The sequence below is a fragment of the Pyrus communis genome, chromosome 2, assembly GCF_041283825.1.
Source record: "Pyrus communis isolate YQ-2024b chromosome 2, ASM4128382v1, whole genome shotgun sequence".
Taxonomy (NCBI): Eukaryota; Viridiplantae; Streptophyta; class Magnoliopsida; order Rosales; family Rosaceae; genus Pyrus; species Pyrus communis.
This window is the reverse complement of record NC_142566.1, coordinates 16929067-17001155: the sequence shown is the minus strand read 5'-3', so window position 1 is coordinate 17001155 and position 72089 is coordinate 16929067. Positions and strand designations below refer to the sequence as shown.

The following is a 72089-nucleotide window of genomic DNA, read 5'->3' as shown; positions in this document are numbered from 1 at the left end:
ATTTCGGATTGAATTGAATTTTTGCAAGAATGATCTATGAATCGAGACTTACAAAATAGACTGTTATGGTACACACCACATCGAATTTTAACGATCCGAACCGTCTATTTTTCAAGTTTCACCTCATAGATCATGCTTACAAAATATTAGCTAAATCGTAAATGTTTAAGACAATTGATTGAGTTCAAAAAAATTAACAAATACTTTGTTATATAAGAAACAATGAAATTTTATCGTGATAATTAAATAGGCAAATGGGTTTGGATTGAATTGAATTTTTGAAAGGATGATCTATGAATCGAGACTTATAAAATGGACGATTCAGATCGTTGAAGCTCGATTTGGTGTAGGCCCCACACCTAATTCCCATTTTTTGAAAAAAAAATTAGGAATCCCTTCGTATAAAGGGCCTGTATATACATATATATATATAGAGAGAGAGAGAGAGAGAGAGAGAGAGATAGTGTGTGTGTGTGTGTGTGTGTGTGTGTGTGTGTGTGTGTGTGTGTGTGTGTGTGTGTGTGTGTGTGTGTGTGTGTGTGTGTGTGTGTGTGTGTGTGTGTGTGTGTGTGTGTGTGTGTGTGTGTGTGTGTTGGAACTGGTTAAAGAGAAGAGGAGAAAGAAAGGTAGGCATGGGCGAAAAGGAAAGATGAAAGAGAGACAGAGTGGGGCTTTGTGCATGGAAACGAATGAGGATCCTATCCGGATTCTCTTTGTGAAAATCTTGGGGATCCTCAAATCATGTACATTTATCGTATATCGTGTGGCCAGTTTTTCGTCAAATACTGTTCATGTTTAATTTTAAATAAAAATATTTAAAATAATTTCTGTCCGCACGATATACGATGAACAGACACGATTTGAGGATCCGAAGAAGATCCAGAGAAGATCCTCATTCCATGGAAACATATGATGGGCTCATGGAATTGGATCCCATCCGAATCCAAAATGTGAGGATTCGAGAGATCATCACATCTTAGTCATTTATTGTGTATCCTATGGTTCTAAATTTTTTTACTTTTTTTTATTTAAAATTAATCACAAATAGTACCTGACAAAAACTAACCGCACGATATACGATGAATAGTTAGGATGTGGGGATCCTAGGGATCCCCACAAAGTAGATCTAGAAAGGATCCTCTTCCGACTCATGGGACTTATGTGAAGAGTGATGAGGTCCATTGCCAGAAAATAGTTTTTGTTTTAATAAAGTTGTTTGAATGTTTTTTTTATTAAATTTAAAGTTTTAAAATTTGTTTTTATCTAAACGATATATTTGTTAGATTTGATGTTAAATCAATGATCCGAATGACTCAGATTCAAGTTGTTGTGGTACAAAGACAACACTCAATTCTATTATTGTGTAAGAGGACCACTTAAAAACTATTTATTACTTTCCCATATTTCTTGAGATTTGTTTTGGTACTCTGCTTTTTTTTTATCTCCCCCTGCTTTCACATGGATTGTTCAAACTTTATATTTATCTTCTGCCAAATATGTCGCAGCTATGCAACCCCATGCCACTATTCCATTTTTAATTTCCAAGACCAATAGTTTCTCTTTGACATACTCTACCAAACAAGTAATGTGGGCATCTTTCTTTTGTTTTGTATCATATTCACTGGTAAAATAACCAAGATATGGAACATTTTTCTTTTAAGGGTATCACGATCACATGAGGCATGTTACCGCCAAGCCTGGGATATATAATATACATATGCGATGCAAATGATGAAAGCTCCCTGAATTTTCTTAAGAGTAGCAATGGTTATTCAATTTTAATTCAATTGAAGTAATGGTCGTTCAACTAAAAATTCATTACCATAGGTCTCTTAACTCATCAAAACGTAAAGTTATGGTTCCTCAACTAAAAATTCATTACCATTGGTCCTTCAACTTTAATCTAATAGGATAAATGGTCTCTCAACTTTAACCTAATTGGAGTAATGATCCATTAACTTTAACGCAATTGTAGCAATGGTCATTCCAACATAACTCATTTTGACAAAATTCGAAATTGACAAAAATGACCATAGCTATACGTTTTGATGAGTTGAGGGATCCCAATTGTAGCAATAATCCTTCCGACATAACTTATTTTGACAAAATTTTGATGAAGTTGACGAAAATGATCATAGCTACACATTTTGATGAGTTGAGGGACCAATGGTAATGAATTTTTAGTTAAGGGACCATTGATCCAATTTGATTAGAGTTGAGAGACTGTTGCTACAATTTACTCTTTCCCTAAATTACAACCAATACTTTTCTACAAACAACAAAACTAATGTGGCAGTTGCAGCTTTGCCGTTAAGAAATCAGCTGAAATTGCTATGATATCCCGTCCCGGAAATATCGAAACGTACGTATGAAATTACAATTTTACCCCTAGTGTACTTTCGTCACGTTTTGGTTATTTGGTGTTTTGTGGCATGTGTTTGGAACCTCACACACTCCCACACACACACAGACACTGCCCTTCTCTCTCTCCTTCTGTCTTCTCTCTCCCCCGAGTCCTCTATCCTTCTTCTTCTTCCTAAAACGTACGGACCAACACACACCCACTCAAATGTTCACAGATCGAGGAAACCAAGGACACATTTGAGCTCGTGAGGTCGAGGCAAGCTCAGCCATACCCTTTCCAGGAGCTTGGGAATGGCTCGTTGGTTGAATTTGGACGTCAAGATCGTTGGTTGTGGAGTTGGCCGAGTTTTGAAGTTTTGGACAGGTATAATCTCGTAATTTTAGGCCTTAAAACTTGTTGGGACATGTTCTACTAGCTCTAGGGTTGATTTTGGTGCAAGAAACGTGGAAAAAGGTGGAAAAACGAGTGAGAAATAGTGATTTGCAGGTTTTCCGGCGACGGTGCCGGCGACGGCGACGGCGCCGGCGTCGGGGACTGATCGGAGAAGAAGCAGGAATATTCCGTTAAGTTTAACGGAATATTCCTAACGGCAGGGGTTAAGTTTAACGGAATATTCCGTCAGTTTAACGGAATATTCCTGACGGCGTCTGTTGACACCGTCAGTGTGCCTGGCACGTGGCCGCGCTTGGGGGCGCGTGGGTCCGTGCCTGTTCTGGCGCGTGGGGGCGCGTGTGAGGTCTAAAAATTATTTTAAAAATATGGTTGTGATCCTAAGGTTGTGTAGAGCACGTGGGTATATTCATTTGTCCATTTTGAGCAACGTATGAGAAGTTTTTACGAGAAGTTGGTTATGTTCTTTAAAGTTAACGTTTTTATAGTTATTTCGCATATAGGTGACACGTACCCCGAGGACGAGCGTGGTCACGCGAGGCAGGGGGGCTACGACCCTTCCACGTATCAGTGAGTGGGCTTTTGTTTTCCGTATATACCTATATACATTTATATTCCCAGAAATTGATTAAAAAAGGTTATTTACATTATGCCATGCACTTTATTATTATTGTTTACGCATCATTGCATGCATTATTAGCGGCATACATATACATATGCATATTGGGTGCTGTGGATGCACAGGTAAGTGCCAGGTAAGTGACATTCACGTTTATGTTTCAATAGTGGTTTGAGATGTCTAGAGAGCTCATAACCTGCACCCCCGGTGTTAGTGCTCCCGCCCAGAGTAGGGCACAGTCCTTCACGTGATGTTCACCTCCCGCACCACACGCTCAGCTTGGATCCAAGTTAGGTGCATAGGCCTGTCGTACAGACCGCATTAGGTGGTTCCGACTCGTAGGTGACCCGCGATTATTCGCACAGCCTTCACGTGATCGTAGCACTAGAGCGTATATATATGTTACACCCAGGCCTGTCGTACAGACCACCTTGAGTGGTTCCGACTCGTGGGCAGGTTTAGTTATAGAGTTGAGATTTGAGCTCTAGATGCAGCCGTACAGGTCACGTTAGGTGACTCCGGCTGCCAGATGTTATGATGTTGATATGATTTATACCTGGGCACTTACATTCATTATGAGGCTTTGGCATGGCATATTCTCAAGCATGAATGGCATATTTTGGAGCATGATTGGCATATCTATACATACGTATATATGTTCATTTTCTGGGAAGTATACGGGTTTTACGGCGAGGGGTTAGAATGTATTTTGCTAAATGGTTTTCAAAGAGCTTTGTTTTTGCCCACTCACGCTTTTGTTTTGCGCCCCTCCAGGTTCTAGTTGCTTAGTCGTTGCGGTGGTTTTCCCTTGAGGGCTTTCAGGCGTTCTGACAGACACTCCACATTGTAGGGTCGCCTTCGGGCGTACTACTGTTGTCGTTTTGTTTGGGCTGCTATAGACCTGCTCTGAATTTGTATCTCACTTCTAGCACTTGTTTTAGTACCTTGTATGCTAGTTTTTAATTACTCGTACTTTTATATTACTACTTTATTAGCTTCCGCACGTGCACATGGCTTCGTCACCTTTGTGTGACGGCCAGCACGCTCCGATCTCGGTCGGGGTGTGTCAATTGCAATGTCTAACTAATTTATTATAAGAAAGGGCGCGCGCGCACACACACACACATATATATATGATCAACAACCTTATAAACAAAGATTTATATGCTATACTAGCCTTCATGCATGCGCCCATATGCGTGCAAAATACATTTTTTAAATCAAGGCGTGCTACACACAACTTACACATTTTAAATGTATTTATATGCGTAAATTGACAAAAGGAAAGTCAAATATTTGAAGTAAATTGACAACTAATTTAATCACATTATTATCCGCGTGTAAAAGACCTTTTTTATAATAGGCATTACATGTCTCTTAAGATGTTTTGAATGTGTTTAAAAATAGAGAAATTGAATCACATTATTGCTAGCCTATTCTAAGATACTATTTTTTTTAAAAGCACAAAAAAAAAAATTAATTATTAAAAACAGCATTGTTAAAATGACAAAAATGCCCTTACCTTATTTGATGCATTATTTTGGAATGCCTTTGAAGTTTTTTGTCCAAATATTTTTGTTGAAGCTTGGTGACACCAAAAAAACTATTCACCTTTTGTATTCTCTTTATATATAGAATATCTACATGCTTTCTCTAAACCATCAAATTGTTTAATCAACCTGGAAACTAGGCTTAATCTACGAGCACGAGAAGGCTGGATTCTTAATTTTTGGAAAGTGGAAAAAATAATTTTTAAGAAAAACTCAACATTCTAAAAGGCGGCGGGGGGTCTAGCTCTTATGCGGCTATTTTTTTTTTTTAAATAAATTTAATGATATATAACATATAAATAAGTGTCTACTTGCACTAGTAGATAGGGTGTTGGATTTTCACTCATGCGTCCCGAGTTCAAAACTCTTCCTTCCCTAAGTTATTGTAATAGTAAAAAAGGTGTCGATTTATACTAAAAGATATATATAATTGTATTGAAATATATAAATTACAAAATAAAATGATATAAAAAATATAAAGTACTAGAACATATTTAAAACATAGGAAACAAGTATATAATGAGTGTTTATCCAAGTATCCAACAAGTTTCTTAATATTTATTTTAAAAACTACAAGATGGAAGTTATCTATTTTCTATCTAAGTCATTTTCTTAAATAAAAATAAATAAAGCACAACAAGTCACAAAACTGCCCAACTGCCTAGACTGCCTAGGTAATTCTAGGTGCATTTTCTTATTTTTAAAGGCCTAGAGATAAATCGTGATAGTGGCCACCCGCGTAGTACCTACGTGGGGCCTAGGTAAGGCCTTTTAGAACATTGTAAAACTTATGGCTCATTTACGTAACCATAATCAAAATAGAGGAATTGGATTGAGGAGGAGTCAGAATCGGATTCCTGTTAAAGTTGTTTACTTAAATATTCTGGAATCGGAGTAAAATGAAACAAAATTCATATAAGTTGTTTACTAGTTCACCTGAATCAGAATGAAAATTAATATGATCACTAAAATACCCTTAATCTAAATAATAGAAAAATTCATAAATTTTTAATACAATTTCACACCCACACACACACATACACACACACACACATACATACATATATATATATATATATATATATATATGTATATTTTTATTAAAATATTAACCATTCCCATTGGAAAATATTGGTTGGCACACCATCGGAGTACATCATCATTTTGTTTTCTTTTTTTTTTTTTTAGTCCCTTTTCACTTCGTTCTCTCCGTCCGTTCTATCTAGCTCTCTCTCTCTCTCTCTCAGTCTCTCTAGCTATTTCTCATTCTCTCCGTCTAAGCAGAAAACCTTCCATAAATGCAGAAGCATACCCAATTTCCTGTAGTTCGAAAGATTTGAGGGGCGGAATTTGGACTTTCAGTGGCGATTTCCGACGAGCCGAGGGGCGGGCGCCCCTCCTTGTTCCTCTATAGCTTCTCTAGTGGGTGATAGGTCTTGGTAGTCTGAGAGGTGATGCGGTGGTCTGCGTTGGTTAAAGGTGGGATGGGTGTGTACTTTGGGTGGTTGAATCGTGGGAGGCAGATGGGAGGGGAAGGCAATTTTGGTAGAGAAGTTTGATTCCAGATGCTGGCTTTCTTTCGGAATTCAATTACCACCTTCAAGTCAGTATTTGGATTCCGGGAATATCAGGAATCCGATTACTGATTTTGGGTGGAGCCCACTAATTTTTTCATTCCCAAAATTTGGTAAACGCCGGAATCACTTGGATAAGAATTCAATTCCCTTTCTTCTACCTCCATTCTAGTTTGGTAAACACACCATTAGTGTAGTTGTTGTTGAAGAACAGATCCCACATCGGTTATATAACAAAGTAATATACAATTAATACATAGGAGTTTTCACCCTTAATTGGGCATGGCAATTTCTTGAATGACATGTTAACCCGACAAGAAACAACATGAAAATAACAAGTAAAAACGACACGAAAATAACAAGTTTCTTGTCAACTCATTAATGAGTCGAGTCGTTATCGGTCACCCGTTAAGAATCTGATAAGATATCATTTGTCATATCTAGATATTAAGGTAAGTTTTGCATGACCCGTTAACCCAACACAAAACGACACAACACAACCCATTAAAATAATAGGTACGACACGCAAACTATATGAACACAACAAACATAACCTGTTTGACAGGCCTACCCCTAACATCACTATGGTCTTTTGTGATAAAAACAAACACCTAATAATAGGTGGTTATGTTGGGATAATATCATTGATGTTGGTGGTGGGCCATGCTAACCTATAAAGTTATCATGGTATCAAAGCAAGTTATTCTTTCGACATATGTTGAGCTCGATTTACTAGGCTCGAATTTGTCTCATTAAGACCAACTCTAATGATTGTGGTTAAAGCCTATATTTTTAGCCTAGAAAATTTAGGTTCTAACCAAGAAACAACTTTTCTCCTCCAATGGTTATTTTTGCTCAAGATTATTAAAGAATGATTTTAGCCTTTTTTTTTCTTTTTTTCTTTTTGGTAATTCAAAAAAAAATGAAATATATGTAGATTATCTTTTTTTTTTTAATGAACATTTTACCTAAAAATATTTAAATTTTGATAAATAATGAAAAATCAATAACCTACCACATTCTTATACATATGCACCACATGGAAAACCATACAAACTACAAACACAAATACAAAGGTAGGTAAAAAGAAAAAAAAAAGAAAAAAAAAAAGGAAGAATTGTATGACCAAAGTGAATTTTTTGTAGATGTTTGAACAACATAGGTATTTATAGAGTTTTTGGATGAATTTTGATTTAAGTAAATTTTTTAATTGGTTTAACCGTTGGATTTAATTTTAATCTGTTAGGTCTTTTTTTAACATTAGATTTACTCATTCTGTCTCAACTATTGGATTTAGTGTATTATAATTTTTTTTTTTTAATTTGAATTAAAAAAAAATTATTCTTCAACAATCCAACCAAGTGGGTCATCCAATAAAAAAAATAGTCATCATTTTTTCTGCAAATGGCTAACAGTATCAACAGCTAGGTCCAGCCACTATCCTCGACTCCTTTTTTGGGCTAAATTTTTGCCAAAAACAAGTTTTAACCCAAAACCTTTTTTTAGCACAATGATTGGAGAAGCTTTGGGAGTGTTTAAAACTCAAATTTTGAGTTTTAACCCAACCACTTAGTTGGTCTAAGTTGGGCTAGCTCTAACTTAAGGATATTGAATAATTGAGTTTTTAAAAAGTTGTGTTGGCTCTAGTCCTTGTGTTTTGACTGGGCTCTCGAAAAGTGTTAGCTCCAGTACAATAACTTGACAAATTTTCATGAGAGTTCCTTGTTAATATCACTAAAGCTTTTTGTGATAAAATCTAACACCTTATAATAAGTGGCTAAGTTGAAGCAATATCCGTAATGTTAGTGGTGGATATGTTGTGCCTTATAAACTTTATGACTTTTGCCTATAAAATAATCCTACGGGAATAATAATAATAATTACTAACTAGTTAATCTCTCATTTCTTCACCTCACCATCCCATATTTTTATCCTAGTTCTCTCATTGATGGGACATGGGATTATTAAAGGTATGTTTATATGCGGATTTTGAAGTTTCTTAAGCTAAATTAGTTACAAATACATCGCAAAACTTATTGGAAGGACTTAGAAATGGATAGATGCTCTACATTTTAGAGGACTTTCAAAATGACCGGTGAACTTTCAAGTACTTTGTTTAGTGTCTTTATAGTGCATTTGCAATATTCCAGAGTAACTTTGTAGTGTGTGAGGATTTCATTGTAGTCTTAATGTCTTTTTACACTCTGTTTGGATGAGGGAAATAAACTTGGAATTTTGGTAAAAGTCTGAATTTATAAATTGACATACACCAATTCCTTTGTTTGGAGTCATAAACATAGAAATTTAGAATTTTCGCATGGAAAAAAACTTGGAATTTGGGACCTCCAATTCCTAAGTTCAAATTCTATGCAAATATGTGTCATTTCCTAATTTCTATAATTGAGAGTTTAAAAATCACAAATTCCGTATTCAATTCCATTGTTCTTTTAGGTTAACCAAACAAGAAAATTTATAAATTATAGAAAATAAAATCTCGTCATTTTAATTTCCGTTATTTTAAAATTACTTAGTAATCTTAAATTTCTTCATCCGAACCTAATAATGTCTTTAAGTTGTTTGAGATTTGAGACTCTGAAAGGCCATTCATTCAAACATAACATAATAGTTTTATATCATTTGAGCTTTCTCAAATAAATCTATAATTTACTCTAATGACAGCATCATTTGTACTTTTTCAAAGGCATGCAGGATGCTGTCGGTTTACTACTTTTTCCCTTTCATTTTAATTCCAATTCACCAGAAGCCTTAAGATCGACTCAAGAATCTGGTCATCTTGTATAATTCTCTCATATAGAATCCCATGACCCCACTATCTTTCCTTTGTTATGGTATGGATTAAGGAGATACCAATAATTACCAGCATCCTGCAGTCAAAGCAAATGAGGAGTCCGGATCCTCTTTGTGAAAATTTCGGAAATTTGTGAATCTTGTCTGTTTATCATACATATCGTGCGGTCAGAAATTATTTTTAATATTTTTAATTAAAGATAAACATAAATAATAATTGATAAAAATTAACTGTACGATATACGATGAACAAATATAATTTATGAATTCTTAAAATCTTCACCAAGAAGATCTAGAGAAAATCTTGTTGGATACAGATGTATATATGTACGTAATATGATTCTCTAGACCTCCACTGTTTTTCGATGGCAACCCTAATCATTCCTCTTCTATTATTGTTGGTGGCCCATAATTCACTCAAAATTAAAACATAACCCTGCCCAGTCACTATCTCCTGACAGTTTACCCCCATAAAAATCTAAAAGAATCGTGTTATTCACATAAGGATTTTTACCATTCACACACTTTCGTAAATTTGTTAACTTTAATCTTTTTCAATTCATTCAATTCGACGATTAAAAATGAAAAAAAATGTGTGTCAAAGTATGTTGATAGAACTATCTAATGTAAAATACGCCTCCCTAAACAATAAAACAATTCCATTATTTTAAGGAAGTTTTAACAAAAAGCTTACGGTATTGTTCACTTTAATAGAAAACTATATTTTTACACTAAAAAATCAATCCTAGTACTATTTACTTTACCCTTTATTCTGTTCTTATCATTAAAATTCAAAATTTTCAGACTCTTTTCATTAGTTTTTTTTTTATTTTAAACCCACATAAAAAGCAAATGGGACGTCACTTTGTAGTGTTCGTCGCTGGTTGGTTATACTTTCCATTAATCATTACAATATTTTTCTGATCAAATCAATAATCGGCTTGGTGATCCGGAGCCTGGACACTCTCATACATCACAGCTTTGGCTTGCTCAAGCCCAGCCAAACCCCTAGTTCCCGCGTCATCAAGCCTCCTAACCATTGGCTCCCCACGCGTTTTTCATATGGGCTATTGACACGTATCCCGAGTGGATCCCAGCTAGTCTCTTGTTTCTTCGTGACTAAGCTTAAAAATAAGCTTTTTGGGGACCCACCAAGGGCTACGTCACACCCAGTACCCCTTTAAAACCCTAAGACCCACGCTCTATAGTGCCACCTGACTCAAAAGCTAATCCTGTACACATACGACTTACTTAAGCAATACGGTTTTGGACCCAAATACCCTTGATCGCCCAACTTAATTTCCCCAATTGGTACGCTCCGGTTTTCTTTTAAATATGAAGCACCAACGCTTCGTTCCTTCCCTTTCCTCCTCCCCCCTTCCCTCTCTATCTAAATTAGAAGTTCAGAGAGCTTTTGTTGTAGCCACCATGTTATCTACTCTTCCAGCCAATCTTCCCTCTGATTCCCTCCTCCATTTATCCGCTTTCGACGGGGGCTTTACCCCCGGCGGCTTTACCCCGTGGGATTGCTCGGACCTTTTTCAGGCAACCCCATCCCCTGAACCCGTGATATCAACCCTAAGTTCATCTCCAGTTCAGTCTCCCAAAACAGTGATTTCGAGTTCTGGTTCGGATGACGACCCGAACCGGCCGGACCGGTCCCATGCCAACGCGAAGTCATGCCAAAATGACGACTCGAACCGGACGGTTTCTGTGGTGGACGAGCGGAAGAGGAGGCGGATGATATCGAACCGGGAGTCAGCCAGGCGGTCACGGATGCGAAAACAAAAGCACTTAGAAAACCTACGGAACCAGGTGAACCGGCTTAGGGTTGAGAACCGGGAATTGAACAACCGGTTGAGGATCGTTTTGTACCATTCTCAGTGCGTACGGACAGACAACGATAGGCTCCAATCCGACCACGCTATGCTCCGGCGGAAATTGTCGGACATACGTCGAATTTTGGTTTTCAGTCAACTACAGCACTTTTCTTCTGCATGGCCCTGCAATACCATTATTCCAGAACAAACCCCATAATTAATTACGTAATTGATTAGACTATCAGTATTCTGAGAAGCAAAAAACCTAATGAATTTCTCAGAACAAACCTCATTAATTACGTAATTTACAAAAGCTGCCAAAGTGAATGGTGGGGTTAGGTCTTATGGTGAACGGTGATTTTTGCGAAAAGGAAAAAAGTAGGGTTTGGAAAATGCTGGTTTTCGTGTGGAAAACCTTTGGGGTTATTTATAATATATTTGTAAAAATATATATTAGCCAATTAATGTTTTGTTTATGGAAGCATTTTGCTGTATGTTGTTGTTTTGCAATTACCAAATCTCTTGATCGTTGTTTTGTTTAAGCTCTCCACTATTAGTCCACTTACGTATGTAAAGCTACAAATTAGTGTTGGTCGCACACAAATAATTCCCTTCTCTGCAAAACGCTGAAACTTGTGCCAATGTGCTGCCAATGTTTCCCCATTTTATATCGTTCTAATTGGGTTCCATAAGTTAATTAATTCATTTAAATTATAATGTTGGAGCCTTTTTTGGATAATTGATATGCACGAGAGCACTAACTTGAAATGGACAAATGGGAAAAGATCATAATGCCCTCCGTATTCATTAGATAGAATTATCATGTGTGGCATATACAAAGTTATAAACGAATCTCATCAAAGAACTAAAGAAATTACAAACGAATATTCTAAAGGGTTAATCTTGTCTTTCGGACATATAGATTATTTCAATAATAAATAGAGATGCTAAATCAATAGTCAAGCAATGGACTATAACTTTTTAAGGATTTCATTTTTTGAATAATGATCAATTTCTTTACCCAATTAGGAAAATCTTAGTTAAACATTTAAAATCAAGGAAGAATCATTGATACTTGCAATATTTTTTCTATTGTTTGTGTTATCATACGCTCAATCAACAATATAAATCCTAAGACAAAAGTTACACGTCCTAACAAAGAATTACTTGATTTTAAGGGAGTCATAGTAGTAATCCTCTAATATTAATCACATAATTTCTTACAAATGAGATCCCCTTAGGTTGGTTTAGTCTCACATAATACATGATCAATAATACAAAGTGGTGAATTGTTTTGACTGTTAAGGTCTTCCTTTTTCATCCACCATGTCACATGTTCAAACTTTACCCACTCTGCTTAGAAATAGAAATATCTCTTCTATTAAAAACAAATCAAGGATCTAAAAAACGATAGGTGCAAGTCGGGCAACAGGTTGGGGCGTAGTGCCTAGGCAAACTAGGTAGATTTAAGTATATTTATTATATGTCTTATTAAAAAGGGTTTAGTTATACTTAAAATATACAGAATTTCATTGGGATAAATAAGTTGCAAAATAAAATAACATATAGATTATAAAGTAATAGAATATAATGAAAACATGATGAACAAACATATAATGTGTGTTCATCTAAGTACTCCTCTTACAATTTATTGAAAAAAATAAAATTCAAAATGAAAGTTATTTATTTTACGTCTAAGTGAGAATCACGATCTAGGCGAGTGCCAAGGCAAGGTTGGATGGGCTAGGTGGGCGCCTAAGCAGGTTTAGATGTCATTTCTTAATTTTCAAACAAAGATTAATCAGGGTGGTAACCAACCACCTAGCTGAAGCGCATCTAGACGGAGATTTTTAGAATAGTAAAAAAAAAAAAAAAAATGATCATTAATTACAACACAAAGGCTTTCATTATTAATTATATGCCTATAGTGACAGCACAACCAGTACTTCGCTAACAATATCTTTGTTCATTCGAGAAGTCGTGGTTAGGATTCAGAATTTGCAAGGAGTAGTGACATCATCATACAATGTAATTTGGTATTTACCATATTAGTCAATGATTACAAAGGAAGCTTCATTTTGCACATCTAAAATTTGTTAGTCCACCCACTAAATAGAAATTTTTATAACCAAACAGCTCACAAATAATTTTTAAAAAGAAACGTCCACCAAAATAAATCCAACAAATTATATGAAATGGCAAGAAAAAGGAAATAAAAGAAAATTCATGGACTGTACTGTAACAAATGTCTCTATATTCTTCTTTTTTCCTATATACAAATTTTAATTTTAAGCAAGTACATATCTTCATCACTCACTTTTCCTCTACTAGAATTGATTGATTTTGGATTAAGTGCAGAGAAAATGAGGGCTTTGGTAGAAAAATAAAGTGATTAGGGAGTTTAATATTGTATTTTGAGGAGAAGGGGGCCACAAGGGATTAAGTGCAGAGAAAATGAGAGCTTTGGTAGAAAAAATAAAGTGATTAGGGACTTTAATACTGTATTTTGAGGAGAAGGGGGCCCCAAGGGTTTTTTTATTCTCTGAATTCTTTTATGAGAAGTTGTGATCAATGATGTAATCCAATCAGTATACAACGAAAAAAAAAGGAGCCATCATCACCCCATATTAAGTACGTTTTATTAAGTAAAACTTTATATTTAATAGCAACATGGAAAAAAGACAAACCTTCTTACCTTTTATTTTTGTATCATTTATATCTGGTTATCCTCTTACCTTTTACTTCTGTATCATTAAATCTGGCGTGCCACAAATTGTGCGATGCTACCGAGATGACAATTCATTATTTTGTAGTCTATGACTAGGGCCGGGCAAATCTAGTGATCTTTCGACAAAACCGATCAAACCGGACAGGTTGTTCCAATTTGATCTGCTTTTCCTACATAATTTTAAAATATTTGGCAGAAAAAAAGGAATAAGACCAGCTGGCCCGGCTCAAACTTAGTGCAATAATTTGTGCACTGTGTTTGACCCGAAATGTATTGGACCTATTGGTATTAATTTTTAAAAAGTAATGATAAGAAAATTAAATTTGTAAATTAAATATGCAAATTAAATGACATAGAAGTTATTACTTAAATATTAATTAATATGCTCATTTTTTATTGATGACACATCATTTAATTTGTAAATTTAATCTACAAATTACGTGAATACATACAATATTACGCGAGAGAATGGTTAAGTCATTGTCTTCAAATTTAATCTCTAGAATTCTCTTCAAGTCGCGGTATTCACACTAGTACAAAAAACACTTTGCGCGACGCAGGTCCTTCGTCGCACAAAGTCAAAAAAATGTCGTGCAAAACTTAGCGCAACAAACCTTCGTCACGCACTAACCGTCGCGTCAAGGTAATGACAGAAGGGTTTGCGCGACAAAGAAGAAACATGCGTCGCTCAAAGCCTCTTTGCGCGGTGTAGTTTGGGTCGCGCAAAGTCACTTTTGCACAACGTAGGCTGCGTCGCGCAAAGAGGTTTTGCGCTACTCAAGGATATGCGTCGCGCAAAGTGACTTTGCGCAACGCATGTTTCTTATTCGTTGCGCAAACCCATGTTTTTTCTTTTTTTTTGGCAAAAATATGTTTAAACAATAATTAATAAACCAAGAAAATGTATTTAATTATAAAACATATGAAAATGTACATACAAGATGTCTGAACAAAAAAGAAAAGACTACAACAAATAGTTTCCAAAGAAGAATGGTGTAAAGTTGGTGAACAAAGGCTCCTTGGTTTCAGGATTCATCTTCTCACGTTGGTGATCCTTGATCCCATGGGACTGAAAAAAAAGTTGCATATACACTACACTTACCTGCAAAGGAAAAAAAAAAAAAAAAAAAACTTTTCAGCACTTGAAAATGATCACAAAAACCAAAAGCTCTCCTGTAACATCCCACATCGGCCAGGGAAGTGATCCTTAAATCTATATTCCCATCCCTACCTAGCACGAGACCTTTTGAGAGCTCACTGATTTCGGGTTCCGTAGGAACTCCGAAGTTAAGCGAGAAGGGGGCTAGAGCAATCCCATGATGGGTGACCCACTGGGAAGTTGCTCGTGAGTTCCCAAAAACAAAACCTTGAGGGTGTGGTCGGGGCCCAAAGCGGACAATATTGTGCTACGGTAGTGGAGCAGGCCTGGGTTGTGATGGGGGCCTGGGCTGAGATGTGACAATTTGGTATCAGAGCCTAACCCTGGTCGCGTGTGTGCCGATGAGGACGTCGGGCCCCTAAGGAGGTTGGATTGTGACATCCCACATCGCCCAGGGAAGTGATCCTTAAATCTATATTCCCATCCCTACCTAGCACGAGGCCTTTTGGGAGCTCACTGGCTTCGGGTTCCATAGGAACTCCGAAGTTAAGCGAGAAGGGGGCTAGAGCAATCCCATGATAGGTGACCCACTGGGAAGTTGCTCGTGAGTTCCCAAAAACAAAACCGTGAGGGCGTGGTCGGGGTCCAAAACGGACAATATCGTGCTACGGTAGTGGAGTGGGCCTGAGTTATGATGGGAGCCTGGGCCGGGATGTGACATCTCCAAATTTCAAATCCTTGCAAGAAGAAAGCAACTAAGTAGCAATGCAAAATGTTCAGGAGGAGTTAAGAATTTAAAAAAAAACAAAAAAACGTGCAGAGAATCAATCAGTAGGGATACATTGGCCTTACCAGATTCTATGAATGAGAAAGCTTGACTGTCCGCAATACCCCCGATTTATCAGTTTCCGTGCTGGGAAGAATCTCAACTCTGCCTTTGCTTATGAACATATAAGGATCACTACAATGTTGGATGCAAATATCAATCTAACATTCATTTCTCATCCCAAATAGAAATCAATATTTGCCAAGTTAAAAAGAAGAATATATTGGAAAGAGAAGGGTTGGTTGCTAGGAATAAAACCAAAAATCAATACATAAACATTAATATTTCTAGTTAGGTATATTAGTTGAAGAGAAACATAGATCAATAAAGGAGTACACAAAATCGTAAATGGAAAATCAGGGAGTCTATCAATTCTTGTTAGAAGCCAGTCAGTAACAGTAGAAGGCTAACCTCTGAGGCACAGAGTTCAAATCAGCGAATCTTCAACTTGGAAATTTTCTCAAGTGCATGGATGAGGGTTACAACCTTGTATCAACAAAGAAGCAAATTAAGTCAATTCTGCTCCTTAAACTCAAAACTAACAGAAGGAAGAGTTGCATTTTACACACAGCACCTACAACAATTTTATGTCTGGATTTTTTATGTAAATGGGTATTTGACTGTGGCCGAAAGGGACAACTGTGTCAGCAGTCAGCACTCGAGAATTTAGGATATAAGGTTGTAGAATTTGAAATAGACACAGTACCACACAAATTGTAGGTCGATTGCCATCAGATGAGCCCTCATTTTCCACCATTTCTAATATAACAATAAGTGCAACATTGTCCTGAAAAATTGCATACAAGAAGCTGATATAAGAAACATATGGGAAGCAGAAACAAGAGCCCTACTAGAACAAAATGCACATTAAAAACCGTACAAGAAGCTGATATAACAAACAGATTGGAAGTGTTTCTAACCCTCCAAACTACTTCTCTTACTCTTTTAACATGTTCTATTGCATCTAATATAACCAAGAAGATCACCATTGATTTAAAATCACAGTGTTCTTTTTTAAAGGGAATATAATTGGATGCTCCCTGCCCCTATTAGATTTTACTTGAAAATATATCAGCACAAGTAAACATACATACTAGTCTACAATTAAATGTCACCTATAAATTTAGGCCCAAAAACAAGCCTTATATGGTAGCTTGAAGGATCGTTCTTCAACCAGCCAGCCAGCCAAAACATACACCACTTTGAACCCATTTTCATGCTTTTCAACAAACTCCTGGAGTAACCTATACAAAACAACTTTTAATCACTTGTAAACAAGAAATGTAACCCACAAGCTTTGAGACAGTTCCTATACCTCTTTGCAGCATTCAAAGACACCAAGTAATTTCAACTCAGCCACTTGTAGGAAACCTATAACATAATTCAACACCAAAAGTAACTAAATTTAGACAATCTTATACAAATTTAAACACATCTTAACTCAAATTCCAATCAAGAATTTTTTTTTTTTAGTAAATATACATGAAATTGAATGTATAATCAATCCTAAATGCCCCACCAAAGGAATAAAACCTCCATCCCCTGCACTCAGTCACCAAACTGCTACTCTACTTCAATGATTCAATATGCGCCTTCCCCCAATTAAGGTAAACAAAATTTAGTTTCCTTTTTTGGGACAAAAAGGAGAATATTACACAAAGATGGCATCATAAAGATCCCCAAACACCAAGGTACAAGCACAGAAACTAAAACAAGCTTTGAATCAAATGGAGGATTGGAGTAGGAGGGATTGGGGGCGCCATGAATTATACACATGGAGAATTGGGGAATAGTGCACATGCTTTTGTAATTGGTCGGTTTCAGAACCCAAATTAAGGTACTCAATTTAATTTATCTTCTGAGTATAACATAAAAAAGGTGTGTGTATGTGAATGTGATATGGGTTCTTCCCAATTTCGTCCCAGCAACATAAAAAAATATTTTTATTACAGTCATTCATCAAACAAGGTTGGTTTAATCTCTCCTAATGTGCATGCAGCATTCTATGACCTCTTGCCGCATTCTATAACCCATATTAAGGTACAAATGCTTGATTAAAGTGCACAACAAACGAATTTTTTCTCAAAATTCATAGAGAGCTAGAGATTAAAATTAAATAGCCGAAAAAATATATATGAGAAATTAAGGTGGGTTCTATGATAAGAAATTAATTAACTTTAAAAAACAAAGACCTATGAAATTGGGGGAAAAGGGTAGCAGATTTTTACCTCTGTGATGGCTGTCGAGACGGCGAGGCGGGCAAGTGCTTGACGGCGAGGTTGCGGGGCTGCGAGGATGCAAGGCTGCAACCTGTGAGGGTTTACAAGGCTGCAAGAGAGAGTGGTGTGAATGATGATGACTGACTGAGAGTGAGGGAGAGGAAGGCACGGGGAGGAACACAGGCAGAGAAGACAAAGTGAAGAAACACCTAGGGTTAGTAGCAGAAACCAAAAAAAACGGTGGAATTGGGCTCAGGTAGGCAGGGGTGGAGGCGCTTGGAAATTTCTGAAGAGGAAAAGTAGAGAAGCTGCGATAGAGAAATGAAGAGGAGATTTTGGGCGCCATGCCAAAAATTGGGCAGCCCTCCAAATTTTAATCTCCCGCCTCCTTCAAATGTTTTTAATTATATATGATTACTTTTTTTTTCTTTATCACAATGTATGATTCTATTAAAATCTATCGTTTTGATAGGATATACATTCTACGAAACTAATTTTAATGATCCAACTGTCAAACTTGATTGTATGTACTTCGAGATCTCATACGCCAAAAATCGCAACAAACAAACATTCAGAGATCAAGTAACGGGACAAAACTTTTGACAGTTATAAACGAAAAAACACGATTTAACGGTAGTTTTAATTCCGATTTTGATTATTTTTTACAGCTACACTCCTTGATCCTATATGAATACAATGAACTAATTCGATCGTCAACTTAAAATATTTACACTAGTGGATACCATAAAATCTTATGTTATACTTAATGAAAGTATAGATAAACTCCAAGTGTTAGTGAATCTATTGTTTTGATGTGATACGCATTTTACGAAACTAGTTTCAACGATCCAACTATCAAACTTGTTTGTATATGCTTCGAGATCGCATACGCCAAAAGTCACAAAAAACAAACATTCAGAGATCCAGTAATGAGACAAAAATTTTCGACGGTTATAAATAAAAAAATCACGATTTAACGGTTATTTTAACTTCGATTTTGATGATTTTTACAGCTACGCTCCTTGACCCTATATGAATACAATGAACCAATTCGATCTTCAATTTAATATATTTACACTAGAAGATACCACAAAATCTTATGTTATACTTAATGAAAGTATAAATAAACTCTAAATGTTAGGGAATCTATCGTTTTGATGGGATACGCATTCTACAAAACTAATTTCAACGATCCAACTGTCAAACTTATTTGTATATGTTTCGAGATCGCATACGCTAAAAATTGAAAAAACCAAACATTCAGAGATTAAGTACGAGACAAACCTTTTCAACGACTATAAACGAAAAATCATGATTTAACGGTTATTTTAACTCAAATTTTAATGATTTTTTCACAGCTACACTCTTTTAACCTGTATGAATACAATGAGTTAATTCGATCATCAATTTAAAACATTTACACAAGTGGATATCACAAAAGAAAAAGGCAATGAAAGAACCCCAAAAGAAAAGGAAAAAAAAAAAAAAAAAACTTTGCGCGACATCACCTACGTCACACAAAACAACTTTGCGCGACGCAGCTGTACCTACATCGAGCAAGGTTTTTTTTTTTTTTTTTTTTTTTTTTTTTTGCTTTTTGCCCTTTTGCTTATGAATACAAAATAAATAAATTAAAATCTACTTAGTAAATATATGTATACCATTGAACTTGATGGAAAACACATTGTACGAAATTAGTTTCAACGATCCAACCGTCAAACTTGTTTGTATATACTTCGAGATCGCATACGCCAAAAATTGAAATAAACAAACATTTAGAGATTAAGTATGGGACAAACCTTTTCAATGGCTATAAATGAAAAATCACGATTTAACGGTTATTTTAACTCCGATTTTGATGATTTTTTACAGCTACACTCTTTAAACCTGTATGAATACAATGAACTAATTTGATCGTCAATTTAAAATATTTACACAAGTAGATACCACAAAAGAAAAAGGCAATGAAAGAACCCCAAAAGAAAAGCGAAAAAAAAAAAAAAACTTTGCACGACGTCAAACTTGTTTGTATATACTTCGAGATCACGATTTAATGGGATACGCACTGTACGCATTGTTTGTATGCCAAAAATAAAAAAAAAACAAACATTCAGAGATTAAGTACGGGAGAAACCTTTTCGACGGCTATAAACGAAAAATCACGATTTAACGATTATTTTAACTCTGATTTTGATGATTTTTTACAGTTACATTCTTTAAACCTGTATGAATACAATGAATTAATTCGATCGTCAATTTAAAACATTTACGTAAGTGGATACCACAAAAGAAAAAGGTAATGAAAGAACCCCAAAAAAAAGAAAAAAAAAAAAAAAAAAAAAAACCTTTGTGCAATGTCGGACTTCGGTTCACAAAGTACTGTTGCGCAAAGGCCATTTGCGCGATGTTTTGTGTTTGATGTCATGCAAACAGACTTTGCGCGACGAAATTTTATGTGTCGCGCAAACATGTTTTTCTACTAGTGTCTAGTCATTGTCTCCGTGATCATGGTCCTTGTATGAATACATACAATATTACATGAAAGAATGGATTGTCTCCATGGTCATGGTCGCTATGTGAATACATACAATATTACGTGAGAGAATGGATTAAATTTCATAATAAACTAACCATAATAATTTTGTTCGCATTCACCTTTAGCGAAAATCATACATCTCACTTACAAGTGAAAAACACCACCTTCATTGTCTTTAGGTCATCGACATTATTGCCTTTAAGCTATCCTCTTTGACTTCGGAGTCAATCTTGAACCTAGATCTTAATATCCAAACGTGGATACCGCAGTATTGAACTTTCACTAATGACATGACTAACACAAACCTAACATCATTTTGACGAACCATTAAGTGGTATGAAGTCTAGATATTTCTTTTGTTTGTTAGAAATTGAGGTAAGTTCGGCGTCGAATTGCCTCAATCATGCCCGACCTAAAGCTATGTTAAGTTTACACTCATTCCAGTCATAGAGCTCGTAATCACTTGCCTCATTTACTCTTTGCTAGCTCATATCCCCAAAATGTTTCCTATTGTAGAGCAATGAAGCTCGCAATGTCACTTTGTGAAGTTGACTTTATTTCCCTACATTCTTTGCTTAAGAATGTTTAAGAATATTTTGAAGCATCTTGCTTCCATGGCATTCATGCTCAAGGAGAACGTCAAGGGAATATGTTTTTTAGGGTGGCAGGCATGCTATCAATTCACTCATCTTATAACGATTGTATCTACATATTACTAATACTTATCCTAAATTCATGAAATATTAAACTATGTTGTTCTCCAATCGTATAACTTGCAGATTAGTAACACTAAGTGACAATGTCACATTAAAAAATTTCTCTACAGAATGAATGTTATACAATTTCTTTTCGTACCACCATAGTACAAATATTGGAACAACCACATACACTAGATTGTATACCAAAAGGCGTATATAGCAAGAGCATGCAGGGCTTTCATTATATGAAATTCGGTTTAGGTTAATAAGTAATTTTATATTTCATCATCATAATCAGTAGTTCCCTTATTTTAAAATATAGGTAAATAGATAGTTTTTTTTTTTTTTATTCTTTCCAACTGTCACTCTCGAAAGTGAAAAATGTTGATTAACTTGATTCCAGAATCAAAAATATTTTTCACCTCAAGTGAAATATCCCTTTCCATTAGTGGGGGTAGGTATGGATTGAACCCCATATAAAATCATCTTAGAAAGCATGATGAATGCTTATGTTTTATGCTTTAGATGATGAAGGGTGTCCCCCCTGTTGTCCCTTTCTTTCTTCACCGCAAAGTTTTAAAACCCCAAATACTCGTCTTCCCTAGCAAAGAAAATGGACTGGTAGAGCTCCTGCAGTCGTTGATTCCCATATAATTTGAGCCTGTCACTCTCAGTTCACACATAGTTTATACAACATGAATGAGTATGCTTCGATCTTGCTAGATGCTCTTATATATATACATATATGTATATATATAATATATAGATATATGTATATATATGCATACAATTTCACTTCACCTGAATGGGATATAATAATCGTGTCCATTCATCGTACATCGTGTGATCAATTTTTTTTCAAGTACTATTTGTGTTTAATATTAAATAAAAATATTTAAAATAATTTATGATTGAATGATGTACGATAAATGAACACGATTCATAGATTCTCGAGATTCATTTTTGCACTATCTAAATGGGCCCCAAGGACACCATGCAAGTTGGGGCCTGCTCCTATACCTAACAGTTCCTAGTGGAAGTTTTGATTTTGGTTGCTGACGTAATTATTAAATAAATAGGTCCAAAGTTGGGAGCATTCCACTTTGTCGTTGTGTTTAACAATGAATCATTGTTTTATGCACGCTGGAACAAAACATATAAGTAAAAATTTGAATCTTCTATATAAAAGTGAACCGTGGGGCAGAATCTCTCGATGTCTAAGAATATTATTATGTCCTCTTTTCAGGTATGAAAAATGTTGGAAGATGAACGTTTGTGTAACAAGTAACAACTCCACTAATATTCACTTAAGTACCTACCAACGATGTCAATAAAGCCACTAAATCATGCTTCATTAGTCAAAACATCTAATTAGAATTGAAGTAACCTAATCTATATGTATAAATGCATACCTACAGATGTAGACATGATGATTGTCTGGAGAGAAGGACCTTCTCCTCTCTTAGTTTCTGTAGACATCGAAATTTCAGTAAAATAAATGTTAATCAATGTATTAAAATTACAACATTTATTTACTTCACCAACCTCACACACTTACTTCACCCACAACATCCACTTACTTCACCTACAACCTCACACACTTACTTCACCCACAACTTCCACTTACTTCACCTACAACCTCCACTTACTTCACCTACAACCTTCACTTACTTCACCCACAACATCCACTTACTTCACCTACAACCTCCACTTACTTCACCTACAACCTTCACTTACTTCACCCACAACATCCAGTTACTTCACCTACAACCTCCACTTACTTCACCAACCTCACACACTTACTTCATCTACAACCTCCACTCACTTCACCAAAAAAATGAATGGTGGTGATTCATTATCAAAACCTATAAATAGGCTTCTCCATCAAGAGGAATATGACCAAGAAAACCAATTCACAAATTTGGCACGCCCAGTGGGACCATCTCTACCTCTCATCTCTGTCTCCATTCAAAATATTCAAGCACAGTCCATGGCTTCAAACAAAGAACAAGTCATGACTATCGGCACTACCTCCATTGAAAAACAGCTGGTTCAGATGAAGGAAACAATGGCAAGGCTGATAAAGACTGCAGAGAAGAAAAACTTGCAAACCGCCGGACTCATCAACCGTTTGGAGGCACAACATGGCGTCAAAGTGAAACCAAGCTCTCTTCCAACTAAGAAGACCGAAGAAGGCTTTAACCCAAATGCCTACGAACTCATGTCAAAGGCTAGGCATGACTTTGTTTCCTCTTCAAATCTTGGAAAGAAGGTTTCAAACACCGTCAACGACAAAGATCGTGACCTCACCGAGACTCAAAAGAAGTTGAAGGAGCATGATTACGGAGTTGACAACAACAAAGCTGGACTTGGCTTCACACCAAATGTACCCGTGAAGATTTCAAGCAAAGTGAAGAAAGTTAGCGCTCAACACATCAGCGTGAGCATTGAACAAGACCAAAAAGAGCCTAAACCCGCCCCTCGGACGTCGGTCTTCGATAGGATGAGCCATTCAAGCTCCAGAATTTCAGTGCTTAATCGCATTGGTAGTCAAGACCGAACCTCTGTCTTCAAGAGGCTTAACGCGCCAACATCCTAAAGCTCTGTTTTTGAAAGGTTGTTAAAGCTTAAGAAACAAAGCAACACAGCTATCTCTCCTCTGCAACGATCAGCTTCGGAAAGATTTGAAGATAATGAGAAGCCTTTTGGAAAGAGGAAGACGACACCAGAGGAAGACGACACCAAATGAAGAAAAGTTCGATGGGTTAGCAGAAAAAGGCGACGTTCGAAGCTTGATTCCTTCAAGGATGAAGCGCCAAGCAATCATAGAGGTCGACACAAAAGGACCACTGAAGGTAAGGAGGCGCATCATCGTCCACACTGGCAAATCTTCATGCCAACAAACCCAAGAGAACGGCACTGAAGATGAAATCCCTAAGAAAGATGTCACTTCTGGCTCTTTCGACTCAAAGTCTTCACCTCGACTGTTAGGGGCATGCTCCAAGTCAAGTGAAATTGAAGGATGGACTCATGTCACTCCGAAGAAACTGCGCGAGAAACATATGTCTTCTTCATAAGTGCACCAATCAGAAAGGAGGGAAAGCAGCTTTCGCCAACCTCCAAAGCAATGTGAAAATGTTGAAGATAAGAAAATTTCAACACAAAGATCGTTCATGCGGGATCTTTTCTTCCTCGAAGACTTATTCAATTTCTCGATCAAGGCTCCTTGCTATGAAGATTGTGAGGAATGCATTTCGAAGATCGCTTCGAAGAAATTGGACAAGCAGCAACCATCTTGTCCACAAGTTTATCAGTCGAAAAGGGGGCAAAACAGCTCTTGTCAACCTCTAGAACAATGTGAAAGTGTTGGAGATAATGAAATTTCGATACAAAGATCGTCCATCCCTATCATAATGTGCGACCTCTTCCCAGAAGACTTCTTCAATTATTCGGTCAAGGCTCCTTCCTATGAAGATTGCGATGAACGCCTCTCCCAGATCGCTTGACAAATCCACAACAACAACCAAAAGCTCCCCGTTCGCACGAGCCTAAAAGGTGACAACCAATGCTCCTTGCCTGCATGAGCTGAAACTGCAAACGGCACCAAAAGCTCCTTGCCTGCACGAGCTGAAACTGCAAACGACACCAAAAGCTCCTCATTCGCACGAGCCTAAAAGGTGACAACCAAAGCTCCTTGCCTGCATGAGCTGAAACTGCAAACAGCACCAAAAGCTCATTGTCTGCACGAGCTGAAACTGCAAATGGCACCAAAAGCTCCTCGTTCGCACGAGCCTAAAAGGCAACAACAAATGCTCCTTGCCTGCACGAGCTGAAACTGCAAATGACACCAAAAGCTCCTCGTTCGCACGAGCCTAAAAGGCGACAACAAAAGCTCCTTGCCTGCACGAGCTGAAACTGCAAACGGCACCAAAAGCTCCTTGCCTGCACGAGTTGAAACTGCAAACGGCACCAAAAGCTCCTCGTTCGCACGAGCCTAAAAGGTGACAACCAACGTTCCTGGCCCGCAAGAGCATAAACTGTGTACAGCAAAATCATTATCAAAATCACCCAAAAAAAAAAAAAAAAAAAAAGAAAGAAAGGAAATAACACATCTTGGTGATATATATGTTTTATCTATATTTAGCACAATACACTGAATAAAATAAAGCATGTCCATTGATCTCTGAGAAATTACAAGTGCGTACAAAAAAAAAAAAAAAAAAAAGATGGAGCTTTCACAAAGGTTGTTCACATGAAGCCCCACTACTTGGCAAAACTCCAGGAGCGGGAGGCATCGAAGATAGATCATTCGAGGCCTCAATACTTGGTGGAACACTAGATGACGCAGGAAAAAGGTGCCTCTGGAAGAAAGCCGCAAGCCTTTGACGGTCACTTTGAATTCGACCTTCAGATTCTTGCAGCTCATCAAACTTCCTCTTCATGCTCGTCGAATAATTATTTGCAAGCACGTGCAAACCTCTATTCTCACGCTTAAGCTATTGGATCTCTTGTTTAAGATTTTCCACCTCCGCCATCAATAATTCAACTTGACGGGATCGAGCAAGTAGGCGTTAGCCCATGTTGGACACGGAGCCCGCACACTGAACACTGAGAGCTAGAGACTCTTGAACAGCCAACTCATCGGACCGTCCTGAAAGCAGCCTACTATCTCTAGGAGTGAGGAGGTTCCTAGCTACTATTGTAGTTGTTGTTGCATCCTTCATCATGGAGTCTTCACCTGTAAGAGGACCACTAGAAGATAAGAAAGACGGGCACAATACATTACCCTGACGCGGCGCACCCGTATCACTGCTGAGACTCAAATCTAAGCAAATGTTAGATGGTTTAGCCATTTTCAAAGGTGTTAAAAGAAAAGGGTTGGATGAAGTAAAATCTCAAAGGGCCGTTAAAACAAAATACACCGGAGACGATTTTCACAAATGGGCAATCTTCAAAGTGTGCATGTTGGAGGTGATCGATACCTCTATAAAAGGAGAGGCGACACAACCACCGATTCAAAAAAAATTGAAGAGACACCACTCTTCAAATCTTAAAAGCCGGATTTTCCTGCGTAAAGTTCGGCAACGCTCTTCAGACACAATCTCGGCTTTTCAGATAACACGTACAACTTTGTCAAAGATCTCTGACAAAGTTGAAAACGCGTGGAGGTCATTATCCCAACTACCACACTTTCGCCAACCTCAAAAGCTGGGCCGCTTATTCAAGGATCGAAGAGTCATCACTCTTTGAATTTCAAAAAGCCAGATTTGCTGGATCAAAACTTGTCAGTACCTTTCACATGTAACCTCAACTTTGCAGACATTACAATCAACTTTGTCAAAGATTTCTGACAAAGTTGAGAACGCGTGAATCTTACTGTTTCAATTACCCAACAGTTGTCGACAATGGTAAAGGAACAGCACCACCACTTGCTATTGGGAAATCCCTATATATGTCGACCTTCATCTTTTATGGCAAGGCAGACCTGCAAAAAAAAAAAATGCCCAACTCTTCCTCACCTCTGAGGGCGCACTCCCAGCAAAGCCTCTCGAAATACTCAATTTTCTTCTTCCCCAAAGAAGATACCAGATGCCTGGAGTACAGATGAGGCAGAAGGAAACGGTAGATCGAAGCATGTGGAGACAAGCACAACAAATATATGTGCTAATTCATTCGTTGCTTCTTCAAAAGCAAAAGTATCTCATATCATCAAGGGCGAGAGCAAAGGTATCTCATATCATGTTTTTTCCCTGTCTTTTCCTTTGCCCTTGTTCTTACCTGCAGGACAAGGGGAAAATGAGTAATCAGTCGGAACCTGAAATCAAACTTCTGACCTAGAATTGATTGCCTGGAACCTTTGCCTGGTTGCTTACCTTGCATTGCTCTCAAGTACTCATCGTCACTGAACAGTAATGTTTTGAAGCACCATTTAAATGCAAAGGTTGCATTCAACTCCTGCATCAAGAATAAATACGGCAAAAGATTGAAGCATAAGGATCAATGAGGAGCTGGAACAAACTGCTGGAGCACGACGTCTTCCCCTGCAGCACCATCCAGACAGAAGAGTTTAAGTCAAATCCAAGCTCGACATCATTGTTCTAATCAAAGAGCTTGAGAAGCCTCAACAACCCTCCGCTGGCGCCGTCACCAAAGAGCAAAGCCTCGCCGCGCGACGCCGTTAAATCATCAACACTTCTTCAAAAAGCAAAAGTATCTTATATCATGCTTTCTCCATGTCCTTCTCTTTGTCATTGTTCTTACTCGCAGAGCAAAGAGAAAGAGAGCAATCAGCCGATACTTGGAGTCAGTCTTCCAATCTGGAACCGACTACCTGGAATCTATTCCCTGGTTGCTTACCTAGCGTTGCTCTCGAGTAGTTATCTTCAACGGTTGATACACTTCCAGAGAAGGGACCACATCTGCTTGGAGAACAGCTAAGACGAGTGACAATGAAACATCAATCTTGTGGATCGTCAGCAAACGCAACAACTACATATGTTGAGTCATCCTCTAACCCTCTTCAAATATGAATTGGAAAGATTGAACAAAGAAACAGGTCATCACCTCCACCTCGTGCTTGCCTGCCATGTGTCTGAATCCTGAAACCGCTCATGGTCTTATTTTCACTCAAGATCAAGCCTCGATGGCCCTTGAAGAAATCACAAGTCCAATTCAAAATCAATTGTTCACCACCCTTGAATCAAATTCAACTCCAGATAAAAAGAGTTAAGTTCAGACCTTCGGGGGAGACCAAAAGAATCCTCCAGCCCAGTTCAAGATTAAGCCTGTAGAAAATCAACGATTGGAGGAAACCAGAAAATCTTCCAGTCAAACTCAAGATCAAGCCTCAATGGCCCTTGAAGAAATCACAAGTCCGATTCAAAATCAAGTGTTCACCACCCTTGAATCAAATTCAACTCCAGATAAAAGGAGTAAGTTCAGACCTTCGGAGGAAACCAAAAGAATCCTCCAGCCCAGTTCAAGATTAAGCCTGTGGAAAATCAACGATTGGAGGAAACCAGAAAATCTTCCAGTCGAACTCAAGATCAAGCCTCGATGGCCCTTGAAGAAATTTCCAGCCCAATTCAAGATCAAGCCTCGACGGCCCTTGGGTTGACATCTACATTAAGGGACTTCAAAACGCATCTTCTACACGTGACAAGCACATGTCTACGACGCGCCTTGAAGTGGGGGCATTTGTAGACATCGAAATTTCAGTAAAATAAATGTTAACCAATGTATTAAAATTACAACATTTATTTACTTCACCAACCTTACACACTTACTTCACCCACAACATCCACTTACTTCACCTACAACCTCACACACTTACTTCACCCACAACATCCACTTACTTCACATACAACCTCCACTTACTTCACCTACAACCTCTACTTACTTCACCCACAACATCCACTTACTTCACCTACAACCTCCACTTACTTCACCAACCTCACACACTTACTTCACCTACAACTTCCACTCACTTCACCAAAAAAATGAATGGTGGTGATTCATTCTCAAAACCTATAAATAGGCTTCTCCATCAAGAGGAATATGACCAAGAAAACCAATTCACAGTTTCAACAGACTTCTTGCTCGCAATAGGACGAGCACGTGAACAATTTAAACCAAGAAGAGAGACCAGATCATGTATTAATTGGATTATAACTGCTCCTCCTATCATGGCAACAATTATAACTCCTCTTAGTTTGAAATTTAGTGCATTAGTTTCCGTCCATAATGTTTAATACTAGTTTTAAACAATTTAAGTCCAATAATAATATCAGTACATACACTTACATGTCGACATATATATAGCCATTAAGTACTAGCTTGATCTTACTCACTTTATGAATACTCTTACGTTCCGTTATTGTGATATGACGTCTCAACCAATAATACAATGCTATATGTTGGAAAACTTACACATATTATTATCTTATTGGAATGAGACGTCACGATCATGATAAACTCATTGCATATAAGTCATTCTCATACAAAAGAATGCCAAAATAGTTTTCAACTATTTTATACAACCATTCGGCTCCTCCTCGTTTCTAGAAACTTGCTTTTGTGGCTTCAACGATTAAAAATACTTATTTGCTCCGAGTATCCGACACTATGATTGTTTTAACTATTAGATCTTAATTTTTATATTTTTAAGTAAAGATCTAATGGTTAAGATTTGGAGTACCGGATATTCCGGAGCAGCCAAAAAAGTCCCCTCAACAATACTCTCCCATGAAAGTTTGATTAGAACTTTAGGAATGCAATCGTGGGAAAGAATATTTTTCATAGCCAAGAAAGCTTAGGTTTATCCCAATGTGATCCTGATTCGGTATGAGAAAAATATTTCAATGCCAAGAAACTTTTGGTCAATCTTAATATTGTTGAGAAGGGTTTCTTTTTTCATACAAAAATTAGTATTGGTCATTTGAATGTCCCATCCAAGCTAAACATAGTAGTACTAAACTCACTTACATATGCTTTAGTCTACAAAGAGATTACGTGCCCAATTCCACAATAAAAGATAGGAAAGTGTTATTTATACACCGAAATTTTCCTCTAACACATATGTAGACAAGAAAATTTCGGTAAAAATAAATTGTCACCAAACACATTAAATTTTGACATCCAAAGGCTTACATGGCATGCAAGGGGCTTATGTGGCATATGACTCAGGAAGGCCGGAAATTAATATTTGATTTTAATTTAGATTAAACAAATTAATTGATTTAAAGTAAATAGAAATGCCAAATTGGGCAAGATATATAGATTATTTGATTTTATTTAAATTAAATAAGTGATTTATTGATTGATTGATGGAAATAAATCATGAACCAAGCCACAAATCAAGTTCAAATTCATCCATAGGCAAGGCTTGAAAAGTCTATAAATATAAGGTCCCAAGGCAAAGGAAATGGATCCATAAATCATTCAAGCACCCAGACACTGCCAAAGCTCAAAACATTTTGAAGAATTCAGAAAGCTCTCTGCGTTCTTTACCAAACCTTCGAAGAATCATCAAGCACTACTACCCATGCTGATCCTTCAAATCGCCAAGAGCCAAAACCTCAGGGCCACCGTTCATCCAAGATCAAACCATCATGACCCTTGGACTAACAACCTACATATCTACATATCTTTTGGAGATCGAATCAGAGGAAACTTGTAAACATAGATTGTAACCCTACAAATTTGTTAAATACAATTATTTTGTACACGTGTTCTTGTTTCATTTGCTATAGGATTTTCGTGTTTACAACATCCTTATTGATTTTTTGCCATTAATCTTTTTCAATTCATTTGCTCCGACACCCAAAAATTGATAATATGCTTGAGAAGTAAAAATGTGTGTGAATAGCACTGCCCAAAAAGATATTAGGTAGGTACTGAAAATTCCTAACCCCCCTAAATTTAAGAGTGACCAAATTTCCCTAAATTCGAGATTGATAGAAAGAGCTCACTTCTATCAATCTAGCAATTGAAGGAGCTCACTTCTATCAATCTAGCAATTGAAAGAGCTCACTTCTATCAATCTAGCCATTGAGTTATTAAAATAAAACTCAAAAAGTTTTTTATTCTTATATAAAGAAATCAAAATTACCTAAACCGCTATGGAAACCCTAAGCTAAAAATATTTTGATTCAACAACAATGTGTCCATGTTGACAACTTATTACATACCAACAAGCTCAAAGACATTGCATCAATCTTAAAAAACAATTCATTATCCGATACAATTTTAGAGATTTTTTTTTCATCTTAAATTTTTATTTGCGACGTCGCAGTTTTTGGACATATTGAAAATTATTATTATGTAGAGGCAATTTTTTTAAGACATAACCTAGAAAAAATACAACTTATTACAATATGAATTATATTTCTATATATAATTGGCCCAAGTTGGGGATTGAAATTTTTTTATAACTAGATGGAGGTTATTATTCAATATACTATATAGAGGTTTTACCGTAAGTAAATATTCGATTGCATGTTGACTCGTCTTGCACACAAACATGGAATATCATACACTAGAATAGGGTGTGCTTGAAAAATTGAATAAACAACGAAACTTATAACATAAAATTAATTCATGCGGTAATTTAATTTGGTTTTAAAAAACTCAAGAGAGTAATATTAGACGTAACCAAAAAAATCACAATTTACGGTTTGATGGTTGGTTGAATATTTTTTTGTTTAGTAAACTACGTTGTCCCAATTCTCTAATAGAGGTTGCTCACCAACACAAATAGGTCTCACTTCAATTAGATAACTTGATATAGTATAATGTACCAACCAAGACGGTGCAGAAAATAGGAGAAAACATTCTGCCTTACAACCACTGAAGCCACTATAGAAAACGTTGAGAGAGCATCCATTGTCCAACAGAACAGTAGCGCTGGTAGCAAACAGGAACCCCCACTGAAGCTCAAAGACACCACTCCCTAATCTATAGACAAGTCAACCAAAAAGAGACGTATTTACTAGAATAATTTGGGTCTTTTACGACTTGAAATATACAGCGTTCAGTACTGACATGCCTTAAATGATATTATTCACGACATTCATGAAGCTTTTGTCGTAATATTTGCACATAATCTAGCATTCAAGGCATCACTTTTGTGCAAGTCGTTAAATAAAAATATTTACGGCGTAAGCGTTGTGTGTCGTATTTGACAATTTACACAACGCACTTTTCTTCTCTTTTAAGGCATCACATTATGTCGTAAAGTGATTTTTTTTATATATTTGGATCCCTACCTTTTATGGCACGAATGATATGTCCTAAATAATAGTTTCTAGCTTCGTGTCTAAACTTTCCCACTCCACACCTAACAAAAAATGCATAGCGAGAAATTATAGCGCCAGAATGAAATATCAAACAAGTGAAATTCTAGACCATTCCACTTCACCTTTACCTTTTCTTTCTCTTTGCCCTTCAGATTGTTTGTTTCTTTCACACCACCATGACCCAACAACAAGACCATCTCCTTCCTGGCGTGCATGTCATACCCAGATTTATTTACCCAGACAACAAACCCCTCTCTCCATCGCTTTGTCGCAATCCATGACCTCATCCCCATGTCGCTTGTTGTCCACCACCAAAAATTCAAGAACCTAGGACATCTATTCCACCAAAACTCAAATCGACACCTAAATCTTCCTTTCCCAAACACATGAGACCGCCGTTTTTCTCCCAATGTTTTAAGGTTGCAGTTTTTTTTTTTTTTTTTTTTTTTTCAAAATTTTATTTTATTTTATTTTTATATAAATTTGGTTTTGAATTTACAGGTACTTTCCTCCAGCAACCCCTCCACCTACACATTCACACTCAACAGCCTCCAATTTGGGTTTGATTTTTCTAAATCTATATGTATTTGTGCCTGGCTTTTATTCTGTGATTGGGGATTTTTTAACTTGATTTATTATTACATATGGAGGATTTTTATCAATTTTCTATTTTTATTTTTCAGTATTTTTCTTTTTGCTATGAATCTGTAGGATGAAATTATTTTTCTGGGATGCTTTTGTTTTTCTTGTTGTTTAAAGGTACAATCTTTCTGGCTTGTTGCTTATACAAATTAATAATAAAAAAGAAGGTTTAGTAATTTTGGGCTTTGTAGATGCTTTGAAATTGAACCATACATAATCGTTTAAGCTACCACTTTATACTTTGCAGTCAATTCCAAGAGCTATCATTTATGTTTTATGGAGAAGCGATTTTATTATGTAAGGTTCTCTTTGAATCCAGAGCAGTGAGTGCTCTATACTTGAGTAGTTTTAAAAATTAAAAACATAAGCTACTGTTTATTGGATATTAGGATATTAATGCTCTCTATTGTAGTGTTTATCTTTTAGTTGCTCTGCATTGTAATCCTACACATTCTGGAGGCTTATCTCCTCATGTTGCTTGTGTATACCAATACTTGTACCACTCATACAAAAATCAATGAATCGATCACTTTTTACTAATGATGGAATTGTGCTTATTGGTTATATTTGGTTTTTGGGATCACTATCTAATCCATAGTTTGTAATACACTTCAATATTTTTTTTTCTTTTTTTTGTGTTTTTGGGCTTCAACATTTGGATCTTTCTGAATGTTTGGTTAATTCATTTTTTTATATTAATTTTCAATTATAGGTTGATACTTGGTTGCTTCACTTCTAACCTTTTTATTGGCTCATATGAGGAATTGGGTGCGTGCTGTATTCTCTTTTGTTTTGATGGACTTTTGTTTGAAATTTTCGTTGAAGTTCTTGTTTCACTAAAGTCTACTTGCTTTGTTTTTTAAATGGGATTGAGTATTTTAGGTTTCACTGTTTTTTTTTTTTTTTAGGAATGGTCTCTTCGTGAACGGTTAGGTACACTAATATGGAAATGGTCCAAAGATCTAAATAGCCTGGGCAGCAAACAACTTTTGTCAATCCATTTCTGTCCTTTGCAGGTCGCTCATGCTATTCGTTAGATTACCATCTATATTTCCAAGTGCAGTGACAAATATATACAGGTTAAGTGATTTAATAACTTAAATAAGTGTTAATATGCCCACCTTTAAGTGTATTGTAGGAATTGTATTAGCACTTTTTTTCTTGTTATAATGTCTTTTTTTTTGTAAATTATAAACTTATATATGCATTTGAACAATATTTGAGTTACCCAATCTTTTTTATTGAGTGAAACAGTTTTTGATAGGTATGTTGGAAATGATTCCTTCCCAAATCTAGAGCGGTAAGTAATGGCACCCAATGAATTATCAAATCTGAGGCCCAAGTATTTAAAAAAATTTAGATTAATATTAATCCAGCCTATTCCAATTCAGTTTCCTCTGAAAGAGTTTTAATTATGGTGTTGGGGATTTGTTAATTTTGCTCTCTATCTGTGTGATTCGGTTGGAATTGCAGAGTGACTTGGGTTTCTTTGTATGCATGTGCCAGACCTCCACGTCACATGGGGTACTCAGCAAGGTTCTACTTTTGCAAAAGAGATGGAGATGTTACAGACTTACAGTGATACTACAACCCAAATAATCTATTTTGAAAATCCAAATAATCTGTGATATGTTATAGTAGTAGTAGAATAACACTGGGGCATAGCCTAGTACTTAAATTATTGACTTTGTTGCTTAGCCTAGTACTATGTTTGTCTGTTATAGTAGTAGTGTAGTACTTTGTTTAGTTTGTACTACTGGATAAAAATGCTAATTTGATTGAGTTCCTTTGGTATGGTTTATATTCACTTATTTATTCTATTTCTTTTTACTATTTTTTCAGGTAGCATTCAAGTCTTTGGTGAATTTTTAAACGAAGAGTTTGCAAATGCAGAGGTAATGAGTGGAAAAGTTTATACTTAATTTTAGTAGTATTAAAGTCTTTATCAATTTCTAAGTTAACATTTTGTTTTGACTAGCTCTTAACTTACCAACCGAATCCATCTCATTTGACTAGCTAGAGTATCTTGGTTGGGCACTCTATCCGTTCCCAGGGCCTAGATTCCAAAGACAAAGTTGAGACAGGTTGGGAACTCTCTCTTTCTCTCCTTTTGTTTTAGTTCCCAAGAAAGTTGATTGGATTGAAGAAAATGGAATGAAAAGAAATGAAAAAAAAAAAAATTGAAATTTGTTGGTGCTTCTGTTGATGTTGAATTTGTAATATATTAAGACCCAAAAACTAGATAAATGGCTAACTTTGATGTAAATTGATAACATCAAGCCACAAGGTCAAAACAACAGTGAATCTTACCTTACAGTTTTTGGGGATATCATAATTGATAACCATATCCACTGATCGAATATCAAATCATTCTACTTGCTGCATCAATTCTTCATGCATGAAATGTTAGAGACTCATTAATTTATCTATTCGCAAGTATATGATTTTTATGCAGGTTATAGGAAAAAGTAAAATTGTAAAGGCATAATTTGTGTATATTTTAGTCATTTTATGCATGTATGATTGTAAAACAATAAAACTGTGAAGGCATAGTTTGGGATTTAGGTTTGTATGACAATGATTAGGTTTTCTTTCAGTATCACTTTTCTTACTTGAGATTAAATGTGTATTTCTACATATAGTTGTACAATAGATTTTCTTTTGTTCCATGTGCTTATGTCTATGCAGATAGAGATAGCAATTAGAGTGTTTCATGCATTAGGAGCAGTATTTCACTCTCAAAGGACTTCGTTTGGAGGTCTTCAAGGAAAAGTGAAGTCTTTCAAGTAACAAATTTCTTTGTTATTAGAGGCCTATTTGGTATTTCATGTATAGTTTGATATTGACCTTAGCTTTGTTCCACTTGTAATACATTTTGACAATATGATTATTTATGAAATTATTGTATTATAGTAAATGTGTAATTTTGTCTATTCTTATATATATAAATGTAAATGTAAATGTAAATGTAAATGTATTATCGTACATTTACATATAAATGTAAATGTAAATTACTGTATGCAAAATCAACAATAATTGTTGATGCTAGTCTTTCTTTACAATGTACGATGTATGCCGTAATTGCTTTCACAGTATTACGATACTCAACAAACGCCGTATCAAATATAAATTACGGCACACAGATATGCCGTAATTGTTTTCGTAGTATTACGACACTTTATTAACGCCGTATCTAATACCAATTAAGGCGCACAAGGCATGCCTTAAAGAGCATTTACGACACTTCATTAACGCTGTATCTAATACCAATTAAAGAGCGCAAGGCACACCTTATAGAGCATCTACAACGTATTTGCTTAAATTATTCACAGCTACTAGAGAACTTCGTATTTAACAAAACATGTTTTACGACATGGGCTTTTACTGCTTGGGGGCTCACGTCGTGAATAACTATTTATGGCTCCCTTTGTGCGCCGCAAAAGACCAGTTTTGTTGTAGTGTATCCTAGCCAGATCCACCTAGTGCAGTACACCAAACCCAAAGTAGCTAACAAACCAGCCAAGCAAATCCCTAAACCCCCAGCCACTGCCTCAAGAACAATTCCATGCACTACCACCTCACGGCCACCATTTTAAGCAACAAAATATCATGGCAAAGAGCCAGAAACCCAAAGCAAGTCATAGCCTCCCTCAATTGCTCACACCACTGAGAGATCTAACAATAGACCAGCAGCCACCTTACACCACAATTAAGCCAGACCAAGAACTCAACCAGCATGGAAGCCAAAAAGGGGAAAAGAAATCTTCCAATTCCAACAAATCTCTTCGTTGGTGGGATTGTCTCAAATGCGATGAATTGAGGCATGCCTAAACCCCACATCATCCTTTATAGCTTTAAGAACTTTTTTCTTTCATTTGTATTCAGTCTTATACAAGCGGACATTCTAGAAGCTCTCACTCAAACAAGGACATTACCTACTCAACCAAGATTTCCCTTCTTATAAGAACATATGCTACCACTAATAACAGCTAAGTTGTCCAATCTGCTCATTTCCTTTTAGAAACAACATAAACAAAATGATTAAAAAAGTTGATACAATATAATCTACCAAAATGTTTTCTCCTTAACAATTTTTCTTTGTAAACCACATAAATTGAACGAAAGCTACCCTTAATAGTGGTTGTATTTATGTACACATGATGCTTGCTTACTGAAAATCACTTTGACATCAACCCTAACCATCGATTTGAACTCCATGATGTTTTCCTTTAAAAATTTCTCCATCTTCTTCAATGTAATTTTTCTTTAAATATTGTTAAATTGTATTATAACATTATATATATTACACACACACACACACACACACACACACACACACACACACACACACACACCTATTGTAGGCCTATTTAATTGAAGAATTAATAGAGGGGGAGAGAGGGTGTGGCGGCATGAAAGATGAGAGAATTGGTGAATTCTGAGGTGTATGATATATCACCTCATTGTACCTTTATTTATAGTGGTAATGAAGTGAGGAGAGAATTGGTGAATTCTTATTAAAAGTAATATATCTTAAATAGGACACAATCTAAAAGATACTATATAATCTCATAAGAAATTACACAATCACATTCTTAACTAAATTAGGACTGCAACACCCCCTCTTGAGTGTGTAAATACTCAAATAAAATGTAGCATCAGGTCTTCAACGATGAAGTAAGAACAATTGATGAAGTCATCAGCATAATAAGCGAATGCGAATCTCAAAATAAACGAAGGAATGCATAAGTAGTAGATCTCACAAAACCTCGCTATGGTAAACCTAGTGTAAGATAAAAACCTATAGTCTAAGGAGAAAAATGAGAACTTGCATAAAGTCAAAACTAAACGCGTTCAGGAAGTAAGTAGAACGCATATAAGGGTATGACCAACCTAAGATGAGTGCCTCATTAAAACCTTGTCATGTAGCAAACACCTAAAGGGAAAATGCTCCTAATCGCAGGGAAAAAGAATACATTAAGATTAAGTAAGTATATTTCCAGATAGTCCACCTGAGTTTGACAAAACTCAGGCAACTCCAGAATCTTCTTATCTAACTTTTCCTTGATAAAGAATCTGTCTAATTCCACGTGCTTGGCATGATCATGTTGAACTGGATTATGGGCAATATCATATGCTACCTTATTGTCACAATATAATCGCATTGGTTGTCTAAGCGGATAGCTCAAATCTCTCAATAGACGTCTTAGCCATAATACTTCACAAACTCCAAGTTATCATACCTCTATGTTCAACTTCTGGACTTGAACCCTTAACAACATTCTGCTTCTTGTTCCTCCATATAAAAACATTACCACCTACGAAGGTGAAGTAACCTGAAGTAGATCACATGTCATCTACTGCTCCGGCCTAATCAGCATGGTATATGCATCCATGCTTTGAGGATTTACATTTTTCGTGAATAAAATTCTCTTTCCACAAGCAAACTTCAAATACCTCAAAATTTGCATGACTGTATTCATGTGTTACTCTTCAGGATTATGCATGAACTAGCTAACAATACTCAATGCATAAGTAAGGTCCAGCCTTGTGTGTGCTAAGTACATCAATCTTCCTACAAGTCTCTAATATCTTCTTTTATCAAACAGTACATGCTTAGGCTCACACATAATTTCAATTATTCTTGCACTGGTATATTAGCTGGTTCACATGCTGGCATGCCAGTTTCTTGTAACAAATATAAAGCACACTTTCTTTGAGACAAAAAAATTGTTAGATCCCACATCATCCAGGGGAGATGATCCTCTATGCCTTATATGTACATGCCCACCTCCATATAGCACGAGGCCTTTTGGGAACTTATTGGCTTCGGGTTCCATCAAAACTCCGAAGTTAAGCGAGTTTAGGCGAGAGCATTCCCAAGATGGGTGACCCACTGGGAAGTTCTCGTGTGAGTTCCCAGAAACAAAACCGTGAGGGCGAGGTCGGGGCCTAAAGCGTACAATATCGTGCTATAGCGGAGTCGAGTCCGGGTCGAGATATGACAATTTTGTATCAAAGCCACTCTGCCATTCAGTGCGGGTGTGCTGACGAGGACGTCGGGCCCTTAAGGGGGGGTGGATTGTTAGATCCCACATCACCCAGGGGAAAGGATCCTTTATGCCTTACATGCCCACCTCCATATAGCACGAGGCCTTTTGGGAACTCACTGGCTTAGGGTTCCATCAGAACTCCAAAGTTAAGCGAGTTCGGGCAAGAGCATTTCCAGGATGGGTGACCTACTGGGAAGTTCTCGTGTGAGTTCCTAGAAACAAAACTGTGAGGGCATGGTCGAGGCCCAAAGCCGACAATATCGTGCTACGGTGGAGTCGAGCCCGGGATGTGGTGGAGCCTGGGTCGGGATGTGACAAAAATCCCTTTCTAGATTGAAATACTTCGATCCCAAGAAAATATTTCAAGGGACCTAGGTCTTTTGTTTTGAATTCTTTAGACTAGTAACATTGTAGAGCCTTTCTTTGTTCAGGATCATTTCCTTTAACCACTATATCATCAACATAAACATTAAGTGTAGTGATCTTACACTGCCATTTCTTCAAGAATAAAGAGTGGTTTGATTTACGCTACGAAACTCAAAAATCGCCACTTTACTCCTTGAAACTCAAAATTTGCTCTACATTGTCTTTTTCTGTTTTCTAGAATAAGTTCATCTATTCAAATTTTATAATTGGTATTATGCCAAATTACCCCCTGAAATAAATGAGTAGTAAAAAAGAGCAAAAAGAATCATCTTCTCTCTTCACCAACTACCTCCATTAAGAATTTAAGAACATAAGAAATAACGAAATGAGTGGAACTAATGATAAGGTAGTTTGAGATGGAGGAATAAGAGATGAGTTTATGGACAACGACTAGAGAGAGAGGGGGGTAGGAGAGATGAAAACCAAAAATTGTTTTTTGCTATTTTTCTTACTTTTCTTTTTTATAATATGTTATACGATGTTTGAAAATTAATTTTTTTTGTTTCAATCTATGTGGCACCATTTGATTAGACATGTGACCTTTAAACTTGTGATATGTCAGCCATAAGTGGCACTAAGTATGCCACATAAGTAAACTTAGCAGTTATGTAATGAAATACATAGAAACAAGTTAAAGTGGAGCAAATATTCAATTTCAAAAAGTAAAGTAATATGTTTTGAATTTCAAATGGCAAGAGAATAGGGAATCGTACAGTTCATTCACTTGTTTGACAAGTATAATCATTTTTTGCATATTCTTCTTGTCACTAAATTATGATCATGAAGCACTAAAATTACAAACATTCTTTGGTGCTTTTTTATGATGAAGAACATTATATGCAAAGGATGGGTATGTGCATCCCCTATAGAAAATTCTAATTAGTATTTTTTAGCATATTTCCAAACACCGAAAATTTAAAGTTTTGCATTCTGATGCTTCAGGCATACCCAAAGTTCAAAAATTAGTGTATGATTTTTAGAATTTAGGACTCCTTAAGGGATCTCTTTGTAGGAGTAACATTCACTTCCATATTCAACTTTTGTACTTTGATTTTTATTTATTTTATATTTTTATAGCGACTAAATTGAATAAATTAAACAAGAGATAAAATTAGAGGTGTGATATCCACACATCCCATTTTACTTGTCACACACATTTTTAATTTTTGGCTATCAGATCGGAAGAATTGAAGAAAATCAACAGACAAAAATTATCAAGAAGTATGTGAAAAGTAAAATAAGGTGTGTGGACCCTAAAATTAAGCAAAAGAGTACGAGCATCAAGGGAAGTGAGGAATTAGGAAAAATAAAAAATAAAGGTTCCGTTTTGAGAACCAAATGGCCTGGGGGATATCCTTAAATTTGCTAGGTCCACCTCCATAGATGGGCTTCTTGATTTTGGGCCTCCGTCCCCCCATTGCACCAAAACAATTCTAATTTCTAAGGTGTAAAACATATCATATCCCATTAGTCTTTTCTGAGAGCATGATGCACTGTGTTGAGCGTACACAATATTTTTGTGTACGTAAAAGAATCATTTGACATCTCATTATAAAGTTTTTTTTTTTTCTTTCCTTTTATCACTAGTGGTGAAGAAAAAAAACACGAGGGTGGTGTTGTAAACATCCAAGTCAAAATTCTACGCACCAATCGGGAGAATCGCAAAAAATTGCTTCGAAAATAAACAGCTGCAGATCCGGATTGATATTGTGTCGAGGAATGAAGGAGCCAAGTGGGAAGGTTAGGAAATTTAATGATGAAATTGGAGGAAAATGGATGATCGGGAGGCAAAGGATAATGGAATCTGAATCTTTTGAAATATAGCCTTGTCCATTTTTTTATTATTATTATTTATTTATAAAAAGTTCCTTTTTATTACAAACCAAAAACTCACATACAAACAAACTGAACGCCCAAAGCTAAACACATACAGTCAAAAAGGGGGCCTAACAAACAAACCACAAAAGAGGCCAACCAACTATTGAGGCCCAAAGACAAAAACAAAGCTACTGAAACCAAAAAAATCTAGTGCTATCGCCACTACCATAGTGTTTCTCGATTCGTCCAATCCTCACCCACAGTTGAGCAATGCCTCGTCAATCGCAACATCCAACACCGATTTGCATCCCAAGCAGAACCACAAAATAAGGATAGCTAGCAACTAAAAGAAAGAAGGCAGCTATGAAGACAAAGCAAGTGGAAACCCATAAGTAACAATGCCTATAAAGGCAGACAACGTAGAGAAGGTGGTGTTGTTGGAAACACCAAATTTGGTGGAAGCACCGGAGCTCTACACACTATCTAAACATGATGCATGGCTGAAAATCAGAATACCAGCGGGGTAAAAAGAACATAACAGATCGGAATGAAAAGCAAGGGATCGAGAAAGCAATAGAGGCAAGGAAAAGAGAATATAAGGAAAGAAAAGTGGAATGACAATCGACCCCGATCGAAGCTAGGATCGGTACTATCGGATGTTCTCAAAATTGAAAGCCTCACATAAAAATGTGAGAAATACTCTCAATAAGGGAGAAAGTCTCTCACACGGAGTAAAAAACAACCAAAGAGTTTATTGACGGGTGAAATAACGATTGCACTTGTCTATTTTTGGTTTGGGAAAGGTAGTTGAAAGGGTGTTTGTCCATTGTTTATGTTGATATGGATTTAGCTGTGGTGGTTAAAGCCATAACATAAACTTGCATTGCTTTTCTAAGAAGCCCTTGAAAGTTACATTTATTATCTAAGATTGGAACACACTAGATATTATTTTATGGAGAGTGAAACAGTAAGTTTTCTTTATGACTAATCCATCTAAGTTCTAAAACTTTTATGACTAAGTTCTAAAACTTGGACATGAGTTGGGAGTTCATAGAACTCCATTTTTTATGTAAACATTAGCTTGAATCTTATCGGTTATCTAAGGTAACCTACCACATGAAGAAAAGAATAAGTGAGAGGTTTTTGGAGATTAACCTTCATGACAATGCAAAAATCCTCAAGAAGCTATGATAGTTATTCGAGCAGTCCTGTGATAAGAAAGTATGGCGTGATGATATATATACCGCCAAGTTTAAGCTCGGACCTTGGGGTGGTTGGGGTATGCTGTGACGCACCCCAAATCATAAAAACTTTCCTAAGAAACAGCCTAACCCTGCCTCACCATCAAACATCCCTTAGGCCATCTCCAACCGAGGGTTGGCCAGAAGGCTCGTTTTAGCCCTCTGGCCCTCCAAGATTCTCCAAGATATTAATATTTTAATGAACAGTACAGGGCCATACCTGCCTCCGTCTCCAACTGAGGGCTAGAGGGCCAAAAGACTTGTTTTAGCACTACCACAAAAAACCGTCTCCAACCGAGGGCCAAGGGGCCAAACATAATTTATTATTTAAAAACTACAACTTAAATTCAAATCCAACGGCTAAGTGACGTTCTCGTGCCACAAACAAGTACTGGTAGTATCTCTATAAATGAGTACATGAGGCGCTATAGAATGATACGTTCTCATGCCACAAACAAGTACCTACAACATGATCTTGTTGCACATCTTTGAGCCAAAAGAAGCATGAAGTAGGCGTTTAAGTTTTATGTTGTTAAATGTTTTTTTATGTTGTATAATTTGTATGTTGGTTAATGTTATTTAATATTATTTCATATTGTTTAATGTTGTTTCATGTTACTTAATTTAATTTAATGTTGTATAATGGCTTAGGAAGTTATAGGAAAAAAAATATAATTTAAAAAATATATATGAAACAAATTTTGTGAAATAGAAGTTATAGGATAAAAATAGAATTTAAAATAAAATAAAGCAATTTTGTGAAATAGAAGTTATAGGATAAAAATAGAATTTAAAATAAAATAAAGCAATTTTGTGAAATAGAAGTTATAGGAAAAAATGGAATTTAAAAAAAAAATGAAACAAATTTTGTAAAATAAAAGTTATAGGAAAAAAAATAGAATTTAAAAAAAAATATTAAAAATAGAAATTATAGGAAAAATTTTGTAAATAAAAAATAATAATAAAACTATAAAAAAAATAATAATAATAATTCAAATGCAACGGCTAACTGACGTCAGCTAGCCGTTGCATTTGATTCTTTTTCTTAAGCATTCCTATCGGTTATATCCGACAGGAAAACTGAATTTTCTGGCCAGCCCCGGGCTAGTCAGCCCTCCAGCCCTCTCCGATTCCGTGGGGCCTTCTCAGATTCCACAGCCCTCAGGCCTAGCCCTCAGTTGGAGACGGTTTTCAGACTATTTTCGACCTTCTGGCCCTCTGGACCCTTCGGTTGGAGATGACCTCACATACAGATGGCTCTTACCCTAGTGGAAGTTTACACAAGAAACATTAGGGAGACTATTGAGTCTCAACTTTTCAAGTTTCTCAAGTTTGGTAAACATAAGAAATGTTGCCTTTAGACGAAACACCTCTAATTCAACAGTCTCCGATGATTAATTTTGAATGCAAGTCTTTGCATTAGTGATTGCAAGGATTCTTGTTGGAAAAATTTTGAGTGCCTTGGATTTAATTTTGGAAGGGAATGAACTAAGATTTGATTTAAGACTATATACTGTTATTATTTGTTAACAAATTCACATCTGAATAATGATTAACCTAACTTGTCCACAAGCTCCAGTTTCATACCATTTCATATCCTTTCACCACAACCAAAGAGTAAATTTGGCAATTACATTGACTACTGAATGTGGATAGAGATAAATATTTTGCGAGCTTGAAGCAAAACATTTTTTTACACGTTAAAAATAATTTGGGTTGTATTAAGAAATTAATTTTCCTTTTAAAATCTTATGCGGCCTAAGTAGTTATTCTATATTGAGGTATATAAACTGTTTTAATAGTAGACGTCTTTATTTTTTAAGGAAAATTAATGAAAAGTGCTTGAAAACTTTGAGTTTTAACTATAAAGACAAAATAAATGGTAAAATGAATAGTACTATGATTGATTTTTTAGTGTAAAAATATGATTTTTTGTTAAAGTGAACAGTATCAGAAGTTTTTCGTTAAAGTTCCATTTTTTTTTATCCAGTTTAATAATAAATGTTTATGTAGGTATATTTGACAATATAGGGAGTGCCAAAAAAACCTTAAAAATTTGACCAATTGGGAATCAAACGCATGGATATATTTGAAATTTTATTGTTTTACACTAATTCGTCTGTTTCAGATTGAGAAACTAATTAATACATTAAAAAAACCAAGCAAGGCCTGCATACTTGAATAATTTTTATAAGATTTGATCTATCAACACTAACAAAGTCATCTGAATTTTGTAATCTAGCAATCAGAACAAAAAATTGAACAAAGAATCAATTCAATCCATTTCTGCACATGCATTAAACCGAAATTTATACAGCAGATACCAAAAGCGTTTATGAAATCTACATCGCATTAGCATCACTAATTATTAAGCGTATATATTACATCATCTTGAGAGTGTCGGCATACGTATTTATATATATGGTAAGCTAATCTGGAAGTGGAAATAACATAAAAAGTCCTAGTTGAAATTCACCTAAAGGAGCGACTTGTCTCTCTAGGAAGAGGAGGAAGCAGGGGAGGAAGCTGAGACAGCTTTACAAGATTATCATCTCTAACATCACATGAACTCTTGCAAGAAAACATACTGAACCTGCTCTTCTTAACTCTAGGCCTAATTAACCCAAAAACTTTCTTGCTATTCTCACTACCCAACTTACCTGAATCATAATTCAAAGTAGAAGTACTTTTGGTGCACTCTTTGAAAGCCAAAAGAAAAGGGTCCGCCTCCGTATGCCACCTAAGCCCCTTGGTGGAACTGCTTCTACTTGTAGCCCTCAAAATTGGGCATGGAGGTGGAGGAATCTTTATCTCATGATGGTCCAACATTTTTGGTTTTGGGCTATCTCCAGAGTGTTGTCCTTGATCTGAGAAGAAACCAACGGCATGGAACCCTAATTCTGTAGGGCAGTTGTCTTCTTGGTTTGTGATGACCTTGGAGACACCGGGCTTGTCCTCCCATGAAAAGGGTATGCTCCTTTGGGAATGAATCTTTCTGTAACTCATCTTTTTCGATCTGGTGTTTGCTGTTTGGTTTGTTTTACTCCAGAGAATGTGGATTTGTGACGGTTAAAGTGCAGTTTCATGCACTGGGTGCTCTTTAACTGCAGATGCACCTAAAAGGGAAATCAAGAATAACGTGAAGAGGAAGATGATTCGGTTTGAATGATTCAAAAGATTTCAAGATGTGAATTATTATTAAGGGAGACTATGGATGCAGTGGCAGAGGGAAAAACACAAGTTTGTTGTGAGTCAATCGGGAGTTAAGAGTTTGAGCGTGTGGTACAAAAAATAATAGGGCAGTGGCAGTGGGTTTGACGAATTCAATGAGGGAATTACTGAGTTGGTGGAGTGGGATGGGGGGTATTTATTAACAACTTTGCGTAGGAGTGGATCCAAAACCTTGTAGGATATGTTGAGAAATATCGTGTAAGATTAATGCACTCCCAGTATACCACGGAAATTATATAGTGAAAAAAATCATGTTGAAATCAACACATATCCCGGATAATAGGAAAACATACAGAGTGAAAAAAAACATGGAAGATTAACCCAATCTCAATGGATTAGTATGAAGACATGAACTAGTCTTTGGTTTAGCAATAGTTGTCTCTGTTTAAATGGAGAAGTACACATGTTCAACTCACATCATAATTCGGAAGGTCGTTGAGCCTTTTATACAAATTTTTCTTTAAGTTAGTAACGGGATTGACTATAATATTTACATGTATTTAATAAAATCATTATTTGACAATCAAATATAATTAAGTTTGTAAACAGCTTCTCACATTAATATAATCAAGTAACTACGTTCATTTAGAAGCTACGAGAAATATACCATTGTATAAAAAAAGCTCTGAGAAATAAAAGGTTTTTTTTTATTAACGAAAAGAATAGAAACTTGAAATCTATTTCAACAACACATCTTGGCTTATACACTTGATTAGAGCAGTGTTCTTAAAGGGAAATGAGAATATTATTGTTGAAAGTAGAACCTAAGACATTTTACATTTATTAGTTGTCAATTTCCATTTGAACTCAAGTATTTTTTTTTTTAGTTAATATAATCAGTTAAATGATATAAGTAATAAAAAAAAAGTTAATCATTTTAATGAAAGTTAAAAATATTTAAATTACATCGGATTATATCTTCTTCTTTTTTTGTCAAAATATATATTTTGTTAGATTAGATGTTAGATTAGTCACCGATAGGATTTGAACCCACGTTGTTATGCAAAGACTCAATATCTTTCCACTATAGTTTTGACATGAAATGGATATAGCCATATATCTCTGACTTATGTTTATGAGATGATAAAATATGACAAAACCTAAAGATTTTTTTTAAGCAGCTCTAGCCGGAAGTATATGCCCGGTACATAACCACTTTCTAAATCGGATTATATCGGAGAGGGCTAAAATGCAAGGCTCAATCCCTGCCCATTTACAGGCCTAGTTAATTGGTAATAAGCCACCACCCACTGTCAACTTGCATATTTAAAAATAAACATATTCAATCTTTTTACTTTTCGTACTCGGATTGCCTAACAGATTGGTAAGGCACCCACAATGTAGAAAATGATTAAAACTTTTCAGTTTCCACCTAGTCCCAGTCGAAATTCAAATCCAACACCAACATAGTGAAATAGTGACACAGTAACAAGATAATTAAACAAGTATTTTTTTTCTATTTTTAAAAGAGGTACAATCGATAGTAAGTTACGGTTATCCACCTCTTTCAAAGGTCAAGAAGACTCACATAAGCATTTCAGTCTTTTCCTGACCACAAGTCTGACTTCTACATCAGCAAGAGGTTTAAACAAGTTTCAATCTCCTAGTAACTAACACTCATCCTTTTTTCATGGAACCCGACCCTTCATAACAGTATAACAAATTTCCAAATTCTTTCTCACCATCTGCGAATCAGTAGAACCAATACATAAACATACAGAAATGATTTCCTTTTTGTTTTGTCTTTCAGCATACGGTTAATGGAAATCTTTAGAGGAAGGGATTTTCATTTTTTTTATAAAAATGGGAATTAGTTGTGAGGTACATACTACATAGAACTTTAACGATCCAAACATTCTACTTTTCAAGTTGCACCTCATAGATCATATTTGCAGAATATTAGCAAAATCGAAAATGTTTAAGACATCTAATTGAGTTCAAACAAAATTAACGATTACTTTATTATATAATAAACAATGAAATTTTATCTTGATAATTAAATAGGCAAATGGTTTTGGATTGAATTGAATTTTTTCAAGAATGATCTATGAATTGAGATTTACAAAATAAATGATTCAGATCGTTAAAGTTCTAATCCCCATTTTTCGAAAAAAAAAAAAAAGGAATTCATTTGCATAAAGGCTTAATATCCGTATAGAAAGTTCAAAGAATGTACGTGTTGGAACAGCTTTACAAGCTTTTGTTTCTTCTGTCACGTAGACCAGCAGCCAGTAGACCAAGAAAATTATGAACCCTCCAAAGGATCATTCTAAACTTTCCAGTAATAATCTCTATACTAAAATCTTGATTTAGTTTTTATTAGAATTTTCTACGTGCAGAATATTCAGGGTTGGAGGCACGACTACAACCCGTTACCTAATATGAAATTAAAAAAAAAAAAAAATCTGGATTTGATGATTCCAATGACCTTTAGGAGTGAAGTTCAAGGAATGGGACGTTGATAAGAAATTTGCTATTTTACATCATTATTGTATCACATAGGGGTCCTTGTCGAATGAAGACATTTGAAAACAAGTGAATTTTCCGGTTTGGGATTTAGATGTAAGACAAAATAGATGAGCAATCACAACTGACAAGAAAAGAAATTAGCAAATTGATCAATAAAAAAAGGGGCATTTAGATCGAGGTTCAAAAAAATCAGCTACTTTTGGATTGAATCCAGTTAGATGTTTTTATCAGTTTAGGTTTAATTGATCTCATCTTATTCCCGTTTTGCCCTTTATAGTAAAAATAAATATATATTTAAATTTCCTAATTTATGCATTATTTACTCAAATTTGAATATCAAAATTTAAATCTTCGAATTCCCCAGTCTAGCCATTATTTAAGGAAAAAAAATTTAAGTAAGTTCATGTGTATGGCTATAAACCCACGACTTAAGTTGAAATGAATGATGTATAAAAAACCTATGAACAAAAACCTGTGATATAGGTAGACTATGAACAAAAACCTGTAATATAAGCAATGAACAAAAACCTATGGTATAGGTAGATAAATACTTTTAATTTGAATTACAATATCAAGACTATTAATCCATGGTATAAGGTAGACAGAACAAGATAACCTATGATACAAGTAGATAAACACAATTAACTTGAAATAGATTATCAATAATGTGTGATAGGTAGATAATACAATTTATCCATGATACAGGTAGAATAAAACACACAGAGGTAGATTAGAAAAAACTGTGATATATATATATATATATATACACACCAAGCAGATCCATAGAAAATGATGAATAAAAAGATGATGCTGAGGGAGTAAAACACGAAGAGGAAAGAATGAGTTTTAGAATAAATAAAAAAAAAGAACAGATAAACATGAAAAAAAAAAAAAAAAGAATTAAAGCATACAAGATTGGCTAAATTCTACAAATCAAACCAATAATAGAAATTTGAGGTTGGACATCTTTAATCATCTATGCTTGGGAGCAGGGAGGAGGATAAAAAGAAGATATCGTGAGGGATGAGAAGTAGACATCGTGAGGGAGAAAGAGAAGGAAGAATAGGAAACATTTTGGAGGATGAAAGAATATTAAAGAGATTTAAATTCCTATACTTAATCTGATCATTAAGCATAAGATAATCCTATGAATAAGGATTAAAAATCATCATAAATAAAAATAATAATAATAATATATTAATTACTTAATTAGTCAATTTAAGGATAAATTTGGTAGGAGAACAAAAATAAGCTGATGTGTACAATGAGTCATTGGACCTAAGTCAATAATCAAGCAAAATTGGACTATACCACATAAAGGCTCACAAAATTGGACTCACATCAAATTTTCCCATAAAAAAAGGCCAATTGGATACAGGCCTAAGTTTATGGGTCTCTATTAAATACAGCGTAAGTTTATGGGTCTCTATTAAATACAGTCTAATGTACCAATATATACATCTATACTATATATTAAGAAAACCATCCTTATCAACTTTTTATCACTTTTTTTTTTAATTTTGTCCTCACTTATGATACACACTCTTGACCTAAAAAAAAAAAAAAAAAGAGGGCAAAACAGTAATTTTGTACCTTTTGACAAAATGATAATTATATCCCTATTTTTTCTATTTTACCCTCATTTTTATACACAAAATTTACATAAAGAGGGTAAAATGGTAATTATGTAATATTAAGAAAAATATGTTCTCATTAAGAGATCTCATCATCATTGTCTCATATTCTTTTAAAAAAATTTAAAAACTAATCACTCCTTAATCAAAAACAAAAAAGAAAATGAAATTGTTCACACACAAAGTATGCGCTCATCTTCTAGTATTTACTAATTGAATTCAAACAACTAGACCACACAAGCACGTCAGTTATTTTTGTGTCCGTATAATTCACAAAATTTGCTACACATACCATTATGTGGCTTTTGATTAGGCCTGGCAAACGGGTCGTGTCTGTCATGTTCGTGTCGTTTTCGTATAACACCTGTTATCTTAATGGGTCGTGTCGTGTCACCCCGTTATCTTAACAGGTCGGGTCACTTTACCCAACAGGTAAAGTGACCCGACCCGTTATGACCCGCTATGACCCGTTAAGAAAAATGTTTTTTTTTTCTTAAATTTGCACATACCACATATTGTCACATAAATATTACTTCGAAACATTATTCGAAACATTAAAATACATTTGTCGTTTAAGTACTATATCTACACTTGAAAATAAAAGCCTAATAAACAAACATCCATACACTACTAATCTATTACAAAATATTAAATGTGCAAGGATATGCAAAATGAAAAAGTTTCTGTTTTCAAGGTTGTGAAGTCTTTCTCAAAAGTTTAAACCTTGCCAATGGAACTCAGAGCTTGCATGTTATTCCTTTTACAAAATCCTCAATTTTCATCGATCATCATGACATAAGATTTTGTGGTATCAATAGTGTAAATATTTTAAATTGAAGATCGAATTCATCTCTGAATGTTTGGTTTCTGCGATTTTTGCCGTATGCGATCTTGAAACATATACAAATAAGTTTGACGGTTGGATCATTGAAATTATTTTCGTAAAATGCGTATCCCATCAAAACGATAGATTCACTAACACTTGGAGTTTATTTATACTTTCATTAAGTATAACATAAGATTTTGTGGTATCTACTAAGGTAAATATTTTAAATTGAAGATCGAATTCATTCATTGTATTCATATAGGGTCAAGGACTGTAGCTGTAAAAAATCATCAAAATCAGAGTTAAAATAACTGTTAAATCGTGATTTTTCGTTGATAGCCGTCGAAAAGTTTTATCCCATTACTTGATCTCTGAATGTTGGTTTTTTGAAATTTTTGGCGTATACGATCTCGAAGTATATACAAACATGTTTGACGGTTGGATCGTTGAAACTAGTTTCATAGAATGCGTATCCCATCAAAACAATAGATTCACTAACACTTAAGAATTTATTCATAATTTCATTAAGCATAACATAAGATTTTGTGGTATCCGCTTGTGTAAATATTTTAAATTGAAGATCGAGTTTAGTCATTGTATTTATATAGGGTCAAGGAGTGTAACTGTAAAAAAATCATCAAAATCGGAGTTAAAATAACCGTTAAATCGTGATTTTTCATTGATAACCGTCGAAAGGTTTTGTCCCTTTACTTGATCTTTGAATGTTTCTTTTTTGCGATTTTTGGCGTATACGATCTTGAAGCATATACAAACAACTTTGACGGTTGGATCGTTGAAATTAATTTTGTAGAATGCGTATCCCATCAAAATGATAGATTCACTAATACTTAAGAGTTTATTTATACTTTCATTAAGTATAACATAAGATTTTATAGTATCCACTAGTGTAAATATTTTAAATTGAAGATCGAATTCATTCATTGTATTCACATAGGGTCAAGGAGTGTGGTGGTAAAAAATCATCAAAATCGGAGTTAAAATATCCGTTAAATCATGATTTTTCAATGATAACCGTCGAAAACTCTTGTCCCGTTACTTGATATCTGAATGTTTGTTTTTTGCAATTTTTGTTTTATGTGATCTCGAAATATATACAAACATGTTTGATGGTTGGATCGTTGAAATTAGTTTCGTAGAATGCGTATCCCATTAAAATGATAAATTCACTAACACTTAAAAGTTTATTCATACTTTCATTAAGTATAACATAAGATTTTGTGATATCCACTAGTTTAAATATTTTAAATTGAAGATCGAGTTCATTCATGATATTTATATAGGATCAAGGAGTGTAGATGTAAAAAATCATTAAAATCGGAGTTAAAATAACCGTTAAATCGTGATTTTTCATTGATAACTGTCGAAAAGTTTTGTCTCGTTACTTGATCTCTAAATGTTTGTTTTTTGAAATTTTTGGCGTATGCGATCTCGAAGCATATACAAACATGTTTGACGGTTGGATCGTTGAAACTAGTTTCGTAGAATGCATATCCTATCAAAACAATAGATTCAGTAACACTTAGAGTTTATTTATACTTTCATTAAACATAACATAAGATTTTGTGGTATCCACTTGTGTAAATATTTTAAATTGAAGATCGAATTCATTCATTGTATTCATATAGGGTCAAGGAGTGTAGCTATAAAAAATCATCAAAATCGAAGTTAAAATAACCGTTAAATCGTGATTTTTCGTTTATAACCGTCGAAAAGCTTTGTTCCGTTACTTGATATCTGAATGTTTGTTTTTTGCGATTTTTTGCTGATGTGATCTCAAAGTATATACAAACAAGTTTGACGGTTGGGATAGTTGAAATTAGTTTCGGAGAATTCGTATCCCATCAAGTTCAATGGTGTGTGTGTGTATATATATATTTATTAAGTAGATTTAAATCTATTTATTTTGTACGTATAATTGATTGGTATACGGAGTAGTACATCACGTGAGTCATTATAAAAATAGTGAGATATGTTATATATGTAATAAAAAGTTAATAACTTAAAAAAAAAAAAAAAAAAAAATCTCACCACTTCTATTAATTTTCATTTTTTCCTCTCATTTTTGTTTCATTTTCAACTTTTCTTATAATTTTCACTTTTCTTTGTGACAACCTATGGTGTCTACCATCTTTTCCTAATTACCTCTCTTTTTTGTTTCCTTTTCAACTTTTTTTATCACTTTCATTTTCCCTCCCTTTTTCCTCAAAAAGGGCGGCACTGCAGGGAATAGAATGAAATTATCAATTATGGAATCAAATCAATGAATGCATATTAATTAATAATTATTATAGTTTTTAAAAAATTTAATTCAAAATTTAATATATATATATTTATTATAGTTTTTAGGGGTGTAAAATTATTAAATTAATATATATATATATAATTATTACAATATTTTTTTAGGGTTATAAAATTATAAAAATAATATTATGCTTATCGTGTATCGTGTTGCCCACGTGTATATCCGAATCAACCCGTTATCTTAACAGGTGCTTATCGGGTTACCCGATAACGACCCGATTCGTTATCGTGTCGACCCGAACACCTGTTAATTTCGTGTCGTGTCGTGTCGGGTTATCGGGTCGTGTCAGGAATTGCCAGGCCTACTTTTGATCAATAAATAAGGGTAGAAGCCGCGCAAAGGAAATCGGGAACTAAATTTATACATTTCTACAAACCATATCACTTACGCATAGACTTTTTTGCTTTGCAAATTTTTATGCCTCCTAATCAGGTTGATTATTCTATTGAAATTTTATTGATTGTTATGTGCCTTACATACGATTTGTTGCTTTCAATTTTGGGTGGGGTTCTCGCGCACCTGGAGTTGAGAGTTTCTTTTGTTAGTGTACCTGAAATTGAGGTTGTTAAGTTTTCGCTTAATCTCTTTGCTATTTTTTTCTGGTTATCTACCTGGAGTTAAAAGTTTTTTTTGTTGATCTATCTGGAGTTATTTGTTTACAACATCTTTTGTACCTTTTCTATAGGAATTAGGATTGAAATTATTATGCATGAATTTTTACATATATTAGGTTTTTTTAATTTTATATATATATATATGTGTGTGTGTGTGTGTGTGTGTAAAATAATTTACCTATATTTATATGTAAAATATAATTTTGTGATTTAATTAAGCATGTATTATTACATGTATTATGTCACATCTCGGCCCGGGGCAGATCACTTCCCGGGCCCGCTCCACCACCGTAGCACGATATTGTCCGCTTTGGGCTTACCATTCCCTCACGGTTTTGTTTTTGGGAACTCACAAGCAACTTCCCAGTGGGTCACCCATCATGGGATTGCTCTAGCCTCCTTCTCGCTTAACTTCGGAGTTCCTACGGAACCCGAAGCCAGTGAGCTCCCAAAAGGCCTCGTGCTAGGTAGGGATGAGAATATACATATAAGGATCACTCCCCTGAGCAGTGTGTGATGTCATATATTATGCATGTTTTATTGTTATTATACACTAGGCAATGAATTTATAACATTAGTGTTTTTCTTTTTTTTCTTTTTTGTAAAACCATTAATTCACTCTTACAACTAAAGATGGGCAACGATTATGGTGGGCAGGTAACCGTAATTATTTATCCATAACCGTTTAAGTCCTTACTAGCATAATCGTTTACTCATTGGGTAATTGCATAAACGGACATACCCATACCATAACCGTTTATAACGGTTAACCGTACCCATAACCGTATACATATTTAACCGTAACTGCATATACCCATTTATCCATTTGCCCTTTTTTACCCATTTATCGGTTTTTTAACAAGCTGAAAATTGAAAAAGAATTTTGTCATAATTTTCTATTTCTGACAATTAAGCACTGTTATGGGAACATTTAACATTCATTCCGTATTTCAATCTTTTAAATCCTCATACCATAATAAAAATAATAGTTTATGGACAATATTTTTAACTGTTATCAATGAAAAAATAATATTCTACGAACAAGTCTCATTGATTGGTTGTCACCAAAGGAGGCCTACAAAAGAAATGGGAATTAGTATCTCAATTAATCAACAATAACTCTAAAATAAAAAAAAACAAAAATAAAGAATGCTTCAGCTAATACCAAATGATGCATGGTTGTCATGTTAATAGTTGAGACAACAGCAGCAGCCCACGATACAACATATGGAATGATGACCAAGATATCAGAAGCTGCAACGATTGCAAAACTCGAAATCGACATGTACATTGTGAAGGCAGAAACAACCCATGTTGTGAGTAGAGAATTGAAGGGCAACATTCCAGAACAACAATCCGGTTTTCAAATTAAAGATCGATCACTATGTAGTGGATGCAGGTCTCAGGTGTCCCGTATTCTTATTGAGCTAATGAAGGTCAATGATTTTGGTGAGAACTGCCATCAATCAATGATCATTGTTCTAAAAATCTCCACCTAACACTGGCTAAGCCATGCTTAAGCACTAGGCGGCGGGCCACTGCCCGATTAGTCCCTAGGGGGTTTGAAAATTAAGAAAGTGCGCTTAGACCCGCTTATACACTTGCCTAAACCGGCCTAGGTCGCGACATTCACTTAGAAAATTGATAACTTTCATTTTGCATTTTATTTTGTCAATAAAATATAAGAGACTCGTTGAATAAATCGATGAACATTCATTATATGCTTGTTCCCTAAGTTTTCAATATGTTCTAATTATACTCCATATTCCATTTATTTTGCAAGTTGTGTATCCCAATACAATTATGTGTTTTTTTTTTTTTAAGTATAAATATACACTTATTTATACAATATATAATAAATTACTTAAATCTGCCTAATCCACCTAGGCCTCGCCTAGCTACTTAGGCGCTAGGCCCGAACCCGTGCACAACTAGCGCCTAATGTCTTTTAGAACCTTGTGATCGACGACTAAGAGTGGGCAACAAACTGATTGTTTTGGGGGAGATGAGAGAGAAAGCGCGGTGAGGGGAGAGAGATGAGGGGGCGATGGGAGTCTGGGAAAGGTTGAATAGTTTTTAGGGTTTTTATTTTATTTTTTATTTTGCAAATATTAAAATAAATAGTTAAACGGGTACCCATTTGTAACCATGGGTACTACCTATAATCACCCATTATATTTCATGGGTAGCTTGTCACGCTCCGATCCCGACATACTTCCAAGATCGACACGTGACGTCACCAAAAACCCGTATATCTAACATACCCCGCCTCCAGGATATGTACTAAGCACAACTCATGCCTCAATTTGCGTAGCGATTTTTCGTAAACTTTATGGTTGCATCTAACCTTCTCGTTAGATTGCCTTACTGCCTATGTACCCTCAATAAGAATCAAGCCATTTGTAGTTCATTATTCACTACGCTCAAACATTTATCACATAAATGACAATGTCTCAACATAATACCACAATTCGGCATGCAGCATCTCAAGGAACATTCACCAAAGCATAATAATATTCTCTAGTCACAATGGTCAACGAGTCTAATCATAATTACAACAATCATAACCAACATCATTCCACAATCACATCAATCAATAATGCATACAATGCACCGAAATGCAGGGTTAGAGCGACACAGTTTAGCCGAAGCCTACACCTCTGAAAAATAGGATTTCGGACCACTCAACAAAATCCAACAACATCGAGTTTTGGACCACTCAACGGAACCATAACACCAAGCTGGATTCCGGACGACTCAATAGCATTCAAACCAGGATACAATTTCGGACCACTCAATGGAATCACGGAGTACAATGGGTATCAGACCACTCAAAGAAATCCAAGGTAAGATACGATTCCGGATTACTCAACGAAATCCAGACGGAGCAAGGAACCGAACCACTTAACGGAACCCCAGCGGAGACCCAATTCCGATCATTTAACAAAATCGAGTGGAGGGCCAAGGAATATAGCAACGCTCAAAGAACAGGACATGAAACAAGTACTCAAAATACAAAAGCTCAACGAAACAAGAAATGGAACAAGGCACAAGGTACACAATTAGAACGGCTCAACGAAACGAGAAATTAAACAATGATACGATATGTGAAATAAGTCTCGAAGCAACAAACCCCATGGCAATGGGTTAACGGTCCACTATTAGCCCTCACATTTCATAACAACATGTCAATTATGAAAATCAAAGCACATTCCACAAACATTTTCAATGCACAAATCAAAACATACTTGATAAACAAGTATAATATAATACGATGCCACTAGTATGCGAATCGAGTCACACGTCATCATGATGAGCCCATTAAGCTCCTTGAAGTCTCAACTGCTCTCTAAGATAACTGTCATGCTAGAAGAACTCGAGCTAGTTGACTAAAAAGCCAACCGTCGATCAAGGTCGAGAATAGGGTCCATAACCCTAGAAATCTAAACTGGAAGATCCGCACATTAGATTTTGGATCCATAACTTTCTAAAATCCACATTATGCTTCTAGAACAACCTTCTAAAATCTCATGGCGATCCAACGGTCGGATCTCTACCAATCACAAATTCAAGTGCGCGGTCGACGTTTTATTTCACGAACTTACAAATCCAATTCAGGAAGATCCATATATAGATAACCAATCTATCAGTTCCTACTATCCTCAAATATTACGTACTATAACGTATTAAAGTTTGGTGACGATCTAACGGTCGGATCGTCGATTCAAATAATAATCAAGTGATGTACCTTAATCAACTATATTCACAATAATCAAATCACATATTACGGGCATCAAATATGAGATCAAGATATCAGTTTAGAGTAAAATAGCATCGATGGCCCACTAGCCACGTGCCACCGCAGGTGGTGGTCGCCCGCCCGACTCACCAGAAAATTTAACTATTTCCAAAAATTACCAAAATTTACATAATTGTAGATTTCAATGAGTAGAGTAAGTTTCATACCTGTGACCAAGGCCAATTTGGCTGGGAAATGCCCTAATTTCACTTAAACCCGCTAGAACCCTATAATTGAGTGTTCTTGATTCGACTCCAAAACAGCTTTGACGCCTTTACCAATGCATGGGCTTTGTTCCTAAGGTTGAAGGGAGTCTATTGGTGGTGGTGGTTGACAGATTTACCTTCAAATTTGATAGATCGCTACCCCGAATCTCGTCGCACCCACTAGTGCAATTCTCCACAATTTCGAACCCAATCTTCCCAAATTTGGTGCGAAAATTGTAAATGAAGGGTCGAGATGATGATTGGGAGTGGTGGATCAGCCCAATTCGTCAGAAAAATAATGAATTTCAATGGAGAAACCCACCGACTACAACCGGGTCACTCGTCACACGGGTCTGGGTGCGGGGGAGGGGGGGAGGGAGGGTTTGGTTGCCCTTCCCCTTCCCTTATTTCACTCCTTTCTCTTGTTCCTCATTGTTTATCTCATTTTCCTCTCTCTTCCTAATTGCCTGAGCCCCCTCCCCTTCCCTCATTTTCTTTCCTTCTCCTATGTTCATCTTTCTCATTTCCCTTCTCATCCCACCATCCTAGCCACACATGTGGCACCATTTGATGGTTCAACAAAATTTGGTTTCTTCTAGATGAGATCAAAATTACAAAAATATCCTTGACTTTAAACGTTAATAACTTCTTCGTTATAACTCCATTTCACGAATGGTTTGCGCTACAAGTTCGTGAGATCGAGCTCTATTTGAAAATAGCCTACGAATTTTAAATAATTAATTTCCAAACTTCGTAACTAGTTTAATAAAAATCTAAATTCAAATAAACTAATACAAATTCCCGAAAAATAATATAAAATTCAAAAAGTACAAATATTTAGATTATAACAATGAAATCCAAGTACGGGATTTCACATAGCTAGTTATTTCCATAATCGTTTGTATGTTTAAACGGTTACCCATAACTGTAACAGTGGAGTTTAAATGGGCGGGTAACCGCGATTGCTCATACTCGTGGGTATTTTGCCCTTCCCTACTTACAACCGCATGGAATTAATTGTGTACATCAAACATTCAAATAGGGGTACTTTAGGCATCCAAAAATTTTTTAAATGTGTAAAGTCAAACATATTAATAAATTTGCTGATGTAGAATCTAACCAATGAATTTTATTCGAGTAAAATACTTATATTGAGTTTTATGAGAAGAAAATTAAGTTTCAGTATTATAACTCATGGTAATACCAAATCATGGCTGCTTCTATTAAGAGCCCCTTCTTTTTAGCATATGATTCTTTATCCTTCGTTTTGGATTAGGATTTTCTCCCCTCTTTTCTCCCTCCCCTCCTATTTGAACAGTCATGATTCAGTCACGTCAACATCTTACATTAGTTTTTTTATAGATAGAGAAAGACAAAATGGAAAGTGTGAGGGGAGGGAAATAGAAGGGAAAAGAATCCTACTCCATTCTTTTTACTCTTGATGTTAGAAATATTTCAACGTAACAGTAAAGAACACCATCTCAGTCTTTCTTTCTTCTCTCATCCATTTTCCGTTTCCTCCTTTTTCCCACTTCCTGTGAAAATCTGGTCTCATCCTCCATTTGCCCCAAATCGATCAACTACAACATATCTACTTTTATCTCCCTTAAATACATCACATAAGAAAAATAAGAATTTACAGTCTAGTAGTATTCCTCTTCACTGGTAAATGATATATCTTAAGTTCGAATCTCGAAAATAACGAGTTTGCTACCGATTCATTCTCACTCTATTCGTTGTATTTAAAAAATTTGCGTTATATAGAAAGAGCCTCTCTTTACCCAAAAAATGAAAAAGAAAAAGAAAAAAAAAAGCCGCTAAGATAGATTTGGTCTTGGTATAGTTGAACCCATACAAAACTCCCAATAATTTCTGATCCAGTCCAATCCACTCGAAAATTCGGCTTGGTACACATAAGGACTCGAGGCCTGCATGGATAAACCGGGCTCCTTAGCCCAGTTAGATGGTAAAAGCAAGGGATAGTACCGTCATTTTAAACTGTCTATATTAGGGCTTCACTTGTTCACTTCACGCATAAAATCAGGATTCAGAATTCAGAATTCAGAAACACACAGCCCCGCCGCCTCTCGTCTATAGTTTCCCGACGCTCTGCAGCGCGGCGCCGTCACCAATTATTTCGCTTAATTCATAGTTTTTCCACTTAATTTTCAATTCTCTTGATTATGTTTCGTTTTTTTATTTATCTTTTCCAGCCAATTATGTCTTAAAAGAAAAACTTACATGATTATTTTTTATTAAATTAGTTTTGTGATGGGAAGGCGATGAAGAAGAAAACATTTCTCGATTCTGAGTGTATGTTAGCATACATGGACCAACCATTAGCTGAGAGCATACGTATTTTTGTGCGTATGCTTTCGCTGCTTGATGACAGTGTTTGTGCGTGTCTGAGCCTTCCTTTATTTTCATTTTCTTTTTAATTTTATTGCTTATCTTGGTAGTATGAATTAGGGTTTTTAATTTGATCAGTTTAGTGTTTGTGTTTTAATCTATTAATCCTTTTGGTGTTTTCCGTTTTAATCTGGGAAGGGAACAAATCTTAGAATGTAGAATTGGTGGAATTTTTATAGTAACAAGAAATATTCGCATGATAAACTATCAATTTCTTTGTTTCATATTAACGATTAAATGATCTTCAAATTCAATGAATTTTTATATGGATAAAATTTAAATAATTATAGAGACGCTTTTACTTTTGAATGATGTCTCGGTAGTGGAAAACGAAAGAAATGTTACAATTTGACATAATAAAAAAATTTTAATATGTACCACATTACAGTTTATGAACACAAAACGTGGTTTACTCATTTTATGAAGGGGTGTGATATCCGAGCCTTTTTTTACTTTTTTCACAGTTTTTTAATTTTTAACCGTCAGATCGGATAAAAATGTGCGTGGATAGTACACCCTTTATAAAAGTCGTTAATATCTAACAGTCAAAAATCATCCGAGCATAGTAAAATTTTCGGACAAAGAGATTATTGAAACCTAGAATTGATATAACTTTTAGACGGTGGAAAGAAGTGGCAGCTCTGAAAAACCAGAAGCATAACATGCAGTCTCGTACAGTTTTGGTTGCACCGAAGCCAGTAGAGAGTGGAATTTCATTGCAAGCTGTCACTTTGATGATTGATGATGATGATGCACCAATTGGGCAAGTCCAGCAGTCAAACAAACTAAAGTGCAATTTAACATTTTACATAAGTGAAATAGTGAAAGGGTCTGAACTTTTTATAGGGGAAAAATAAATAAGTAAAACACAATGTTGGAAAATATGCTAGCACCAATAGGGAATCAATCATGGAGAAAAAGAGAAATGGTCAAGACAGACTGAGTAAAAAAGTGCGAAACCCAACTTTTTAAAGAAAATGACAAGAGGTTTTGGGTTTGATAATTTGTAAGTTGTGAATTCGTTTGATCGTAAGCACGAGTAGGATGCAATTTCTAACCAGCCTCCTCTGAACTCAGAAAGAATGGATAACTTTGATTCACCATTAGTTGTCCTCTTTTCATGAGAAAAAAAAAAATATGTGGCTTCCTTTTGGTGTTACAATCATTCTTTTAACTTTAAGTTATTATGTTTTGCTCACCTTTAAATCAATAGAGTAGCAAGAGCATTAAACCTCTTTTCAATTAAGAGTATTTGCTTGCTGGACTCAAGATTCTGAATTTGATTCTACTTTCCCAACGTTGCGTTAAATAAAAAAGAATTAAAGCTATATCACCACTCCCTCTTCTTATTATTTTGTTGTCCTCTCACTTTCATAGAATGTGTATTTAGTTTAGTAGAAATTCTAAGAATAATAATTAAAATTAAACTAGAGGGACTTAAATGAATTATATGACTTTGACAAAGACATAAACAATGGGTTCATAAAATGACTATTTTTAATTGCAAATCGCTCATAATCGAATGGATCTACTCATTTCAACTTCATTCATCAAATATTTTGGATCTGGTTTGTTACATAAAATTAGCATAGTTAAGATTATTCACTATATTGAATGCATTTTGAAGGAAGAAATGGATGGCCAATTTTACATTTTGTCCAAGTTAAAGATTACTCATGAAGTAAATATATCCCACCGATAAGAAATAGTCAAACCCAAGTCAATCATCTAACAAATGAGGCATTGTGGTACATTTCTAACAAGTCGGTCGTAATGCATTGTACCTACTCACATTAAGGAGTCTTTTTATGAGATCAAATCTTCTGGACCCAAAACCCTATATGGTATTCCTGTGACATATATTATTCGTTGACATCTTGCCATTCATTTAAAACTTATCTTCATTATAAAAAAAAAAAAAATAGGTCAAAAATACATATGTTACTCAAGTAAATAAGACATAGACGCCATAAAAATTTTGAGTACAAAAAATTTGAGCTCACTATTTATACTTTCAAGTATCTCGTCCAAACACATCTCTATCAGAGAAACCCACTTGGATTAATCAAGTTTAACCCGTAACAGTCCTCCGCAGTTACCCTGGTCCCATCACAACATTATTTTCATGAAATCCTTGACCGCATCCGGGCTTTTAAGCCTATCCTCCATAACAGGTCGGACTAGGCTAGGGCCAAACATGTGCTAAATCAGGGTCAGACTCAGTGGTGGTAGGTCACCACACTCTGTATTCCCGGGCCCATATCCAAGTAACCAAACATAGGTACTGCATGTTGGGTTGACAGCCCACAAGAGTGCACCTTGTCTCAAAGCTAGGGAACTCCCAAACCTAATTTTCCCATTTTCTGATTTGATTACATCACTCACTGCAACAGTGCAACTGCAAAATCAACCAAACAAGACGGAGAAGAAAGTTGAAAGCGCAATGCCACCAGAAAGGGGTAAAAAAAAAAAAAAAAAAAAAAAAAGGCCCTATTCTTATAGGGTACCCCTTCAATGATCAATCATCAAATGTGTTTTGGAAGGTATCTCTATAATATCATGATGGAAGCTTCACAACCATCACTGACTTGCCGTTGTCCCCACTGTTTTTAGGGTCTCTGGACAGAGATCGTCCTCACTAGAATTGTACAACTCCACAATCCTGCAAAAGATATACCCTCCCCAATCCTAACCAATAATGCAAATCTTAAATGGTTTCAATCATCTGTCTATTGCATTATCGGGCTTGTAGCTAAAGTGGTTAAGAGCATTTATTAAGGTCCCGTGTTCAAATATTTCGTGGTACAGATGGAACCCAAAAAGCAATAAGATGAGGTGAGATACTAACAAAGCATCAATTACTTTAACATTCATATAGGAAGAAATTATGGATACCAACAAATCCACACTAGCCAAACTGGCTAATACCTATGCAAATTAGGATCAACATGTCTCTAGTTTGTAACCCAATAAAATAAAAAAATAAAAAAACAAATAAAAGGATAACGAACAAGAAAAAGAGAGAAATTAAAAAGATCACGAATGGTTACTCCAAGTTCATGCCTTGTCTCCTCAGTTTGTAGCTTTGACAATTTTACAGGGATGGAACTGAGGAACTTGCAAAGGTTGAACCTAGCACATCATCATAAATGCTCGCCCCGTCGAGACTACTCTTCTTGTTCTCACCTCCTCTCGGGCTGCTCCCTGAGCTGCTGTTTGAAAGCGAACAGAAAGTTGACTTCTGCAACACGCCAGTTGGGGAAGATCCCAACTGAGGGCTGCCATCCCACCCTTCATTTAAGAGGCTAAGCGGGGATTTTGAATTAATGCAGATCTTGCCGCCACCACTGGTGGTTTTGGTTAGGACCTCTCCTAAGGGACCCCCCATTGAATTTCCCCAAGTGATAGGTATCCAATTAGTTTGCTTCTGGCTTGATTCGCTAATGTCCTTGCTTATTCCCAAATTCATTTGGGCAGGCTCAAACTCCCGGGATAGCCTCAGCGGTGAGAGCGCAAGTTTCTCATGCTTTGGCGATGAAGAGGATGATGAGAACTCTGAGGATGCCATAGGGATTGACATTGATAGCTGAGTCCAGTCTGATTTTACTTCTTCAGGCCAGGTAGAGACTGAGTGACAGGATTGGTCTTTGGGCCAATCATCCATGAACTGGCGAAGCGGATGATGGTCTTGAGTATCTTGATCACCGAAGTGTAGGAAAGAACCACTAAAGTCTTTAGAAATGTAAGAGTTCCTATGTGAAGGGTTGAGAAGTGAATCAGTAGAAACAAGTCCAAACTCTGCTTGGGAGGCTTCTTCCACTAGGAATTCTTGTTTCCCAATGTTATAAGTAGAATTGTTGGATTTCAGCTTAAGGGTAGGGGCAGACATCACGGAAACTCCCTGTTGCCCCTGCATCCTGCAAAACACACCATCTAATTGATTAGAATACGCCCAACACAGTGCATAAAGTAAAGTACAAGAATGAAACAGAAACAACTCTAAGAAATATGCACAGCCATTATATTTACATTACAGTTTCAACGATAAAGGTCCTAATTCAAGCATCCAAACTAGTCGGAGTAGTTACTCTCACCAAAGTAGAGATGGAATGATGGGTTCTACAAATAAAGTAAAGGAAAAAGGTTGTTTTAAATTGAAATCGTATAATAAAGCCCAGAAGGCCTAATGAGAACTAAAACAGTTAAGGAAGCTCTAATTTTTCACCTGTTGACAAAGGCATCTGCAGAAGGATTGGCAGCAACAGCAGGCTGCAAGCTTTTGAATTGCTGCTGCACGGTTGTGAGGCTGCTGGATGCACCACTGCTTGGCATCACTGACGTTGACATTGACGAATTCATAGGTACCCTCTTTAAATTACTGGTCCCAGAGACGGCCTGGCCAGGCTGGCCTTCCACAGGCTTTCTTGAACGATGGCGTCCCCTGTTGATGTGCCTTTCACAATACTTCTGATCTGCAACAGCATCTCTCGAGCAACGCCATTTCTTCCCATCTGTTCGGCGACACCTCCCAGGTTCAGGATCGTTGTTGCCAGAAAATCCCAGATGGTAAGTGCCCCACGCTACTATATCAAGATCAAAACCCCAAACATACATATGCATAGAACAAAGACAAATCAGACAAAAGGGTAAAACACGAAGAGCACAATTTCTGAATCAAACCCAGCATTTACATTCTAATTGCAAACACTATCCTGGACTAAACCTTCTAACAACATTACATAAAAACTGGAAATTCCATGCTTCCAACAAACAGCAGTTTAAGAACTTAAAACACACAAATTAAATTTCAAAACGGATGGATTTTGACTAATCAAGATATCGTTTTCAATACAGATACGTTTTGACCAATCAAGATATCGTGATCATCAATAGACAGAGCTTACTTGAGGTGGGATTAGAAGGACCAGACAAGCCATAAGGGTAGAGGGATTTCTTTATAGGTATGAGCAGATTGGAAGGGACAGGCACATTTGAAGTCATGTACTTGTAGATCAAGGCCTGGTGCTCCAGCTCAATCCACTGAGAAGGAGTGAAGGGTCCTCTAGCCCCAGTAAAAGTCCCATGCATGCTCAGATTCAAGCTTCCATAACCTGAAACAAAAATCATTTGCATCAAGTATTTGTCCGATTTACTATAATTAAAAATAAAAAAAAATTAAAGTGAGTACGAACAAGTCTCTTCTGCTAGTCCTATTGTTCTTTCCCCATTTGGTTTCTATCAATCTATGAGCTGTTTCTATGACAAGACCTGAAAACTAAAACTTCTACAAAATGCCATAATGAAAAGACTCCCCTGGCAACAATTATAGCAACAACCCATCTATCAATTGCACAAAAATGTACCTGAAACGAAATCTATGCTTTCACATTCACATTTCCCCAAACCCCATGTCATAAAATCCATGTCCAACATTGACCACCAACCCACCATCCAAAAAAATAAATAAATAAAATAAATACCTGGTGAGCCTGCGTTCCTTGGGTAAGGAGAGGGAATGGGAGTGGGATTCCTCTGGTAGTAGGCAAAGTCTCCATCTTTGCTGAGAAAGCTTTCTGATTTGTTGCTGGAAAAGCTCAGCATTTGCTCCTGCCTGTGAGACTCAGCTGGAGGAGGAAGCAGTTGAGAATTAGATCTCAGCAGAGGAGTCCCCTGGTACTGCAATGGCATTGTCTTAGGGGAATTCAAGTCTTCGTTTTTCAGCATTTTTGAGTCCCTCCAGTCGTCCTCCGCTGGCCAAGATCTTTGCTGCTTGGCGGAGGCGGAGCCAGATCCGTCGCCAACATTTTCCGCTGCCTCTCCTCCTCCGGCGTCGGGACCCACCAAACCCTCCAAACCCATCACCCCAAAATCCATTCCGGACACCTCCGCCAATCCGCAGGCGTTGAGTTCATGAGCAGGAAGAGGAGGAGGAAGAAGAAGGCGGTTCAGAGAGTTGGATGAGAGAGAAAGAGAGGCGCATCTTGTGTTGGGTTTGTTCTACTGCTTGAGTTGAGAGAGAGAAGGAGCTGGTTTTTAAAAGGAGTGGTCTTGACAAGTAAAATACAAATTATTGGAGAGAGAGAGAGAGAGAGAGAGAGAGAGAGAGAGAGATGAAACAGGGGAGGAGGGGAGAACAAACGCCCACTTCTGAGACAGGCTACCCAAGCTACCCAAGCTTATCCATCACTATTTAAAGGGGAAAATGTTGCCAATTTTTTGTCAACTATTTTTTAACATGAAAATAAAATCAAATACATCATCTGAATCATGTTTTAAACCTCTAGATATTTTGGACTCTCTGACAAATTAAAAAAAAAAAAAAAAAAGATGTTAACGCTTATTTTTCAATACATGTCATACAATGAAGCATGATATAAAATTTTTTTTGTCTCGATGTTAAGATTAGTAGATTTTATATTTACTTCCAAATTCTAAGTGGATACACATAATTAATTTGCTAAAATCTCCCTAATCCTTCTCATTTTAGAATGAACTAGCAGCGTGTTTATCAATCGGGTTTGGGATGAAAATGAAATGAAAGGAAACCATTCCCAATTGAAGGGATTCCACTATTCCATTGTTAACTCAACATTTTGAAATGAAAACATGGTGGGATCCACAAGAAAATAGGAAATCAATTCCAAAATTTTAAGGAATTTGGAAAGAAAGGATTTGACTACTAACTACAATTTAATTAGGATATGATTTGTCCGTCTTAATACCAGTTATGATATCTAATATCCTTAATTTTCCATTTAAAGAAAATTCTGAATTTATAATCCTCAATTGCTTTTTATCTTTTTGTTAAAATATGAAATATCAACTACATACTCTTTTAGTATTTTGTTGTTTTGACATAAATAGATCAAATATGTCAATGAGATACCTGTACTAGTACTAGCTAAAAATAAAGTCCTCAAGAAAATTAATGAACTGGAATATGTAAATATATATATATATATATATATATATGTACGGGCATTTTATCTTAAAGAATTTGTTTTTTTTTTTTTTGGGTAAAAATAGAGATTAGTTGCGGGGACCATTCCATATCGAATTTCAACTCGAACTATTTATTTTTCAAGTTGCACTTTCTAGATCATCTCTACAAGATATTAATCAAACAGAAATGTTTGAGACATATAATTGAGTTCAATGACACTGACGAACATTATATTCTAAAAAATATTGAAATTTCATCATGACAATCAAATGAATTCGGATTGATTTGATTTTTTGGCAAGAGTGATCTATGAATGGATACTTAAAAATTAGACAGTTCAGATTGTTAAGATTCAATGTGAAATGGGCCTTATAACTAGTCATCATTTGTCATATATATATATATATATATATATATATGACAAGAATCCACACTAGTAGTACTTGATGCAAATTCAAATGTTATATGTGTGCAGTTCATTTATGCACGTTCAGAAATGAATAGGCATTCATGCATGCATGGAACTTGTTTTGTAATCAGCTTACATTTACAGTTGTGGAGTACCAATGGGGAAGAAATGGTTTCGAAAACAATTCTATATAAATTCGATGAAATAATAACAAAAGATAAGACTTTTCCTTGATTCAGAGAACCTTATCTGCCACCCTTGTGTTTTTGTTAATTAATTAGCCTCACATGAATTTTTCCGTAAAGGTTGAGACTGTTAAGGCGTTACTATACATTTATAAAATAGATATATACCATTCTTAAACAGCTAATTAATCGTATCTCCATAACCAAACAATTAGGTCAAGATTATGAATGTACATAATGAATATTTGATGGTCTCACCTAAATTTTATCGTCAAACTAAAGGTGTTAACATGTTACCTTAGACAACTTGTTGTACCATAAAAGTACTAACCAAACAATCTAGTCAATCACACGATGATGGAGAGGGGGAGGTTGAAATATTTCAATGAGTTTTCTCGGTCTTCATAGGGTTAGACAACAAAGCCACCAGCTGTTCCCCTTTAAAAAATAAAAAATAAAAAACCATTACTAGTATGTTAAAGTTTCCTGTTTACTTTAATTCATTACTCCAAATCTATTTAATTCAAAACATCCACAATCTCATTAAATAAATAAATGAAGCCTCCCTCATTTATTTTCCTATCTTCATCTTCACTCTAAACACTTCAAATTCATTTCACACAAAATCTAATGATTAATTTGTGAGTTAAAAAGTAAAAAGACAAAAATCTGTGAGGGCATTGATGTCACTTCACAAATTTATCAAGCCTCTGTCGTTTTGCGTAACAACATCAGATAGGGGTATTCTTGTCTTTTACCCAAAAATAGTCCGCTAGGGTTTCATGTTCGAGTTTTATCCGTCACCATTGGCAATTGGCACGGACTGTTTCGTATGGTTGCATGTTAAAACATGTTTGGCGACGTGACCCTCCACACCCTCTAACCTAGACCACTCACATCCCTTCTTCACTAACCTCCTTTTTGCCACCCTTCTCTTTTATGATTTGATAGGGTTCCGAGTTTGCTTCATATGCCCCCAAAAACATTCAAGATTATCCAAGCATGGCCTCTAAACATCTTGTTTTATTAGAGGGAGGTTAATCACAATAGTTGTACGTCAACAACTCTGAACCGTTAATTACATTATCTAACAATCAGTGTATCATAGCAATTATGTGCTTTTGAACCTTCCTTGTTATATATAATATACCTCAAGATTGGCCTCAAAACTATCTCTTTCCTTTAAATAAATACTAATTATGAAGTAACGTCTAAAACACACTTGAACAATTAGTGAGTCGTTGATTAAAGAGCTAGCTAACAATCAACGAATCGTAGTAATTTCGCACTTTTAAACCTACCTAAAAATAACATGACTAAAAGGCTCAACCAACGAGTGACCAATTTTGATCTTATCCAAAACAACTAGCATCCAAATCCTTCGATAAATTTCTGGAAAGCCAAGCGTGTGTTGTGCATCCGCAGTTACTTAAAAGACAAAAGTCGCAATAAAACTGAAACAATTGCATGTCCTGTGGTTTCGACATGTCTTAGCCATGTATTAACGTTTGGCTCATCACCAAAGACAAATCTTCTTACCTGCATCCCGAAACCTAAAAGCTAGTAGTTCTATTTTGATGGACAGCTGGTGTGCATGCAACCAAATGTTACCAAAACTGTTGTTTACCACCTTAAATGCATTTAAGTTGTTTTTATACGACTAACGAGTCGGAGAATAAATTAATATTTGAACTTATCTTTTACGATATTTAAATTTATAATTTTTTATTTATAAATTAAAACAGATATTAGGAGACCGTAATGATTTAAGTGAGTGCGATTATGGTTTAAGAGTTTAATTTTTATATTACTGTATCACACTCAATTTTTTACCACTGTGCAAGGTCTTACTTATCAAGAGAAATACAATTAAACAGTACTAAGTAACACTCAATGTTTAAAGTATCAGTATCAGTGAAAATATCAATATACGAATTTGTAGAAATACCGACCGATATTTAAATATCGATATCGATTTCAGTTACTTTCGATGGAAATAATGAAAATTTAAAATGAAACTTTAGGATGTCAAACATTAATTTGGACAAAATATAAGAATTTTTTTTTTATAGTTAACATATGTGTCAAAAATATTAACAATATATGTCGATTTCAGCTTAAACTTTAAAAAAATTCTTTTTTTTAAAAAATATTTTTATAAAAATATCAATTGTATCGAAAGAGTTTTAAATTCAGGTAACTTAGCGGGGTTGATGGCATAACGGACGCAATGGGTTTATTTTTTGTATTAAGTGTGATGACATAATGCGGGGGTGAAATGAGCAGTGTGTAACTGTTGATTACCCCATAAATGCCACTGTTAAGACGCACTCCTGATCGGATTTGGATCCTCACCGGATTCCTTCCCTGGGGATCCTAAGGATCAACAAATATGGACCGTTGGTAAAAAATCGTGCGGTCATAATTTTTTTTTTAATATTTGTCACGTAAAACGATGATGCTTTACTTTTAAAAATATAAAAAACATTTAATTAAGACTGCACGATTTTTTATCAACGATCCATGTTCGTTGATCCCTAGAATCCTTAGAGAGGGGATCCGGTTAGGATCCAAATCCCTCCTAATCAATGGGCAGCATGCGTGGGTAGTAATTTTATTAGCTGAGTTGCTGAGCATGGAATAGGTTAGGTTAGGGGTAGGTATGGTTTGATGTAGTTCGGTTTTGAGGTAAAATTAAAATTAAAATTGAAACTTATTACAGTTTGATTCGGTTCGGCTTGACAACGGGAACTGAAGTAAAACTGAATCATTCGATTTGGTTCGGTTTAGTTTTAAAAAGTTTTGGTTTCGATTTGGACCTAACTTATAGGCCAATTAAAAAATAGAAAAACTAACGAAAAGTCTAAAAAAACTTTAGTTTTAATAAAAATTGACAAATAAAAGTGTAGTGAATAGTACCAAGAAAAGGTAAAAATATGGTTTTTCATTAAAAATAAACAGTATCAGGAGTGTTTCATAAAAACTCTCTTAAAAATTAAGATACTTTATAGGCCTGTTTCGAATTGGGATTCTCAATTTAAAAAAAAAAAAAAATTATATAGTTTTTTAAGTTTGTTTTGGCCTCCAAATGGGAAAGAAAAATAGTTTACAGTAAGTAAAACCAAAGTTGATAACCATTGTACTAAAATTCAAGAAAATATCTTTTAGATTTGTTTCAAAATCCAAAGTAAAAAACAAATCGCAGCAACCAATAATCACTCCAAATTCATGTATGAACTCCACCAAATAACCAATTACACCCCCAACACCTAATTTGCTAACTAAATTAAATAATATTTTATATTATGCGGTTAGGTTTGGTTTCGATTCAGTACCAAATATTAGGAACTGAAACCAAACCGTCATTTTAGCTCTTGGTTCGGTTTCAAACCACAACACCCTTTCAAAACCGCAAAAACCTGTAGAATATTACTCTCGTCATGCTTAACCCCAACTAAAATAACAAGGGTTCGGACAATTTTGACCTCTCCATTTTGGCTTAAGTAAAGGGACCGGGGTAAGTAATAAGGGGTTTGGTCTGGGGATTTTGATCTCATTCATGTATCATACGGTGTGTTGATTCCATTTAGGCGAGCGGTAGTGAGGGGAAAGTGGAGTAAGCAAGCTTTAAGAGATAGGGGATGAGACCAAAATACGCATTGGTTGTTTCAAGACAGGTTGAGGATGTATGTGAAAGTACGAACACTTTTGTTTTTTCATACGATTTGTAAGACGCTAGTACTAATACAAAGTACTCCTCATCATTTATTTGTGTCCATCACTATACTGTACATGGTTCAAAAAATTTAATGGGCTTGATCCCGGGCCCCAAGGGACAAAGAAAGCGGGAGAAACTCGCGTAGTGAGAGAGACAAAGAAATAGCTAGTCGGGAGTGTAAAAGACGAACCACCGGTCAATAGCAGGAGGTAAAGCGGTCGCTCAGTGTTACTATTGATGCGAGTAGTAAGAAGTCTTAGGCTCGAACCTATTCGGTCGGGGTTTACTATCCGATTTCATCTGTGTTTTGGTTTCAATTTACCAAAAGAAGCGGGTGGGGTTGTTAAATAGACTTGCCAAAAAGTCATTGGCAAAGATGAAATAACACGCTATTGTTTTATCAAGGTCATGATCTTTGTCTTAAAAAGTTGCTCTCTGGATATTAGCCTTATTTAGGTGCTGAAGAATCATAATTCAAAGCATGTGGCCTACGTAAATGTTTTCCTACCTTAGGTCCTATAATGCTATTATTCTACTCTATTAGGTTTGCATTAAATTATGGCTTTTACTAGAATATTGACTCATTTACATTTAATGCTATAATTGATTCGGCCACTCAAACAAACTCTAGCTACGCCCTAATTAGAACATTAACACATAAAACATTTATGGTGTTCCGACGTACCATATATTTTAAGTATTTTAACTTTTAGATCTTAATTTTTATGTTTTTGATCAAAATTCTCATCATTAAAATACTCTTAGTATTAAATACTCTGAAGCACCATAAAAATATGTAAAAATATGTGAACTGTAGACATGTGTATTCTCTTCAAGAGTCACCAATTACTCATCAACTCTTGTTCAATGATGTGTTAAATTAAAAGCTTGTCAAGACATCATTTTTTTGGGGGTCAAACAAGACCTCACTTATTGATGATAAATAAGGTTGAAACTCGCTACTTAGTGGTATAATTTAGTGTTGTTTATCTCTATTTGTAAATGGTAGATCATAAGATTAACATTTCCAAACTACCTTATTTTTGAATCATTGTATATGAAACTCTCTAATCAGGTAGTATCCACCTAGCCATTGCTCGTACCGCATTTTTCAT

At 35.6% G+C, this 72089-nt stretch overlaps 4 protein-coding genes and 1 long non-coding RNA gene across 16 annotated transcripts; 2 read left to right on the top strand and 3 right to left on the bottom strand.

The window, feature by feature from the left end:
• The first annotated feature begins 10624 nt into the window (after window positions 1-10624).
• LOC137747872 (uncharacterized) lies at window positions 10625-11620 on the top strand. The gene has a single exon (XM_088684887.1). It carries the CDS (start codon window positions 10642-10644, stop codon window positions 11341-11343), a length of 702 nt encoding a protein of 233 aa, XP_088541013.1. The 5' UTR covers window positions 10625-10641; the 3' UTR covers window positions 11344-11620.
• A 3119-nt stretch (window positions 11621-14739) lies between these two features.
• On the bottom strand, window positions 14740-18362 carry LOC148698656 (uncharacterized). 8 transcript variants are annotated; one of them, XM_088684894.1, is made up of 6 exons: window positions 18008-18362; window positions 17095-17150; window positions 16486-16566; window positions 16191-16265; window positions 15801-15914; window positions 14740-14946 (listed from the first exon to the last, which is right to left on the bottom strand). In XM_088684894.1, the coding sequence occupies exons 1-4, from the start codon at window positions 18342-18344 to the stop codon at window positions 16212-16214; spliced, it is 528 nt and encodes a 175-aa protein (XP_088541020.1). In that variant the 5' UTR covers window positions 18345-18362; the 3' UTR covers window positions 14740-14946; window positions 15801-15914; window positions 16191-16211. The 8 variants fall into 8 exon arrangements, 1 of the variants encoding a protein (XP_088541020.1); XR_015956107.1 differs by lacking the exon at window positions 14740-14946 and adding an exon at window positions 16895-17013 and having other exon boundaries at window positions 15200-15914; window positions 18008-18361; XR_015956106.1 differs by lacking the exons at window positions 14740-14946; window positions 18008-18362 and adding exons at window positions 16895-17023; window positions 17299-17867 and having other exon boundaries at window positions 15200-15914.
• Window positions 18363-32081: 13719 nt separating this feature from the next.
• Window positions 32082-35587, top strand: LOC148698655 (uncharacterized). Of its 4 annotated transcripts, XR_015956088.1 has the most exons (4): window positions 32082-32447; window positions 32530-32588; window positions 33579-34565; window positions 34649-35587. It is a non-coding gene; the product is annotated as an uncharacterized LOC148698655 (long non-coding RNA). The 4 variants fall into 4 exon arrangements; XR_015956085.1 differs by having other exon boundaries at window positions 32530-34565; XR_015956087.1 differs by lacking the exon at window positions 32082-32447 and having other exon boundaries at window positions 32461-33749; window positions 34513-34565.
• An 8879-nt stretch (window positions 35588-44466) lies between these two features.
• Window positions 44467-45531, bottom strand: LOC148698654 (uncharacterized). Its single transcript, XM_088677429.1, has one exon. The coding sequence runs from the start codon at window positions 45212-45214 to the stop codon at window positions 44681-44683; it is 534 nt and encodes a 177-aa protein (XP_088533555.1). The 5' UTR covers window positions 45215-45531; the 3' UTR covers window positions 44467-44680.
• Window positions 45532-62560: 17029 nt separating this feature from the next.
• Window positions 62561-65882, bottom strand: GRF1 (growth-regulating factor 1). Of its 2 annotated transcripts, none has more exons than XM_068488977.2 (4): window positions 65200-65882; window positions 64624-64830; window positions 63945-64302; window positions 62561-63636 (listed from the first exon to the last, which is right to left on the bottom strand). In XM_068488977.2, the coding sequence occupies exons 1-4, from the start codon at window positions 65591-65593 to the stop codon at window positions 62814-62816; spliced, it is 1782 nt and encodes a 593-aa protein (XP_068345078.2). In that variant the 5' UTR covers window positions 65594-65882; the 3' UTR covers window positions 62561-62813. The 2 variants fall into 2 exon arrangements, with proteins under 2 accessions (XP_068345078.2, XP_068345079.2); XM_068488978.2 differs by having other exon boundaries at window positions 63945-64299; window positions 65200-65873.
• Between the last annotated feature and the right edge of the window lie 6207 nt (window positions 65883-72089).

Excerpts from the sequence above, each read along its gene's own strand:
- LOC137747872 (XM_088684887.1), top strand. The coding sequence starts at position 10,642 with ATGAAGCACCAACGCTTCGTTCCTTCCCTTTCCTCCTCCCCCCTTCCC.
- LOC148698656 (XM_088684894.1), bottom strand. The coding sequence starts at position 18,344 with ATGGCGCCCAAAATCTCCTCTTCATTTCTCTATCGCAGCTTCTCTACT. Across the intron at positions 17,151-18,007 it reads TCTCGACAGCCATCACAGAG|GTTTCCTACAAGTGGCTGAG; the intron begins GTAAAAATCTGC and ends ATTATGTTATAG. Across the intron at positions 16,266-16,485 it reads ATCGACCTACAATTTGTGTG|GTTGTAACCCTCATCCATGC; the intron begins GTACTGTGTCTA and ends TGTTGATACAAG.
- LOC148698654 (XM_088677429.1), bottom strand. The coding sequence starts at position 45,214 with ATGAGTTACAGAAAGATTCATTCCCAAAGGAGCATACCCTTTTCATGG.
- GRF1 (XM_068488977.2), bottom strand. The coding sequence starts at position 65,593 with ATGGATTTTGGGGTGATGGGTTTGGAGGGTTTGGTGGGTCCCGACGCC. Across the intron at positions 64,303-64,623 it reads TCCTTCTAATCCCACCTCAA|TAGCGTGGGGCACTTACCAT; the intron begins GTAAGCTCTGTC and ends ATCTTGATATAG. Across the intron at positions 63,637-63,944 it reads GCAGATGCCTTTGTCAACAG|GATGCAGGGGCAACAGGGAG; the intron begins GTGAAAAATTAG and ends TGTGTTTTGCAG.